The 72,089-nt window shown below is 38.5% G+C and overlaps 1 protein-coding gene and 1 long non-coding RNA gene across 4 annotated transcripts; one reads left to right on the plus strand and one right to left on the minus strand.

Annotated features, from left to right (window-relative positions):
* The first annotated feature begins 26,083 nt into the window (after positions 1-26,083).
* LOC124168331 lies at positions 26,084-34,014 on the plus strand. Of its 3 annotated transcripts, none has more exons than XR_006866908.1 (6): positions 26,084-26,234; positions 26,691-26,903; positions 27,033-27,169; positions 28,588-28,751; positions 28,827-29,069; positions 33,734-34,014. It is a non-coding gene; the product is annotated as an uncharacterized LOC124168331 (long non-coding RNA). The 3 variants fall into 3 exon arrangements; XR_006866909.1 differs by having other exon boundaries at positions 26,691-26,867; XR_006866910.1 differs by having other exon boundaries at positions 26,086-26,234; positions 28,827-28,923.
* A 3,771-nt stretch (positions 34,015-37,785) lies between these two features.
* Positions 37,786-38,370, minus strand: LOC124167669. The gene has a single exon (XM_046545653.1). It carries the CDS (start codon positions 38,368-38,370, stop codon positions 37,786-37,788), a length of 585 nt encoding a protein of 194 aa, XP_046401609.1.
* Positions 38,371-72,089: the final 33,719 nt, after the last annotated feature.

The raw sequence follows: 72,089 nt of genomic DNA on the forward strand, positions 1-72,089 counted from the left end.
CGCGCATTTATCGCCCGCACTCGGTCAGCGAATGCCTCAATGCCTTCGCCCGGTGACATGCGGAGGTTCGACAACACCTCCCGGAAAAACCGCGCGCTCTTTTTGGAGCGATACCGCGCCGTAACGAGAGCCTTAAAAACTTCGTACGAGTCTGCCTCGCGGCATTCGTCTTTACTACGAATGAAAATATTAGCGTCTCCGAGCATACGCAGCTTAGCGACTCGCAATCTATCGGCATCGGACCATCCACCGAGATCTGCGATTCCCTCCAACTTTGAAAAGAAGGCGTCGACATCCTCCTCGACTTTTCCCGAAAACTCGCCAACCGCCGTGAAATATGCGAGCTGTGGTCGAGTTTCTGTCGCGGTTGCCGCGCTGCTATTCTTCAGCCTCTTATTTTCCGTTTCGACCACGCGGAGTCGTTCGCACAGTTCGTTCATGGCCTGCTGGAGCTCCACCTCTCGTCCACCTAAACTGATTCGAGAAGACATGGTCTTATCTTCTGATATGTATCCTCCTCTGATTAAAATCCGACACTTCTGACACCAATGTAAGATTTAGGACCGTTACTGGTTCGTCAGAGGAAGTACAGGGAACAGAATTGAAAGATTTTGTGAGATAAAGACCATTCTTTTATTGATCCCCAAGTTGATGTTGCTCTCTCTACATCTCGCGCTTGACTCCCCGCTGCCAAGCTGCTTACTCTCTCAAGTCCACCTTAGGCGTCCCCACGTGATCGGCATTCACCTCTCCGATTCGTTGCCATCGCCGTGGCGTGTGAGGCTCGTAGGTCGCTGATGTTGCAGTACCTATTGGTGGGAAAGGAGCGACCGGAAACCAGAGGGATGTGCAGGTAAGGTGCAAGCAGAGGAAAAGAACGGAGAGAGCGTGGGATGCTTAGGTAGGTTCTTTCAATATGAAGAGCCAGCATCCGCTCTCCTACAGGTGTTAATTTGTTGTCGGCATATACTATTGATTTGTGAAGCTTCGAACTGTTTGATTTATCGTAGAAGAAATGTTTTAGTCCATGAATTTGGTTTTTGAGGAGCTGTTGTAAATCTATTAACCCTATCTATTATTATCTAATATCTATCTATCTATCTAATTTCTATCTATTATTATTATTATTATTATTATTATATTACGTTACTAAGATATTACCAAACCTAGTTACCATTAATTTTGATTAATTAAATTAAAAAATTAGCAAAAATTTTTTTATTTATTTATTTAATTTAAAATTTATTTTTAGCGCAGAACATTAGTAATAATTTTTCCAGGCCTAATTAAGGTTGAGGAGCACTATTCATCTATATATATAAAAGAAAGTCGAAAATCGTGTTAGTTAGAACACTTATAACTCGAGAACGGCTGCACCGATCTTACAATTAGTGATATTATGCTCTTTGGATTCGTCTTAACCCCGGATAACGTATAGGCTATTAAAAAATAGGAAAAGTTCGCAAAAAAATTCATCTTTATCTTAGAGATATGTTTTTAGGAGTTGATTGTTAAGACGGTCAAAGAAATAAGATTTATTTTGTTTTTACTAACGTATTGACTGATCTTTTTAACAATAGTAAAAAAAATTTAAATGCTCAAAAAAGTTAAAAATATTAAAGTAATGTTAAAATAATATTAAAATAATTTAATTTGAGGTAAGCTCAGCTCAAATTGAGTTGTCAACAAACACATAACTACCGTGTGTGTAAACAAATCTCCAAGCAATTGTTGATTATCAGTAATCTTGCAGTAGCAGCAGTAGATTTCATAATAGAAAACGTAATTCAATTGACTGACATCATCGATTACTGCACCGTGCTGTCAGTTCATTTCGGAACGGTTCGGCAGTACTGCCAGTTAATTTCGTAACGCGCCCTAGGTTACCATCAGTTTGTTTGCTTCGTATTATAATGCCTCGACGCAGAAGATCTCATCTTTCCCAGCAAACCCTTACTGCAATGAGGCTCCGAAACATTATGAATGAATCCACCACCGAAGAAAGAGAAAACGCACGCGAAAAAAGTCATGTTATTATGGAACGGCTTTGATCTTTTCAAACAGAAGAGGAGCGAGAGGAGACCCGTGAAACGGCCTGGATGGCAATGAGAAATTGTCGAGCTCAACGTAGAGATCAACAGCGGAATAATCTTCGGCAAGTTGCTTCAAGTGTTGATTTGAATCGAGCAGCGTTGCTATACGATTGCACAATTGATTATAGCTCGCATCCTTTCGTTCGCATTGGTCAAATGGACGTTGTTTACGAGCATTGTGGTGCATTAAAGTTCGCTGAAGAAACACCTGGATTGTGTTGCCTTAATGGTAAATTGAAACTCCCATTATTGACTTCGCCACCTGAGCCTTTACGTTCATTGCTTTCCGGTGAAACACCAGAATCACGGCATTTTCTTGCGAACACCCAAAAGTACAATGTCTGTTTTCAAATGACTTCATTTGGGGCTAACATTATCCAAGAACCAGGATTTAATCCGACATTCAAGGTTACTTAATTTATATTGAAGAGAGAAAATGTTCATTTTCTGTAAAAGATAAGTTTTTTTAATTGCTGGCAAATTGTTCAAATGTAGTTTCAGTAATTGGTGAAAATATTTAGATCAATATTTTTGTCTAAAATAAATAAGGCGTGATCAATAATAATAATCATTCATCGTTTAAATTGCCGTTAAACCTACAACATTCTGATGAAGTGACATGTTTTTTAACAAATTTTAGTAACATCTAAAATCATCATATGTGACGAATGCACGATGGCGCACAAAAGCGGATTGGAAGCACTTGATCGGACATTGAAAGATCTGCGCAATGACTCGGGGTGCTTTGGAGGTGCAATGATTTTATTGTCTGGCGATTTCCGCCAAACACTGCCTGTCATTCCAAGATCGACGGCTGCTGATGAAATAAACGCTTGCCTCAAATCATCAAATCTGTGGCGCTTTGTGAAGAAACTTCAACTGACAACAAACATGAGAGTAGCATTGCTATACGATCCATCTGCTGAAGATTTCTCTAACCAATTGTTGACTATCGGGAATGGCCGTGTTGTATTGGCAAATCGAGCGGATTAATATTATTTCCTCGGAATTTTTGCAATATTCTTTCATCAAAAGAGGAGCTCGTCAGAAAGGTGTTCTCGAAAATGAGTGATAACAACAAAAATTACAAATGGTTGAGTGAGAGAGCGATTTTAGCACCTGAGAGCAAAGATGTAGATTACTTGCACTTAGTGATTCAGAATCAAATCGTTGGTGCTCTGCACTCACTCAAATATATTGACTGCGTCACCAATTAACCTCCTGAATTTTTAAAACTCCTTGTATGTGCCTGGCTTACCGCCGCACAATTTACAGCTGAAGGTTGGCTCCGTGGTCATTATGTTGCGCAACCTCAACCAACCAAAATTGTGCAACGGATTGTGTTTGTTGATAAAAAAAACTGATGATAAATGTCATTCACGCAACTATAATCACGGGAAAGTTCATAAATGAGGAAGTTCTCATCCAGAGGATTTCTATGATCCCCACTGATATGCCTTTTGGATTTAAAAGAATTCAATTTCCAATTCGCATTGCATTCGCGAAGACGATCAATAAATCGCAAGGCTAATCGTTGAGTGTTTGTGGGCTGAATTTAGAAAACCCATGTTTTTCTCATGGCCAATTATACGTTGCATGTTCACGGGTTGGTAAAGCATCCGTTTTATTTATTCTTGCGCCTAATAACAAGACCCAAAACGTTGTTCACCAAAAGGTTCTTGAGTCAAGAGAATAAATAGATAGTACAAATAGATTGAATGAAGAAAGTCTTTCTGATAGGTCATTGTAATACTATTTTTGTAATTTTATTGATTTTTTTCCTTATTTTAGAGATTTTAGATTACTTTAGCAGGCCAAATATGATTGAAATTTGTTCAGCCGTTCTTAATTTATAAATAGTGCAACCAATATGTTCATCGATTGTAAGGCGGTACGAAGTCCGCCGGGTCAGCTAGTATAGTATATATTATGTAATTTATTTAATATATTATTATTTTCATATAATATATAGCACTAAGTACGTTGAATTGTTTCAACTTCCATTATCATTTTTTAGCAATTATAGCTCCTTTATTCCCTCATTAGTCTTTAAAAAATAGTTGAACATTTGCTTCCTTTTCAACTGCAATGAACATCCTCACCTGATTCGTCGAATCATCATTGCTCCTTACTTTGTGATTAGTTTTTTTATGCAAAGAGGCCACAAATAGGAGATGAATTGCCTCATTTTCTAATAATGAATGCGGAGATTTAAAAAAAAAATTGATGTCCTACATCTTAGTTACTTTCTTCATAAGTATATTATCTGCCGAGAGACGATGCATTGCGTAATAGGGTAGTTTCCTTCATCAGAGAAAAACGAAAGGCATTGATTGCGATTCGTTAACAACCATTAGTGTATTCATAATATACAAATTATTTGGTCTTAGAATTCCCAGTTTAGGCGAATGGCAATGGTCAATTTTAACCTCATTTGAAAAAGGCCAGATTGGCGCCCATGCGATTCCACTCCACGAGACGTCACAGGGACCTAGTTTCTATACGAGTAGATAGGAGTTTACATTTTCTGAGAAAACTAATGCGTGCATGAGGCACAGAGCTCAGAGAAACATCTCTTAGTAATCACACAATAAAAATAATAATTCATATTTAAGCCAAGCGCTACCTGCTAGCAGCCTGCGTCGCGTCGTATCAGCGCTCAAGCCTCGCCCCAAGGTCACCTCACACGCCGACGGCTGGAACCAGAAATACGTCACACGGACTTTTCCCATCATTCCTAATTAGCCGTCGTGTTTTCGCGCGCTTGAAATTTTTCACTTTTCGTTTAATCGCGGAAAATGGATATCATTCGAAAATCTATGAGCGTGAAATAAGCACTCCAGGAGTATTAATCTTTCGATTGAGGCAATAAAAAATAAAAGGAAACCATCCTATTAGTTGTACAATCGACAGTATAAAGTGATTAATTCTATCGCTAAAAGAAAATAAACAGTATCCTTGGCGAGTAATATGCGTTCACGTTCAGTAATCAATATGGCCGCCGGATGAGGTTGTCAGAAGCATAGAGGGACCTCTATGGTGAGAATCTTACACATAGATATAGCCTTGGATCAATTTGTCAGTCAGCGACGCAAGTGGCGACTTTTGCAAACCCATTTAAATTTAAAGGAGAGTTTATCCTAGACGACGTGACGTGGAAAATACAACACGTTTAGACAGACATGCCCGCAAAAGAGAGGGACATGATTTGTAATTCTTTCCTTGCACTATTATTCCTTACACCCTTGAGGTGGCTCGCAGGGTATCATGCAGATGTAGATTACGAATACCAAGACTCGACTATTGAATTCAATGGCGTCTCTAGTTAGGACGACTCGTTACAAGTTTACATTTTTTCCATTATTCTGAGCATGCATGGATTGACTGCATGAATTACTTAACGTTGGCAAGTTTTGCCTTGGATGAATGTGCACGTATTTTTTATAATATGTAATATTTTTCAACCGCGCGGTGTGCATGTAGATATTGTCATGCATGCTGCATGATGGTGAATCGTCACCGCCCGCCAAACATCGTACGGGTTGTTCGCAGGGCATTATGTAATGTAGATTTAGAATGTAGCTATTACTCAAATATGCTCGGTGCATACTACGATAGAAAGGTGAAAGAAAGAAGCCACTTTACTCCAGTGGAGCCTCTCTTGAAGAGGTCAGCTAGTGTGTAAGACCCTTATGATTTATTTAGGACTGATAGCCGAAACTGAGAAGATTACAGTGCAGGGCGACCAGAGTCGGGGTAAGATGTCATCGTAAAAAGTCCACGTTTTCATATGCTAGGCTGGTTTTCTTTACAGTGGCTTGGATCAAAATATAGGCTTGGTTTGCATTCCCAATTCATAAATAAGTATTCCTCAGATGAAGCAAAATATATCTTCCCTATGCCTTCGTACATGCTATGGGTATGTACGAAGAAGATCTAATGCTATGGGGGGAAGAGGGAATGGATCCCCCCAAAGCCCCTGAGAAATAAGGAAAATAATTAAAACTAGTGTCTAGTTTTTGCATACAATAACTGCATCTGCTTTAAGTGCCAAAATTATGTAAAATGTATTTCGAGGCATGTCATTTTTCAGAAATTTCCGTGGACACCTCATTGCCTGGGGTGGGGGTCACACCCAGACCCCTCCATCCCCCCCAAAGCATATTTCAATTTACGCCACTGCTATCTACATCTAGAACTACATAATACCCTGCGAGCCACCCTTAGTGTGTCTGGCAGGGGGTGCACAATCACCAACATGCAGCATGCAAGAGGACCGCCACATACACACCGCACGGTCATAGAAATATTACGCACACTAGAAAAATATACATGCTTATTCTAAAAAGGATTGTTAATGGTTAGTAATTCCTAGAGTAAATACATGCAAGGTTACTACTATGAAAGAAAACATGCAATGAGTGATCCTAGCGAGCGACGCCATTAATTCTATCAATTGAGACAATGTTGCTATCCTTAATAGTACCAGGGAAGAATGACATTTAAAATCTCTCTGTTTTGCAGTGTATCTCTTTTATTTTATTCTCATTATCACGTCTACTATAGTACGATGGTAAACGAAGTATGTGATTCACGTCGTCTGAGAAAGTATCTTCTTCGAATTACCTAAGTAAGTTAACCCTATACTTCGATCTACGCTCCTGTAAATATTCCCATCCTAACTCGTGTGCTAACACTGTTATGGTGGAAGGAATATAATAAAGGGAATAGACAGCAAAACAGAGAGATTGAGGAGGCCCTTTCCTCTTTCTACAAGGAATAGTAAAGGTTTATCGAAATGTAAAATAATGACGTCACTCACTAGGACTACTCATGTTACATTTACCTTATTTCTTAATCTTGCAAATGACATCAACCGTCGCGTCGGTCCCTTCCTCAAAATACCATACCATGAGAAAATTCATATGAATAACGATGAGAAAAAATTCCCCTGGACCGGGAATCGAACCAAGGACTTTTTCTCAAGGCAATCCATGTGAATTTCTCCGATGCTTACGCTACTTAATAGGATTGAAGTATTACACAACACCAGTAACGGATCCAGAATAGGGACAAGGGGGGGCTAAGTATGGGGTACATCCCCAGAAGTATTGCGGGTCCGAATAAAAATTACCATTCTGTCTAGTTTAAATTGGATGTCCAAGGGGGGGGGGGGGCCCAAAGGGGATAGACAGCAAAACGGAGAGGTTGAAGAGGTCCTCTCCTCTATCTACAAGGGTTAGTAAAAGTTTATCGAAATGTAAAATTGATGACGTCACTCACTAGGACTACTCAATTTTTTTTTATTGTGGCGGATCTATTGCCCCCCCTCCCCCCCCCCATAGATCCGCCACAGCACAATAGGGTAGTTTCCTTCATCAAAGAAAACGGAAGGCATTATTTGCGATTCGTTAACCACCATTAGTGTATTCATAATATACAAATTATTTGGTTTTAGAAATACCGGTTTAGACGAATGGCAATGGTCAATTTTATCCTCATTTGAAAAAGGCCAGATTAGCGCCCATGTGATTCCACTCCACGTAACGTCACAGGGACCCAGTTTCTATACGAGTAGATAGGAGTTTTACATCGTCTGAGATTACCAATGCATGCATGAGGCACAGAGCTCAGGAAAAAATGCCTTAATAATCACCTATTAAAACTGCCTATGATCGGAAAGTTTCTTTCGTTTGATAAGGTATTAATAATCCTTATTTAAGCCAAGCACTACCTGCTAGTAGCCTGCATCTCAGCGAAGTACATATCTTCGCCCCAAGGTCACCTCACACGGCGACAGCGGGAACCAGAGTGACGTCACATGGATTTTTCCCAGAAGTCATACTTAGCAGTCGCGTTTTCGCGCGCTTGAAAATTATCACTTTTCATTTAATCGCAAAAAATAGATATCGTCATTCAAAAATCTAAGAGCGTGAAATGCGTGCTCCAGGAGTAATACTCTTTCGATTTAGGCATTAAAAAAATAATAGGAAACCACCCTATACCAAAATGGCATTCAAACCAATTCATCGATAGAACACAAAAGCTCCGTCCCATCATACCAAATGTGAAGGATTTAAGCAGACGCCAACATTTATTTTCGCCATAAATTATCCACCTCGAATAGCTTTCCTGAGTAAACAAAAAAAGCATATTTTTCGAGCCGAGAAGCAACCTGTAGACTTGCAATGTATGCTTCTGCAAAAGAAGAGAATGTACGGAGGTCTGAATGATAGGTCGTGGATGTGGAAGAAACAGAAATCGGAGCGGAAGTAGCTTTCGAAGTTCGTCCCGACTGCCTCTGCAAAGCGGAAGGACTTCCACCCAGTGCCCGCGATGCGATGGTCCGGATGGGAACCGCAAACGAAGAGAACTCGGCCGCAGTCGAAGGCACACTCGATTTATCAAATTTCATTTCTCGGAATCCTTCTCCCCCGGACCAAAAGGATAGTTATAACTTTTATTCTATTTTTTTATTCTACGATCCCTCAGAGGTGCTTCATTTTTTTATTTCCGTCTGCCTCTCAGGAATTCAATTCCCAAAAACTCGTTCCTTTACTCCATTTCGCTTTTTTTTCTTTCTATTTTTGATCAACGCTGCATAATCGCTGTTCTACAGACGGTCTGTTAGCCACAATCATAGGCAAACCGCAGAGACGGGAAATGTAATCACAAACGATTTTTTCGAGATTTTTTTTCTCGTCCGTTACATTCGGTTTAAAATTGGAACATAGTTTGAGTTCAAAGTGCCCGGCGGTAACTTAAACTTACTCATTCCATGCGTCCTATAAAGCTCGCTCAAGACCCATGCTTTGAAGCACAAAAGCCGGGAAATTAAAGGGAATTCTCAAAGAGAGTTGCCTCATTTGTAACCATACCTCAGACGAAAACGGGGACGTAAACGATTAGTTGAAACATTCCACTTAAACCAACGAGATCATGCTTAGCTTTAACATAAGATAATTGCTGTTCATAAATTTATTTTATGGATGTTTACAAATGCAATTGAATGTCTTTAAAGCATAAATTATGTATTTAAATTGGATATCCCTCAAGAAAATAATTTTCATTTGCACATGTACCACATATTACACACACACTCATGTACTAGTTGCCTATCAACGGAATCTACGTAATTCTCACCATCGTCATAACAATACTGCGTATTCCCGCAAAAGGCGCTGAAAACAAGGAGAGAATGGACGTATCAGTAGTATGTGACAGTTTTTCTCCTTTCGATGACTCCAAAAGCGTGGGACTTGAAAAAAACAAGGTAACCACAAGCTTCTATCAAACATGGCCTCTATAAATTATGCAAATTTCTTCGTGAAATCCTTAGAAGTTTTCCTCGAATTGATTTAAGATTGTTATAGCGGCATCGACTGAAGTCAAGTGATGTACTCAAGCTACCGATTATTTATGCAAAAGAGGCACCAAAAATAATTTAAACTAAATAAAAAGTTATAAGGAATGAAATATGAGTACAATTTTGCACCTCTGCACAATGCAAATGTCAACAATGATTTTTTTAAGGTAATCACAGTAGTCAACTTGACTAGTTTCAATACAGCGTCGAACCTTTACATAGTGAACTGTTGACGACACATCTTGACTAAATATTCACAATTCATGTGGAAAATCCCAAATAAATATATTTATTTACGAACAAAAGATCTGTGAGACACGGAATTTACGAATGTAAAAGCCGGAAACTAAATATATTTCTGTAATTTAGGCGAATCGGGGTAGTCGTTATCGCTTTTCGATGTTGGTGCCAGAGATCCGGCGGCCATTTTGCGAGTTTCAGGAAGTTTTTAGCAAATATCTTTCTTATGTCATCGTGAGCTTAAACTTGCACACACATATTCAGATTCTTCGCAAAATTTTGCTTCTAATGGATGCCGTCTCAACGACATCTTGCCGCAAACGGCTTCTCTGTCTCGAAAAAACCGCATTTCTACATAAGAGATTGTAAAAATATAAGACACTGTTAACGTTGATTTCTTCTCTAAAACTGTGACATTGAAAATTCTATGTTCAAGAAAACCATCATAATCAACATACCTGTTATTCAGTGAGATTTTATTTTTCGATTTTAACGATACTAATTAAACGTTACTATTTGTTAAAAGAATATTAGGAAAGTGCGACGACAAAGTAAGAGAAATTAGCTACTTTTCCCTCGTTAGGCCACATCTGGAATACGCTGCCAGTGCTTGGGACCCTCATGAAAAAGGCTTAATAACAGAGTTAGAACGTGTGCTTAGAAGAGCTGCCAGGTATGTGAAAGGTCGTTACGATAGTCTTGTTTGTGTAACTGACCTCTTAAATAAACTCGGATGGGAATCTCTGTCGGACCGTATATTGAAAAATAGACTAAACCTTTTAGATAAATTCAAGAGCAGTGTCTTTTCTGACGAAGTTAACCATATCTTGCGGACGCCAACGTACTACGGAAGATCAGATCATATAAATAAAATAAGAGAGATAGATTGCAGAACAGAGATTATAACGGCAGCAATAGAACTCGTAAATAGATTGCATGACTTTTAGTGTAGCCTACTAACCTATGTAAAACTTAATGCATGTTTCTGAATTTCTATTCTATATTCTATTTCTAACTGCATATAGTAGTATAGTTTGTTATTAAACGGGACGTTTTTTGGACGGTGTGGTGTGCATGTGGGAGTCCAAATGCATGCTGCATGCTGGTGATTGATCACCCCCTGCCAAACACCCTAGAGGTGGCTCGCAGGGTATTATGTAGATGTAGACGTAGATGAATTATTTGAGGAGGCAAATATATGTACCAACTTTCACCATAATCTGAAAGGTCCCAGTCTATGTTGGCGTAGAATGACCTTTCTATGACAGAAGAGGTGTAAACGAGGTCTTACATCAGTAAATAAGTTCCTCAACCTTTTTAAAGCCTCATGATTTCTAAGGCACGATTTTCGTGTATAGAATTTCTTATGATAGATGATTTCAAATGCACTTTTACAACAATAAATAAATACGGAGGTGCCAACTCTGAACATAATAGTTTCTTCGTTAATAACTTACTCCCTATTTCAACCTAGTACAATAAAAATAAAAACAAATAGTAACTATTTTTGTCTCCAAGTTAAATGCCGGCATGAGTTCCATTTTATTTTCAAAAACATACCCTTTAGAGATACGAGCAATTGGAATCGAAACTTTAGATGATAATTACAGGCAATCATGCATTAACCTGATTGGTTCGATCATAGAGTGTATACAACGTATATATTTCTCATCCCAAAAATGCAGAGGAAAAGACTGGATCATAACACCAGCGTTACCCATGCTAGGATTCGTGAAACATAAGATTAGACGAACGAAGGGAAAATTAAACATCAATTATCATTCACAACGCAAGTTTATGACAAACTGAATTGATTTTTTTTCTTCAGTGGCGCGGCGACCTGATTAAACAAAATCATTGCCTGGTATCCTTCCTCCCAACCTTTAGCTGGCTTCATTCAAATGCATCTATGAAAAATTCAATAAAGGAAACATTCTACCGATATACTAAAATAAATGTTCAAAAAAAAACACAATATCAAAGCCAAACAAATTCGGAACATAAATATGCGGTTTTTTATAGGCTCTAGTACAATATCGAATTGTTTTCGATAGAAATATTTAGAGAAAGGAATTATTTTACGCCGTTATTCTTAAAGCTAACGACTAAAATGGAAAAACAACAATCGATGCGCGGAATTTTCAAATAAAGGGAAATATTTTCATAAAAGATTGAATTAAAATATTTTAATAGATTAGAGACTCGATAAATAAAAAAGTAGGAAAAAATCGGTTCTCGAACTGATTTGTATAATCAACAGCACACTAAAAGTGCGATGAAAGCTGGTATTTGCAATTAAAAGTAGCGACCCAATTTTATGAGAAAACATTGAAAAGCGAACTAAGATTTTAAAATAAAATAGCCACATAATCCTTAATCTCTCCAATTTGAAAGGATTGAAAAATGTCATAAAAACGATTCGAAATTAATTCTTTTGATAGAATATGGACAAATACATCTGATAAAATGTGTTAAAGCATTCAACTTGGGAAAATGGAGGTGGTGTTTTTTTGCATTTGAATGAAGAAAAATTGATTTCAATAAGCTTTACCCCGTAGGACCAAGACGTATTCGATGTAGAGCATTGCTTTTATTGCCAAATTCTTTGAATAATTCAGAAATTGTCAATTATTTTGAGCTTAAATTGCATTTAAACGTCGACCAATTTTAATGAATGCATCCATCAACTCAGTTAAGATGATGCAACACTTAGTAAAAAAAAAAAACAATGCACTCTTAATCGATACGCATAAATAATGCCCAACTGCTGATTTTTTGTTTATTTATGACGATTTATTCCTTTAACACTAGCATGCCCGACCAATCCTTACACCCTGTTATGCCCGAGTCGATCATTTTGACCCAATGTGACCATGTTTGCATATTTCACTCAAAATATTCAATTCCTTCCCAGTTTATCTATTAATATTTTTTTAAATCATTTTGGGAAGGCAGTAGAAAATGAAATCAGACTAAAAATATTAAAATTGTAGTTGTTAAACAATTTCTACTGTGTTATGGCAACAAGCTTCCACATATTTGTGAATACCTATCACTTTTCATCCGATGGGTTGTGGGAGGTACAATAAATTTCAATGGTATCATGTTAAAAAAAATACTGTGACATTTTGACAATAAATCAGTATTAATCACACCGTTACATTGAGTACAATGGAAAATTAGAATAGCTTTGATAGTCTGGGTCAAAATGAGGGCATGGCAGGTATAAGTGATTAGAAAAAATAGAAAAAATAATAACATCAAGCCTAAATTTTGCACAGTGGTAAACCAAACTAAATAATTAAAAGTCATGAAATATGAGTCCAAAACTTTTCTTCCTTTCAAAATAATCAACATAATTATTCTCTTTTGGGTCAAATTGACCCAGCCGGGCATACTAGTGTTAAAACTCACGCTACTAGGGTCGTCCAGTAAGTCCTTAGAATCTCCAGGAAATTGCTCTCTTACAATTAGAATCAAAAATTAATGTTGACTAGAAAGTAGCATACGTGAATAGTGAGCTGTTGAAGTTTCAGATGTATCCATCCCATAGTTTCATTTTTGTTGCCGATTGAAGTGAACAATTTTCATTTGTTTATAAAAATTGATAGAATAGAGTTTTGTGCGGTGATCAAACAATTGTTTTTGAAAGGATCAAAGACTAAAGATATCAAAGATAACTTTAATGAAGCTTATGGAAGATCTGTTTCTGTGTTTGAAACTATTTGAAATTGAATGAATTAATTAAAACATTGCCGTAATTCCAAATAAATGAACATTCCTCCGTACGTTCTGAGGAAGAGTCTACTCCCAATATGATTGACAAAATAATTGATATGGTTTAAGAATCAAAGTGCGCGATATATAAGTAAGGTCACAGGTATATCGCAATGCATAATTTCTTTAATTTTGCACGAATATTTGGGTGAGAATAAAATATCGGCAAGATTGCTGCCGCGTTTTCTCATATTTAAGAATAAACGCAATCACGTGGACGGCTCGAAGGCTTTTTTGGCGCTTTTTCTTCGCAATCTTAAGGATTTTTCGCATCAATTCATGACTTTTGATAAAATATGGATTCATCACTGCACTGCGGATACAAAATAACAGGTAAAGCAATGGAATTTTGAAAATGAAGACGAAGATGTTGAAATGAACGGTCAAGCCATGGCAACGACATTTTGGAATTTATTCGGAATTATCTACATCGATTAATTGGAAAAGGGAAAAACGATAACAGGAGAGTATTATGCATCGTTATTGGACCGCTTCATGGTAAAAATCAAGAAAAGTGCCCTCATTTGAAGCAGAAAATTTTCTTCCTTCAACAAGACATTGCACGGATGCATACCTGTTCAGAATCAACAGTCAAAATTGCAGAATTAACGTTTCAATTATTACAAAATTCACCGTATTCACCAGATTTGGCCTCCAGTGTTTTTTTATAATTTCATAAATTAAAGAAATGGCTTTGCGTACAAATGTTTACGTGTAAGGAAGAGGTCATTGCCAAAAACCAATGCCTATCTTGAGGAGGTCCCGCAATTCTACTTTTTGGACGGCTTAAATTGCTTTGAAAAATGCTTTAAAAAATTTTATGTGGCTAAAAGAAGACTCTAATGAAAAATATTAAAAAAGTCACCTAATATAATTTGTTTTTATATATTTTTCTAAACACTTATTCAACGACCCTCGTATCATCTGAAATCTTCAGGAAACGCTGAGAAGTGTCTTTTCAACGGTTAACTGTGCCTCGACTATGAATCTTTTATTGTGATTGCAAAGCAAAGACCCGTTAATCACACATATTTAATGCAAATAATGGCCACGGTTAAGATAACTACGGAAAAACATCAGACGCCATCATCGGGCGCAAAACACAACTGTAATAATAACACAAGCACACGCTAACGAAATATTACGCGGCAATCGTTATGGTAGCATGATCTAAAATCAGAAATCAAGGGTGGAAACTTTCGAAATGTTGTGCTACTGAAGAATGATGAGGATCAAATGGATCGACCGAGTTAGTAATGAGGAAGTCGAAGAAGAATGAAAGAGAAGATAAGCCTTATGAAAACTTTGGCAAGAAGATGGAACAACCTATGGTCCATATCTTGAGACATGATGGCCTGATGAAGACGAGTGGTGGCAAGAGCGGAAAAGGAAGACTTCGAGTAAAATGTATATGGAACGGTTAAATAAATATGTGAAAGATAATGAATACGTAGTTGTGAAAACATTAGCTGAGAGAAGACTTGCGATGGGATAGCTGAGTCAAACCAATCTTAGGATTGTTGACCAGTGATGATAATGAACTTAATCTCTTCATCAAATGTAATGGGTCGAATAACCAGACAAAAAGTTATGTGTTCTCCTGAAACGGTTTTATACACAAAATTTATACAACTTAATGATTTTTTCGAGGAAAATTCTTAAAAAGTAAATTATTTTCTCCAAAGACGACCAAAATTAATTTATAATCAAAATTGAACTGGGTTGCTAGGTACCCTTAAAATTGAAAATGAAATTTAAAACCTCAGAGCATAGATTTTTAAAAATTTTATCGAAAACTTACTAAATTTATTACATAATTAAATTCACTAGTTGCGACTTTTAGGTCCACATGGCAAGAGATTGAGGACCGTGGGCCGCACCGAATGCATTGACGCCTTCAACACGATTCAGCGAATTCTCCTCCGGAGACACCCTCTGGCGGCAGAATGCATAAATTAGCGCATTCGTGGGGGTGGGGGAAGCGAGGGAAAGAGGGTGGGGAATATGGAGTTGGACCCACGCTCGTGGAATTATGACCCCCTCTGAAGTGTAGAACACGGCCAAATGCTGGAGTGATAGAGCTTCCTGAGGGCATAGGAATGATGTTGAGAAAACTGCCACACATATTCGCCGAGCTACAAAAACAGGCGTTTGGCGGGTGCTACAGGACGACAGCCGTTAATGAGTAAAAGGTATTAATAAATGAGGGGATGCTATACAAGCAAAATACTAAGGAAGCAATTCATCATATGCTACATACAGATCATGATATATGGTATATGAATAGGTATGATTCATGAATAGTGTAGTTTCCTTCATCAAAGAAAACGAAAGGCATTGATTGCTATTCGTTACCCACCATTAGTGTATTCATAATATACAAATTATTTGGTTTTAGAAATCCCAGTTTAGGCGAATGGCAATGGTCAATTTTAACCGCATTTGAAAAAGGCCAGATTGGCACCCATGCTATGCCACTCGACGTGACGTCACAGGGACCTAGTTTCTATACGATTAGATAGGAGTTTTACATCGACTTAGATTACCAATGCATGCATGAGGCACAGAGCTCAGGGAAACATTTCTTAATAATCACCCATTAAAATTGTCTGAGTTCGGAAAGTTTCCTTCTTTTTGATAGGGTATTAATAATCCTTATTTAAGCCAAGCGCTACCTGCTAGCAGGGTACTCTGCTACCTACTAGCAGCTTGCGTCGTATCAGCACTCAAAGTCTCGCTCCAAGGTCACCTCACACGACGACAGCTGGAACCAGAAATACGTCACACGGGCTTTTCCCAGCATTCATACTTAGCCGTCGCGTTTTCATGCGCTTGAAATTTTTCACTTTTCATTTAATCGCGAAAAATAGATATCGTCATTTAAAAATCTAAAAGCGTGAAATGCGCACTCCAGGAGTAATAATCTTTCGATTTAAGCAATAAAAAAATAATAGGAAACCACCCAATTACTAAACGTTGGTTTTTCATGGTAGAACAAAAAACACAGTACAGTTCCACAAACTTTATGGCACTGTACTTAACATATAAAAACATAAGCTTCGTTCTACCATGAACATCTCCTCGTTCCACCAAGTCTCGTCAAAATCAGTTGATTCCATCAGCTGAAAAACCTTATAGGCCGTTTTACACGGGACACATGCTTGCACATTCTGACGTGTGTACGAAGGCGAAGTCAAAATTGCGTCATGTAAAGCGGTGAATTGCTAGAACATATGCGAGAATGCTTGGACATGAGATGGCAAAATAGCCCCTGTTCTAATTTCGTTCATACATTCGCGCAATTCCACGCCATTTTAGAAATTAATGCAGTTCTAACCTGCGCAATTCCGTGCCCCGTGTAAAACGTCCTTATGGAACTGTACTGTTGTGGAAGGATACACGGGATTTCCACCGGGTCAGGTTCTCCAACTCCATCTCAGCCGACGTTTCGATGGGCGAGTTGTTCATCGTCTTCATGCCCTGAAGACGATGAACAACTCGCCCATCGAAACGTCGGCTGAGATGGAGTTGGAGAACCTGACCCGGTGGAAATCCCGTGTAAACTTCCACAATTCTATACGCCGGGAAAGTCTACGATCATTCTTCGAACTGTACTGTGTTTTTTTGTTTTGCCATGAATACCATCTCGTTCCAACAAGTCACGCCAAAATCAGTTGATTTCAACCGTTGGTTAGTGATGAATGTATTTGGCTCTGCAAGATCGAGCACGTATTCTTTGTTATTCGTATATGAATGAGGATGCTTCAATGAGGAGAGAAGAGAACTCTGCAGGAGAAATGGTATTATCGGCGAAATTAGCGGCAGAAGAGTAAGATGGTTTGGCCATGCGTTGAGAAAAGAAGGCGGAAGTAAAATGAAGGAAGATCTAAAATCAAACCCAGATGGACTGAAACCGTGATGAAGACAAAGTAAGAGATGGTGGGGACAACTTAAATCTGATTCGGAGAAGGTTGAAGCTTCAGGAGAGGAAGTAACGGACGGAAAGAGATGAAGGGAAAAACATTGGTACGGCTAAATTTATTTATTTATTTATCAAATTGTCCACATACAGCATAGTTTGCCATTTTATAGTGGCACAGTATAACAAACTTAGAAAGTACAAACACAATCAAACATAATAAATAACAATACATTGAAAGTAAACTAATTAACCTTGTGTGTTTCTATTAGGGTAGGAAAGAGTGCGGTTTTTAAAGGAGTGGTTTGGAAAGGAGAACGGGTCAATGTGATCTGGAAGGGAACTTATGAGGGGAGAGAGGCGGGAGAGGATGAAACGTTTGGTTAGTGTAAATGTCAACTATTGGGAATTAGTGGCCCTGCGAAGGAGTTACTAGTTTTATGGACGTGTTTTGTGGTGCTGAGGTTCCTACTGCATGTTAGTGATTGGTTACCCCCTGCCAAACATCAGACAGGTTGCTCGCAGGGTAATATGCGAGTTTAGGTGCATGCTCATTTCTTGGAGTGAGACTTGGAGCGGAATAAATTTGAATTTTTATACCCATCTGGTCGCCCAAGTGTTTCTCCAATTTAATCGTTTCTGCCTTACTAAGAATTTTAGTGAATGATAATGCCCTCAGTGTCACAATGAAATATTTGCGCCCATTACTGGGCAATGAGGCCAAGCGCTTACCTTCTAGGCCCTTCTTGGAATGATTACAGAAGCTTATAGCAATATATTGATATACCAAACTCTTAGAGAAGTATTTATGAGATGATGTGGAAAATATACTTCTTTTACCATCGTGCATACTAAAGTACCTACAACCAAACACTCTAGAGGTGGCTCGTAGTGTATTATGTAGATGTAGATTAGACTAATATTAACATCATTCACAATATGCTTACACATGGGATAGGTTGACGCCTTATGCAAGGGATGTGCTGATGGCATACCACTACGTAGAGTCTTCGTGCACAATTGCAATCACATGGCAACTTAAATGTTTTCGTGAGGTAATCCGCGGCTACGACATAAAATGATGCAACTCGTGGTGTGTTGTGTTTCCAATAAAACTAAGCGTTACTGCTGCATACTTAGATCTAATGAATTCCTGCCAATATGCTAGTCTTAAATCATAGATAATCAAATAAAAAATAATTACTATTGATTCATGGGTAAATAAAATACATTTATTGTATCAGTAGGTTAATCCTAAACAAATTACACCAAAAGAAGCCTTGTTTATGTTCCAGCTCACTAACGCATGTAATTTCCATGTGAATACAGCTGTCCAAAATAAATGCATTATTTCAAAGAGCAACGGATACATTCGTTTAAAAAGCCAAATGGACATGATGTATCTCTTTGCTCTCGTGGTCCAAATATGAAGATAAATTCAATGGACGGAGTAAAAAATAATGAAGAGATACTCATTTATCTCATATCTTAATCTTTATTTGCCGTTCCCTTCCTTCATGGATTAATAAAATGCCGTTGGGAGCACTACGAATCCAGCTGATTTTTAAGGGTACACCGGTGAGATCTGAAGGATGGTGCGGACTGGGGATTTTTGTGTTATACTCAGGCCTCGAAGGTTAAAGGAAGGCGATGGAAAGGGTGAGCTAGAGGATTATTTAAAAACCACCCGTAATATCTTTTTTCCTAGGGATGAGAGTTCGCGAGAATTTTTGAAGTAGAATGAGAGTAGGGAATTAGTAATAATAATAATAATAATTTGTCTTTATTATACAAGCGAATTTAGGACAGAGTTGTCCTCTCTTACAATTAACTTGTTAGACATTCACAAATATCCATGCCCTGGATGGTAGTCAAGCCACCCAGGCGGGATTCGAACCCGCGACCTCTAGGTTGGCAGTCGGGGACTACCCCGGCGCCACCGAGGCCGGCCGGATTAGTGTGAGGATCCAAACAAGATTGATTAAATCGGCGCTACTTTTCCAAAATTTTTCATCAGGGCTTAAAGGTCGGAACGAGATCGACAACTTTGACGGTTCCATAGAACCCCTTTTGGGAGTCGGTGAGCTTTTGGACGGAGGTACCCCCAAATAGGGTTTTTGGTCCAGATAATAAGTATCTTATGATTCACATTACCTCGGCGAAAAGCGTCAATGCAGTATATCACAATTTCCCATTTCGAAATTTGAATTTTGTACGTGGTGCACGTGAGTTTCTGCACTACATGCAAGGATAAAGATTTTTTCATTCACTTGGAAAATTTTTAACGTTGACGGCATAGAAAAATGAAACATGGCGCAAAACGTTCAGCATAATGAATTCTATATCGCTCTCAATATATAATTCAATATTATGAATTCAGTGCAGAAGAGTTTTTACAGAAGAACTGAGGACCAATCGCTGCCATAACATTTCGATCCATACTCTTCCGTCCCAAGCCCCATTCTCTATTTTCTCATTAGCCGTCCTACCATTGCAGCATTTCCGCCTTTTCCCATCCACTTTCTCTTCGTCTTTTCATTCTAAGAGTTTTTCTTTGGTGCATGATTAAAAAAAGACGTCACCTGTTCAATTTTACGTTGTATGAAGGCCTACGAAAGAGTTTGGGTGCTTAATATGTACCAATGTATTCCATGATATATTTTTATCAACGTCACTGGAATATAAGATAACGTCCATTTCACAACCCAAATCCGCATTTTTAAATTGTTTAAATGTGAATCGCCTTAGGTGTAAACCTTCGATAACCAAGGGGTTAGATGTGATATTTGACTTGGGGTTACTAAAAATGTATTAAATTAAATACAGCTGAACCGTTAAAATATTAAACATTCAAGCTATGCAATGAAAAAACATTTTCTTTAAAGATATTGGATCAAAAGTACATGTCTTGAAAACATTTAACTGTGTAAATAATCTCCCCTACGCACGGCATTTTTCTTACTTTGTCAGTACAGCAAAGAATACATTTTTAAGTTGAAAGATTCTTTCATCACAACTGATAATATATTAGTAGATGTTTCTCTTGGTGTAGGCCTACTAGCTAACTCTCCATTACGCCAGCGTGGTAAAATATAGAGTTCTTGATTGAAATGTCGTTAAATTATTCTTTTTTTTTTGTTGTTCTGTTTCATGCACTGTCTTGGCGTATTGTATTCTTTAGTTTTATACTTAAATATAAAGAGAAATATCAATAAATTTATGGTAAATGTGAGGTTAAAAAAGACTTTAAAAGAATTGATAATTCTTCTTCACCACGAGTTGTGCAGATTTTAAATGGTAATTCAATTATTATCTCTTTCAAAATATAGAAAATAAGTTTGAATATAATTAAAGGAAGCCCTTGGGCTTGCAGGTTTAAAATTAAACAAACATCCATCGCCAGGAAGCTCAAAGAATAATAATTCCTCCACTTAATTGGTAGCTAATTGAGGCTTTGCAATTATTAGGTGAAAGGTTCCCCGGGATACGTCGCTTTTAATAGCGTCCTCTTCCGTTGAGGGATACCGCGACCAATGCGAACAAAGCTCGAAATTCAATTATGCAGAAAAGGAATCTGGATTCTCACGTCGGTGGATGTACTGCATTGCAGGACTTAAGCTCCGTTGAAACAAAGGATTTGCGCTACCGCCGATGGATTTCGTTTTATTAAAACAAAAAAGGAAACTGTTTTATTTATTTTTTCAGTTTTTTTTTACCCCTGCGGCCACACTCAATTAACCGGCTGGGCGTTGGGGAATATTTCACCGCGGCCATGAGGGGAGGATCCCTAGTCCACGCCAGTGCTTGGAGAGCCTCTGCAAACCAGATGCTATAGGATTAACAGGAAACAAAGAGGATCGGAAATTAACTGTAGATTGTTTCTTTAAATTTGAATTGTGGCCACTCGGCCAACATGATAAATTCAGGTGCTCACGCTCAAAATCCAGGGCATTACCGTAGTGACAGATGCAAAATTTAGACAGAATAAGGTTTTCTGGGGTTTTCCGCCGGGTGAGAGGGCTCATCATCAGATATACGCACATAACGCTTCACACATCACTTGTGAGCAGGCAAAGAATAAAAATTTCCAATATAAGTATAGATGTAAGTAAGGAGGTAACCTTGGTTACCCGAGCGGTAGCATCCTTACTTCTGACATCCTTACAACTCACACCAATAAATCGGATATGCTTTATGCTTAGGCTTGGCATTACTTTTATGTGCACCATTTTGTTAGCACCCTTCATAATGACGCTCTACGTCTAAACCTATGTTGGTTTAATAAATTTATGTGGAGATACAAAGCCCTGGCTTTTCAGTTTCAGTGTGACTATTTAATTCCACCTTGTCATGCCTGAAACAACCTCGTTCAAGCATGAGATGAACTCAATGAGACGAAAAGTGACGCCGTAGTTTTTAACAAGCGCGGAAATTAGCCGCAAAGACATCGCGCGCTCTAGGATTTTCAGAACCAGCTGCATATGCCCGATTGCGCGCTATACAGAATATTTTACGCGCAATTCCATCCCTCAGAAGGACAATTCGTTACGCATCCCCGATTTTTTTTCCCGCAGGCAGGCGACTCGCTGAGATGGGATCTCCAGCCACGAATTATTTCTCGTGCAGCGTGACTGTTTTTATACATATTATTTTTTTTACTATTATTGTCGCCGCGATGCGTGAGGGTACACAGATCTCGTTAGTTGCGGAATCCACCGCGGCCGCACGTGATGGACCGCGTCGTCACCGTCGCAATTAAAGTGGATTGTTCACTTTTGCGAGAGCGTATTTGTGCGCGAGCGCTAGACTGTCTTTTTTCGGCGTTTTCTCTTTCTCATCGCGGAGAGAATTCAAGTTTTGCACACCAGGGAATGGAAGGCTGGATAATGGAGACTGGAGATATGTTGGGACTCCGGTTATGGGTTCCAAATTGGAATGTGGATAATTGGGTGGGCGGAAGCCTAGGGAGGAAAAGGATTCTGTTTCTTTCTTGTTTTTTTTCGACTATCTTTTTTTTATTTATTCTCCAAATAATCATTCACTCCATTTTACCGGCGTTCCAATGTAGGCTCGCTCACTGGGTGCATCAGACGGTAGCACCGCCGCCTAGCGGCGAGAATTTCCGGTCAAATGCGGCCGATTGTGCGGAAGATTAGGGGTAAACATTTGACTTTCGTTCTGGCTGCCGCGGAGGCGTTTTCATTTTGTCTACGTAGGAACAAAGGGATGACGTGCGCCCACAGATTGGGAGTTAGTGAGGCAGGCTACATGAAATTTCAACCAAATGATTACGCAGATGACCAAGAGAGAAATTGCTGTCTCCCGAAAGCGAATGGTAAGCACAATTGCACTTGTCGGTCGCCGCAATTGTGCGCGAATCTATGTTGATCCAAACCAGTTGATCAGAGATTTCAATTTAAGCTTGAGGTTTGTTTAACAAAATAAGCGTGGAGAACTTCCTCGCTGGCTAAGCTTATATGGGCGCAAATAATCTCCGCCATATTGGTGAGAAATTAACTTTAATTAAATAGATTTATTCGTTCTTGGAGTAAGAATGGAAATATTTAGAAATTTATTGATGCATTTGATTACGTCGAGTTGCACGTGATAGACAATAATACCGTGCACCTAATAGTGCTGTGATTGGTCCGTTACAGGCCGGAACGGCGTACTCCCTATAATCCAACCTTTTGTAAGCGTGCCGGTTAAACTACCTTTTTAAATCTGTAAATAAATAGCCCTACTGTAAATTTTCCAATGGATTTCAGAAAGAAAAATCAGAAATGATTATTTACTTGTTCAGAGTTATCTCCTGGCACAACTTGGCACTAATGTAAGAGTTGGAGTTTGACATTTCTATCGAGGCCGTATATATAATACATGTTCAGCTGCAGAAAATTTTCTCGGGTTTTCCACCGGTTGATGTTGTCCATATCTCCCGACGTTTCGATCAGCAAGTCGCTGCTCGGCACGTCGGGAGACATGGACAACATCAACCGGTGGAAAACCGAGAAACTTTTCCGCACCTACACACCGGGAAAACCTAAGATCATACACATGTTCAGCTGTTGGCAATTTTTGGTGAGTACCGCCTAATTTTTTTTCCAACTATAGCACTGCGTGCACCTGATGAAAGTACGTACTACTATTATATAAATGAATGTTATTGAAAGACACAAACAAGTTTTAGATTTTCAAAGGCACATTCGGTTCAAGGATGGAAATCAATTGCCACAGTTGAATGCAAAGGAATTATTGCATTTCTCGATGAAGAAGTTGGTTTAAATTCTCTCGGACTTTCGATCAATTTAGCGATGGCTCCATTCTGACGTTTCGACATATATATCTGCAACCTCACCACAGAATTTGTGGCGTCATGGTGCCGTTCCGGCACTGGATGATTTTTTATGAATTATGTTGTCACAAAATTTCTAATGTAAACATTCGTAACCAACAGAAGAAATTCTCTAATAAAATGTAAAAAAAACTTGTAATAAAAAACTCACAGAGCAATATTCTTCTCCTTCACCTCTAAGAAAAGTTATGAAAAGTGCGTTCCGGCACTGTTAATTTTGCCATGATGTCACTGCACAGAATGATTTCGGAATTAATTCAACCAAGGAGTCAGCTGTCAAAACGTTTCCATGGAACAAATTCTAGCCCTGTTAAATTTTTGAGAAGGTGAAATACTGAATAAAATATTATTGATTCGCAAACTTATTTGAGGCAATCTAAATAATGTTTTGCCATACTTTTATTAATCTTGCATCTAGCAGGATTTTTAAATACCTCATGCGTTTGGCATATTTTGCCATTTTTTCCGATATTCGAAATATTTACCTATAAAAGTCGAGTGTTAGCTGTATAAATCGATTTAACTGAAATAATGTATGTACTTAACACATTGTCAGAATCAGGATCGCTGTTCAAAAGGCATATTTGGTAGATTGAAGGGTAAAATAAATTTTGATGAAAACAAATATATGAGCGGCAGTTTTTCGTGAGTTTAAAATGCAATTAATACGCGAAAATTTCAATGAGAAATATTATCCTGAACCGGAAAACGAACCATATATCTCACGCTTTTCGGACCACTGGGTAGACCACTACGCTATCCAAGTTCCCGATTTACCCTGGCAACTGTACTGAGGCTCATTTTGCGATATACTAGTCCCTTAGGCTCTCGAGAAAAGCCAAAGTGCCGTGGTGTCCCGGCCTAAGTTCTTTTTTCTCATGGCATTCATACGAATTTCACCGTTATGTACGCAGAAGGGTTGATATATTTCACGAAATTTACCTCCAACTTTTCATCAATAAGTGACGTGACATTAATTTTGGTTCATTTTCTCCTACAGGAATAAGGAGAAACAGTGTGTACTGCCGAAACCTAGGTCGGGATTAAAAACTCTTGTGGAACATACAAAAGTGTATTTCATTATGTTTCCTGCGAACAAGTTCCACCAAATATCGCCATCCAACCTTAAGCAGAATAGAATAGAATATTTTTATTATGCTCTAGGTAAAACCTATGAGAGCAAAAAATAGAAAATACGGGAAATGTTCTACTCTTAATAAAAGGCATTTGGACAAAATTAAGACGTTATGGAGATTATTGCTAGGTTAACAAGTTGTAGATATTTATAAAAAAATGTAAAATATTCAATACTAATAACACAAAAATATAACTTTTAATTTAGACAGTATGAACACGCACATACATATACAAATTTATGCAGAGAGTTTTGATGGCATCACAACTTTAAGATGATAACTCTGATGAGTTGAGGGGACTGAATTAAGCCCCAGACTTCAAATAGGAGTACAGCCTTCTTTTAAGCGACTGAAGTGATTGTGACGTCTTCATATTTGGCGGAAGAGAGTTCCAGAATATAGACGCAGTTGGATGAAAAGATTTGAAATATATATATTGGTGCGGGCTTGAGGAATTTGAAGGTCAGAAACACGGCGGGTGCAAATTCCAGTAACTTTTTGCGGGGGATGAATAATTCGTACAGGTATGCAGGAGTCTGTTTTTGGAATAAGGAGAACAGAAAACATCCCAGGATATAATTCCTTCGGCTGTGAAGAAGTAACCAATATGGTGGTTTCCTTCATCAAAGAAAACGAAATGCATTGATTGCGATTCGTTACCCACCATTAATGTATTCATAATATACAAATTATTTGGTTTTAGAAATACCGGTATAGACGAATGGCAACGGTCAATTTTATTCTTATTTGAAAAATGCCAGATTAGCGCCCATGCGATGCCACTCCACGTGACGTCACAGGGACCTAATTTCTATACGAGTAGATAGGATGTTCGGGTCGGAACAGCCTTATGTCTTCTTTTCTTTCATTTGAATTTCCCTCCTTTCTTCTTTTTTCCCGCCTGCCTTGGTTTTTTTGTTTTGTGCCGTACTTTTTTGCCTAAAGAGGGCTTGAGTAGCCCCGGAAGAATCGTGCAGGCCTGGCACCAAGGGGACTCCATTACAGGAGTCTCCAGTTGGGCCAATGGTAAGCCTTTCATCTGTTGCCGTTTGGCGCGCATTTTATTCGATCGCCAACATTGGCCGCATAGCGGCGCCACTAGGCAATAGGATCTGTGTCAGTGTCATTTTCGCCATTAAACTTAATGGAAGTGGGGCGACGCGCTCCGTCTTTAATCGGATTTTTGCAGTAATTTTTGTTGTGAGAGTCGTAGATTCAGTTTTATTCGGCTTTAGCAATGGGGCCTGACCGGCGTTGCTGTGTCCCTGGGTGGAAAGGAGGCTACTATTGCCAAAAGAGACGTTGTAAGGAGCTGGACATACGCAACGAAAGCCTCTTCCAAGCAAGGGTAAGTAAGTCACCTTTTTTGGTAGATTTTGATGAAATTATTTAAAATTTGAAACTTTCATTTATTACCGGACTCAAGGTTAATTCCATGAGTCCAACAAGTGGTACCGTGAAGCTTTGGGTAGAAATGCAATGTAGCGGCGTGTCTTGGTCGCTGTATGTGGATGCCGGCATGATTGCAACGTTCCTTTAAGAATATGCATTCAAAGACTAGGAGAATGGAAAGAAATTGGTTTTATCTGTTAAAAAGCTGTGATTATAGTGTTATACTGCTCATTATTATGAATTATCATGTTGAAACTCACGGGGTCTAGATTAATCTCAGAATTCGTATCATGCTAATGGCGTCGTTGGTCGTCTTGCGTTGTGGCAGGATTACTATTAATTTGCGCGTGAGCTTTGGAGTTATGTACTTGTATTATTTAATCGGAGCTGCTATTGGATGAATTTTTTTCAGAATGTTGCCCAAATGCAGAAATGGTGGCGGGTGATACCACGTGAACAGGGAGTTATCGGAACGAGATGTTGGCTTTTAGGACCGCTTTCCAGAGGGATCAATTAAGCGGTGTACCGACATTAAACTTTAAGACGGTTCCATCGTCAAGTGGCCGGGATCCAGTGCGAAAAAACAGTGGTAATAAATGAGAGCAGCGCTCTCCTAAAAGTGAAGGTGAAGTCCTCGTTTGTCGCTGATTTGTGGTTTTCCGCCTATGAAGTGTGCTTAATCCAATATATATATAGTGTCTGTGCAATCGCAAGCTGTGCTTTGAGTCAATATATTTTTATGGGATTTTTTCAGGTGTTATTCTATGGAAGAGAGATGTCTAATCCTGGACTCAAAATTCTTAACCTCGCTGATGTTTCTCGTCTCATTGATGATGTGAATGAGTAACAGATATGTGCTGGTCTGTCTGTTCAAGCCGTCAATGGTGAAAGGTAATCATATTACTGTATTTGTTTACTATAGTGTAGTAATTAAGTGGGCAGTTTCAAAAATACTCTTTCACTTTTGATGAATTTAATACTGTTGGAGTGTCCTAATTCTGGTCTACATTTGTAATGCTACAGTCACTGATTCTTCTGGTGTACCATGCAGTCGACGTTGGATTTACTAATGTGGCGTCATTTGTCCTATTCCTTTCTTGCCTCTTATATCCTTTTAAATCATCTTAGTAAATGTTCATGAAGTAATGGAGCTGGTGAAGAAATAAATTTCGTATTGTAATAGAAGAAATATAATCTATTGTAGATTGTTTCTTCCCTTCTAATGTCAAATTTATTTTTATGTGGGAGGATGAAGGCAATACTCAGTAGCCTGTTGATGGGTGGGGCGAAATTACTTGATTTTGTTTGCCTTAGGTGTGTGAAATGCGATGCACATGATATGGTAATTGGCCTTATCATATTTCACGAATTTTTTCCAACATTTCCAACAAATTTCAGCAATCAATGTCATGACTTAGGCCTGGTCTACAATGGGATATAAGCTGTTAGTCATTTCTTGTCTCCATTCACAGATTTAACCATAAGAGGGAAACAGTTAAAATGTGAGTGCCTGTATTATGTCTGACACTGAATGCTTGTTTTTTCATAGTGCCTTTTTTTCATGATACAGAAGTTTGCAGAGTTACTTTTTGTGAATGTAAATATTCCACTCTATTAATGCTCTCATTATATTCTCTTCATAGCTACATACCAACTATTAGTTTCAATGCTTTTCACTTTAAGTGGCATGATACAAGTATTTTCAGTGTTATCTGCTCAGGATGATGATATTTTTTCCTTCTTATGTGTTAATTTCATTAAAATTCATTAAGTTATGAAATATTGCCCTCCGAGAAGGCTGAACATATATTCCCAAGGACACTTGTTTTTTATGCATTTCATATACTCTATGCCTTCACCATTTTCTCAGTGTTTATTATGTAGACATAAGGCTACAGTTAACTGAAATTCTTACCACCTGCGTTCAGTTAGGTGTGGTACTGTGCTGATCACATTGTTTTCCAGCATGTGCTCTTATTGGCTAACTGTATGCCATAAAGATGAACATTGTCCATCTTTTTTATGGCTGAAGTCCATCGTGGAATTCTATTTTGGCTCCTTATGGCTTATGCCCTTTGACTTAAATGTCTCACTGAACCAGCTCATTCACAGTGAATGCAAGTGTTGTCTGTGAAGGCCATGGTAATGTGTGTAGAAATTAGAATTTTTATGTCATCATATAATATATGATACTACATTTAAGCTATGACATGTTAGGGTTGGTGGTATGTGAGGATTCTTTGTTTTGGTGTTCCTAATATCTCGTCATTCATTCAGTTCTGTCTAGTATCAATTTCTTTTTATTTCAGGTTTATCTCTTTCATTTGGCACGAAGTGGAGTCATGCGGTACATCTACTATTTATTTGAACGCATCAGCTATTGCTCCTCATAGTTGTTTCAATTGATAATGGATTATAATAGTCTGCTGTTCCTTCTATTTGGCATTTAAGCTATTGGATGTCAGGGTTGATGGTATGTGTGCGTTCTTTGTTTTGGTGCTCTAAATATCTTGTCATTCCATCTTATATCTATTTCTCTTTATTTCAGGTGTATTTCTTTCATTTGGTATGAAGCATATTCATGAAACACTACTCCGAAACATTTCAAAGGACAAAGATTCACCATCTATGCTGGTGTTGTTCAGGTACATGGAGATGTGAGGTCAAGGCAGGTTATGGTAGCAACTAAGAAATATGATCAATGTAAAAATGAGCAGTGAAATTTTTAATAAAACCACTCTTCAGGCAAATATTGCTCTGCTAAAGCTGCCTCATCAATTGCACTTTGATTGTAAGTTGAAATTTTGTTGAGACTTCTACTTTTGATTTTTAAAATTGATTATGTTCAAACCAAGTCTATAGCGCTACAGTAAAACCTCTATGTAGTGAACCTCTTTACATCATAAACCTCCATACTTCATACCAAGGATACACCCCCGATACGGCCTAACTATCTCCGCAAATCGTACGGAGACAACTAGAGACCATTAATGCAGCTACAATTATGTATATGGATTGACATTTTCAGGGATACATTTTTCACCCTTTTTTTTCTTGTAAACCTTTATTATGTCATAGTTTTCACGTTAACCATTAGTTATAGCCATTTTGTTCCATATGAGAGCATACCTAACAGTAAATATAAGAAAAAAGATATCCAACTATCCTAATCATTTTAAGTGACTGTTGAATTGAGAGAGATCACATCGTTTTCTTTCTAATCATGGTAAAAATAACGTGATGGCGCTCACTTTGTGTTATCATTAAACCAATAAATATATGTTTACTAATGCATGCATGTTTAATTAAATGCATAAATTTAATGGTTTAAAAGACAGTAGTGCCTTTCATTTCCAAAGGATATGAAAAAATGGTGCATATCACCAAAACCTCTCTTTAGTGAATCTCCCATTTTTGTATCAAATTGCATAAATTTTAGCCCCCTCCACTATGATGTAAAGAGGTTTTAATGTGTCAGGAAAACTAATACAGTCATAATGGTCTAGTTTTCTATTATTCTATATTAACTATCCAATTATTTGAGCATTTGAATTTTGGGTGTAACTGCAGTTTTTCAATGAATGCAGTCTCAGTCATACTTTTCATCCAAATCTCAAACCGGTGTCCCGTGGTCAAATTTGCATCAAAATTTTTGGACCAAAAATTTTAAATGAATTTGGAACATGGTCTCATAAAACATCAAATTTTGACCTGAGGCAGTATGTGAATCAAGCCAAATTTTTTTTTTCATGGTAAAATGACTGAACTACGTCCACTGTAGTTTGTTCTTTGTTCTATTTTAAAAATTATATGTATTTTTCATATCAGGAGAAAAACAACCTGCACATGAAAAATGTTTTAATTTTTGCACTTGCTATGTACTAGAGTCATGTCATGAATATTTACTTGGACATAGAACACAAACATTTCATCACACTTGAAGGAAGACCCAACCCTGACCTCCACAGTAGGGCGGATCGGAAAAATCGATTTTTTTCAAATCCATCTGGCCCAATGAAAAAAAGTTGTGGGACCGATCAAAAATAAGGCCTAAAAAATTTGAGACCTCTAGGTGAACCCCTGACCCTCGCTCAAATGCAATTTAGGGGGGGAAGGTCGAAATTCGAAAAATATAGTATTTTATGGTTATTTCCTATAGATTTTGCCGAGTTACTGCCCTTCTAGGGCAAATATTTCGTGCATTTTGACGTATCTGCCTCCGTTTAGCCACAAAATGCCTAATTTGAGTCCGCGCCCGCGAAGAAAATATTCCAACGCCCACGCAGCGCCGCGGATACAAGAGCCGCAGGCCGATCCCCTACCCTCCCCGCTCGCTTCTACCCCTCCCACGCCTCCAATACAGCAAAATTCATCCCGCGTATGCTGCTAGGAGGTTATTTATCTTTGATAATATAAATCGGAAGATGGTAGAAGGTAATAAAGGAAGCTTAGTGAGACGACTTGTCCCTTATTAGGCGCCTCGTCGGGGTTAAACAAATCGATGTTACCAACTTTTAGAGAAGTGATGAATTATTTTTAGATCCGAGAATGCAGGAAAGGAGCCTACGGTCCATGAAAAGGCCTCTTGAGTGGCTAAAGGGTGTGCGAACTATGGTGACGCTTCCCTTCCATTATGTGTGTGACTAAATGGATTTATCGGTACAAACGGGAAGTACTAAAACTTACGGAAAATGCGAATAGGCCAAAAGTAGGGTTTTTGCTTAAGTACAAACCTGAAACACTTTTGAAAGAACATTTGAAATTATGCGATATTTTTGCGTGTAAGTGCAAGAAGGAGCATAATGTTCCCCCCAATGAAGAAGTCTGTTGAGAGACCAGCGGACGAAACTAAAGATGATGCCTGCTGGATTGAGTCCTAAAGGAACTCGACAACTGAGGAAAAAAAAGAGAATCGTCGGAGAGTGTTGAGTCGACATCGTCAATTCTTGTGCGGGAAAACAGTATCAAAAATTTTCTTCATCAACTCATCCGAAGAAAATTTAACTGAAGAGAAATTATCCGATTTTTATCTCTCTACGTTCCTCATCAAATAAAAATTCAGGGCTAAACTCAAACTGGAACTTCTGCGTGGAAAATGCGTCTACCAAATGTGATAGAGGTATATGCAAGAACCAAGAAACAGCAATGATCGTCCCCGCAACTTTAGTTGACGCAAAAATAAGTTACTTCGTAAGAAACATCCAAGGTAGTTTGCAAGAATTACTTACGTAGACTGAAAAAGATGCTAATTATTGTGAATACGAAAAGAGAGGTATCACAGGGTGTCATCAAAGGGCTACATTTTTATGGAGTGAAAGACTATACTTTTGTCTGATGAAAAAAGAAAAGAGCACTTATCAATCCAAGTTTAGAGGGGAATGTGTGATGTTAGTTGAAGAAACAGGGTCCCACTTTTGGGTTTGCCTCCCCCTGTCGGAGGATTAGCAAAAGCTATAAAATCTGCGATTCTTGATTCCTTTCCGAGTGAAAATTAGATACACAAAAATAAAAAGGATTTGAATGCGATGGTGAATACCGCCCAAAAAGGAGGCATCATCCCTATGCTATAAGCATAATTCCAACATCCCTGGCTATGTGAGTAAACTCTTCTCGGGATTCCCACCGGGTTGATTTTTCCATAGTGCCAAACGTTTCAAGCTCCGACTCGGGGCTCATCATCAGGAATAAATTTCGTTGAATCCCGAGAAGAGTTTACCCACATCATTCGCCGGGAAAGCATCAAATCATATTTCATCCCTTACAGAGGTCTATTTGCTAATTGCACTAAGTTGACTTAGATTTGCGGCATAAACATTGGGAGGGCAATCCAAGGACCGAATTTGCGTTGTTGCAAGTATGCGTTTGGCGGCCGATCCGAGATTTTTTAAAGTGCTGGATTTTAATATCAACTTTAAGGACTACTCGCTGATGACATATTGGAGAGAGACCACAGTATCTCCGGCTACATCTGACCTTAGTGCTGTGAATTTTCAAAAATCTATTGATGAACTTTCAAATTTGAAGTTAAATATTTCTTTTTATTATAGATACGGACGAGAGATTCGTGAAGAAATTCACCAAAACTTTGTTGACAAGAGCGAAAGACGAGGAATGACACTGACATAAGAAATACAGATTGGAAAGCAGGTAATTGAAAAATTCTTTCGTGATTGTTCCTCCACAGACGATACTGAAACATTAAATATTTAGACTAACGAAGTAAGACGCACTTGGTGTGAATTTTGGTGCATTTGGCGCGTGGGAGAGGCTTGCGGGGAGGGGACGCGAGCGGCTTTCGCCCAAAATCTATTTAATCACATCTGTCGGACAAAGCCGAAATTGGAGCGCATATCCGAAGTTAGAACACCTTTATAGCCACTCAAGAGGCCTTTTCATGGACCGTAAGCTCCTTTCCAGCGTTCTCGGATCTAAAAAATATTTCATCACTTCTCTAAAGGTTGGTAACATCGATTTGTTTAACCCCGACGAGGCGCCTAATAAGGGACAAGTCGTCTCACTAAGCTTCCTTTATTACCTTCTACCATCTTCCGATTTATATTATCAAAGATAAATAACCTCCTAGCAGCATACGCGGGATGAATTTTGCTGTATTGGAGGCGTGGGAGGGGTAGAAGCGAGCGGGGAGGGGAGGGGATCGGCCTGCGGCTCTTGTATCCGCGGCGCTGCGTGGACGTTGGAATATTTTCTTCGCGGGCGCGGACTCAAATTAGGCATTTTGTGGCTAAACGGAGGCAGATACGTCAAAATGCACGAAATATTTGCCCTAGAAGGGCAGTAACTCGGCAAAATCTATAGGAAATAACCATAAAATACTATATTTTTCGAATTTCGACCTTCCCCCCCTAAATTGCATTTGAGCGAGGGTCAGGGGTTCACCTAGAGGTCTCAAATTTTTTAGGCCTTATTTTTGATCGGTCCCACAACTTTTTTTCATTGGGCCAGATGGATTTGAAAAAAATCGATTTTTCCGATCCGCCCTACTCCACAGTCGTGAAAAGGAATTTTTTTAGCAACAAAGAGAAAAGAATCTCTAATATGTATTTTATTTTTAAGGTGGTGGGTCATACCATAAGGAATACTAGAAAAAATAATTTGGCTTGATTCACATATTGCCTCAGGTCAAAACTTGATGTTTTATAGGACCATGTTTTGGGGTCTGGGGGGCATGTGCCCCCTCCCCCCCCTGGATCCGCCTATGATATCAGATTGTTACTTGATAGATACCTGTGATAATTATGTGAAGTATGCATCTTTGGTAGTTATGTTTTCCGTGCTTTAACTCCTTGGTGGTTTTAATCATTGCTATTCAACTTTGCAACCTACCTCGTATTACCTTGAGTGAACTAACTCCTGCTTTGCATTGCTTCAAATTGCTGTTCATTATACGCATGCCCATGGTGTACACATTTCTTATTTGCATTTTCAATATTACAGATCAATGTTACTAGCACCCGTTGGCATTGTGAGACTCCTGCACCTTTTTTGAACATATGGCTGTGGTGAACTGAATCACATCCCACCCATTTCTGGTTTTGCAAGAGGCTACACAAGCAGCAGCTGCTCTAAGATATGCTTTGATTGGCCAAACATCATCTATAAGAAAGAACATTGACTACTTTTCTTACAACTTATGCCCATTGTGGAATAGTATTTTGGCTCCCTTCTGGAATATATATCATTGTAGTTCTACCGTGAAAGTGTACATTAATTACGGCTGACTTCAAAAATATGGAAATGGAAGGGCTATTGCATGAGAAAATGCTGTGGTGAGAATAACCTTGATTGTGTCCGTGGAGTCAAAGTTTTTGTGCTACATTTCTGTGAACTGTCTTTTGAACCACCTTTTATTATGCCAAATAAATACTGAGCATGATTTTCAATTTGACTATCTTTTTCTGCTCTTCTGTATGAGTTAACTTTTTTCAGCAACTTAGTGTTGCAGAAGCATTTCACTTGAAGTGAAAGAACTATGATTCATTCATTTAAAAATTGTTCTGATAGGTTGCACTAATCTTTATTACAGTAATTATTTCGCATTGCCATCAACTTCCTGCTGCTCACTTATACTTAATTCCTCCTTTTATGAATCAAGTTCTAAGGGTACTTTTTTTATATTAAATTGGTATCAATTTTCTGTGAAATCATAATACATATCTTTCCTAATAAGTGAATTACATCAAGTAATGTGATAGCTGTCTTTATTACATACCGTCTTGGTTGTTGTGCAGTCTTGATGTGCTAGTATTGGAATGATTGGGAGGCATCACCTCTTTGTTGAGGAGAGTTGTTCATCTACGGCCATGGATCCATTGATCACAGTAAAGGATATCAAAATATGTTATATAATATATATGTTTCCAGCTTAGGAATATTATTGATGCTTACATGGGCATATCCAGGGCTACCTGGAGGGGGGGGGGAGAGAAGGAAACCCTCCTCTGGGGGAAATTATAATATTTTATGCTATTTTGGGCCTTTAAATTATGAAATTTGTGGGTTGTCATGAAGCTGTTTTGTGAACAATGGTTAAGTAGAGTAATTTTTTTACGTCAGTATGTTTTCCTTCAAAAAATAATTTGTTTGGGGGAGGACGTGACACCGTGGCTTCTCCTTAGGATGGTGAAATGCCCATGGTACGACGTGAAAGTTCTGGGCGTGATCAAGACGTCAGACGGTAGGAAGATAGCCAGTGTGTAAAATGTGGATGCGTCCAAAAATTGCTAATAACAGATTCCCCCTTGCTTGTCAGCTCTGATTTTTCATTTTGGTCGATGGTAGAAGTGGTCGGATTGTTTCATTTCAGTTGGCAATCGCCTCACATGCTTTACTTGTGTGGTTAATGTGATTTACTGGCTCAGTTACGTATTGCTGCCTTGTATGTGAATGCGTCAAAAAATTGCTAATAACAGATTCCCCCTTGATTGTCAGCTCTGATTTTTCGTTTTGGTCGATGGTAGAAGTGATCGGATTGTTTCATTTCAGTGGACCATTGCCTCACATGCTTTACTTGTGTGGTTAGTGTGATTTACTGGCTCGGTTCCGTATTGCTTCCGTGTATTTCGTCGTGAAAGATAGACACTTTTGCCTGGTGGCGCCGCCAGTGGCGATATTTGAAAACTGAATATAATGCGCGCGGAGCGACAACAATTCTAGCGGCGTACTTGAGAATCCTCTATTGTAATATTCGTGCCTGGCACCGAGTAGTCGTTCATCTGTGTCCAGGCGAAAGGGACGCATCTTCATTCGCCTGATGTCAAGGCGAAGGGGACGGCTTTTATCTCGCCGAAGCTCGGGCGAGGAGCGAGTGATCAACGGACGCCAAGGTAAGGCGGGATTCTTATTTTCTTTTCCACCCCCGTCATTTCTTCCGTTCACTTTATTTAATTCTTTGGTTTCCAGTCCCTCATTTCTCTTTCTAATTATTTTCGTCGTAAACGTAAAGGCCAAGTTCCGGCCCTGCATGACTTGCATTTCGGGCGGGACGCAACGACCCCGTGACGCGACATAGGAGTTTTACATCGTCTGAGATTACCAATGCATGCATGATGCACAGAGCTCAGGGAAACATGTCTTAGTAATCACCTATTAAAACTGGCTAAGTTCGGAAAGTTTTCTTCGTTTGATAAGGTATTAATAATCCCTATTTAAGCCAAGCGCTACCTGCTAGGGTACTCGGCTACCAGCTAGCACTCTGCGTCGTATCAGCGCACATATCTTCGCCCCAAGGTCACCTCACTTGCGGCAGCGGGAACCAGAACGACGTCAAACGGAGATTTCCCGGCATTCATACTTACCCGTCGCGTTTTCGCGCGCTTGAAATTTTTCACTTTTCGTTTAGTCACGAAAAATAAATATCGTCATTTAAAAATCTAAAAGCGTGAAATACGTACTCCAGGAGTAATAATCTTTCGATTTAGGCAATAAAAAATAATATGAAACCACCCTATTCAGATCATTGTAGATTTTGGAGAAATGTTCATCTCTACGTAAATCAAATATAAATAGGGTAGGTATAAAGACAATGGGTACTAAGGCATGCATAAAGTTTTCATTAAAAACGACAGTAAATGGGAATCGCAGGAAGCCCTTTGAAATTGAATAGGTACACAAAATTGAAATGCACGCTATGGAGAAGGTTGGTGGGCGATCGGGAGCTGCATATGAATACGCTCGTAAAAGAAAAAGCTCTGTTTTTACGGTGCAGGAATGCACGGACGTCCCGCGGAATAAAATGGGCCCACAAACAGCAATCGTGACCTTGCATTGCGGAGGAGAAGGGACACACATTTATTCTCTCCTCTCCCGCCATATATATCCGCCTTGTTTGCTTGGGACCGCGGGAAATATGTATGCCAACGAGAATGCTCCTCGTGCCCTCTAGTGATAACGTGCAGAAGTAGAAGCGTTTTTATAACTATTTAGCAAGCAACTTGTTTTTTATTTCAAAATTTGTCCACTACATGTTGATTGCGTTAAAAATCTACTGTTTCTTTATTTCCACAGAAATAAGCTGCGATGATGAATGCATCCTGTATTCCACTAGTAGAAGGAAATTTTATAATTATTTAAGTATTTTACCGATGAAGGTAGGTTTCCATCAGGGATGGCATTCGAAGCTAAACGAAAATCAAAACTGGTAAAATATCGATAGCTTCGTTCTTGGGAGCGAAATGTGGAAACGAAGCGAAATGGATTTATAATGATTTCGTTCGGCAACAAAACTATGGTCCGGCCGCTGAGAGTTGTCCGATAAAATTTATGCCTCATTCACATTACGATTGTTCCAGCGATTGTCGAACAATCGTGCATTTACACGACGATTGTTTAAACCTGTGCTGCCCTCTAGTGCTGATATCTAAATTGAACGGGAAATTGACGGTTAGCAAAGCTGTTGAGGTATGCGGGGACAAGATATTACTGTGTTCAATGCGTATTTACAGAATAATTTTTCTTCCGACCATATTCTTCCTTCCTAGGACAAATCCATGAAAAAATAGAGCTTCACGAGTTTTTCTGCTTTCTCTTGTCGCTTCCGTTTCCGGTCTCCCAGCGCCTAACCATCGTCAAGTGGCAACGTTCGGAACTACGTCAACTATTGTCAGGACATGCATTCACGCGGCTAGTACGGCCAACTATCGTTAGGACGATCGCTCGGACAATCGTAATGTGAACGAGGCATTAGAAGGGTCTAAATCGGGGTAGGGGGGAAGGGTTGCCAGGTAAGAAAGGGAAACGCCCACATCACATGTAAACAAAAGGCTTCGATGAAGAGAGGAGCTGTAAGGGACGACGAGCGTGAAGGACACAAAGGGAGAAGGCATTCAAGGAATTTGTAAATACATAAAAATACAATAATATAATACAATCAATAAAAATGCAATATAATTACAACCTGAAGGAATTCTTCTCGGCTTTTCCACCGGTTGAGGCTTTCCATGGCCGACGTTTCGAGGCTGTTTGATTCCCTTATATACCCAGCTTGGAGGTCAGGTGTCACGTGATTGGTTGAGGACTGGTCTCTTGGCAGCCAATCCGTTGATCCTTTGGCTTTTTAGAGCTGACAGAACGGGTTTCCAGGTGTTGCTGATGGTATAGCCTGCGTCACGGTTGAAGTTTTTATGGTCCAATCGAATTTCTATGGCCTCCTTTACGACTCTATCCCAATATTTGGTGGAACGCATCAGGATCTCGGCATCATCAAACTGGATGACGTGGTCGTGTTGTATGCTGCGTTCAGCTATGGCCGATTTCTCCGGTTGTCCCAACCTTAGGTGCCGCTTATGCTCCTTCAGCCTAGTTTCGATGGTGCGTCCGGTTTCCCCAATATGGGCTTCGCCGCACTCACATGGGACTCGATAGACGCCCGGAGTTTTTAATCCCACTGGGTCTTTGGCTCTCACTAGGTAGTCCCTCAGCTTGGGTGGTGGGAGATGGATGGAGGCGATGTTGAATCTCCTGAGAATTCTGGAAATTTTCCCGGAAACAGATGATACGTATGGGAGACATGCTCTTGCTACCGGTTCTTCGATGGTCTTGGGCACTTTAGGGTTGAAGGTCCTTTGTAGGGCCATGGAAATCTTCCACATTAATTAAAACATCTTTGGAAAAATGCCCTGCTTTGGTGATTCGAAGATAGGGCTTGTTTTGGTGGCTCAGGCTTGTTTCAGTGCTTCATGCGCATGTGACAACGTTGTATGACTAGGCGAGGGTGTGAGGTGCATTTGGGGGACAGCGATTGGCTGCAAACAGTGCTGGCGCAGTGTACTCAGCCCCTCATCTTGACCTTCCATCACACAACTCTCGACAGAGGCCTACACCTACTGTCGGCGTCAAAATGATGTGCCATTGTACTTTGCAAATTTATATCTAGACTTCAGTGCATGCCATAATAATCTATAATACGTCATTTTAAAGGAAATTTTATTCTCAATTGTCATTTATTTGTTGCTTAGTGAAAATTCAAAAATGTAGACACGCGAGAGCAATAAATGACTCCGCGCACTGTAAAATTAGCCGTTTTGTCGACTTCATGAAATTTGTAACTCAACCGATGGAACACTACTACGTCTACCACATTCATTTTCCACAGTAAGTTTAAAACATTAATTCAGATTAATAACATGGCTGTTGCGTATTCTTAAAACGCATATTTTGTTGTAAATTAACGAAAGTGTTTAAACATTATCTAGTCCTACAGTTTACCCCGAAAGAAAAAATGAAATTAATAGAAACACTTCTTAATTTATTTGCAACTTTTCTATTATCCGAAAATACACGATTTTTATGTAGTGTAGATTATATATGGGCATTAAAAAAAACGCCGGAGCGAACGAATGCTGCGTTGCCACGTCTTGCGCGCGAAACTTTGCTTCCTGGTAAGCGGCACTCAAGGTGCGTATAATAGGCACCTTGAGCGGCACTGGCCTGGCGCGGCCCCATTTGGCAACATGACATTAATAGAAGATATCAAAATTCACAAATATAAATATTTTTATAGATTATGGATCGCTACAGTAGGTCTCGCATTTTCGTTTCCCTCCGGATCATAACGAAGCATTTTCGTTTTGTTTCGCTTGCCATCCCTGGTATCCATGGAGTGCTTAAAAAGTACTCTGGCACTCCCCCCACCCTTCGTGAACTTCACTCTTAAATTCACAATAAGGGTCACTTCATATTAAAGGCTAAAAGGACCAAGTTGTCTGGCGAAGAGGGATCATAATTATAAGATTAAGGCCCCAAGGCAGCCGTCAAACAGACTAAAATTTTCCTTCCTTCATATTCATAGAGGATTGGAATGGTATACCGGAGGAAATTTTTTTTGAGCCCTTCCCAACTAACGCCACTATAATTATCAATAGGATAAATAAAATTGAATTTTGAGGGCTTTTCTAAACGTATACTTTTTGAATTTGGTGTTTATTGCTTTTTTTGCTTTGGTCTTCGTATATTGTATAAAAATGGATTTTGAGGGCAATGTAAATGTACACATGTTTTTTTTGCTGATTTGGTGCTATGTACATGGGGACATGTATTGTGTAAAAATGGCATTTTGAGGATTTTTAATTTTTTTGTACTCAGTATTTTGTTTTGTATTTTGGTTTATATATATTCTTGTATGTGATGTAACCTATCAACCAAGCTGGTACTTTGCATTATATATTTTTGTCTAAATGTACTTCCTGACTTTATGTTACCACCCGAATTCATGGTCGACTTGTAACAATTTATGTAATAAAAATAATTACAACAATAACAATGATACTAATAATAATGATACTAATAATATTAATATCATTTTATCCAAAAATCCAAACTCTCTTCCTGCCCCTCCCTCCTTTATCCAACATACTACCCTCCAACACTGTTTTCAACACTCCCTCCACACTGAGCACTCCATCTATCCAAGCCTCCTGTCTCCTCCGTATCTCATCTAAAAACTGCCTCTCCCTACCCACTATGTCCACCACTTCGTTTGCAAATCAAGATTGTAGCCTTAAACCGTAACATTCCCTTAGCCACCCTTAAACGGTTCTATACATAAATATTTTTTTTTTTAATTTTAGGGATAAACCACATCCCTGCCTTTAAAATTATTTCGCTTTATTTTCTTCCCTTCATTTCCCACCAATTGTTATTCTCGTGTTATTGGTTACATAAAGGGCAGTCGCCGCCTTAATTAAGGTAGAATAAATTTCGAAGACCTACATCTCCTCCCATAATTTCTGAATGGGTACACTATCATAGGCTTTTTCCCGGTCTATCGGCGCTGAATGAGTTTCCAGATGTCTTCGATTCCTTTTCTCTGTCGCTGTTTTAATAGGCATCTTCATTAATAAGTGAAATACCCATAGATGAACCCAAAAAATATGATATGATTCAATCACTGCTTGTTCCAGCAGAGTCTCTCACTGTGAGCAAGAACTGCTCACATAAAGGTAAGCAACGAAGAACACGTGAGGTACATGCACAAGATATGGGAGTAGCAATGACCCTCAAGCTAAAATTTTGTGACGTCATCAGCTTCTGTGTGATAGGGTTTAATCCATAATAAAAAATAAAAATACTTTGTTCTATTCCACACTTTATTTTAAATAGTACGACCCGGGTTTCTGCATATCTTGCTAACATCACCTGATTATAGCATGATATGCAGAGACCCGGGTCGTACTATTTAAATGAAGGGTGGAATAGAACAAAGTATTTTTATTTTTTTTATTTTATGATGAAGCAGTTCCACAAAGTAACGACGGAGACCGTGTCTTATATTTTAATCCATAATTTTTTCTGCGAATAATTCCTGAAGAAGCTCTATCACAATCAATTTTTTTTATTCTTAACGAGTTCATTCTTCGCTTGGTGTGTCATTTAATTTTTCCCTGATTTTTTTTTCAATAAACCTTCCCGTACACTTCGCCGTCCACGAAACTAATACGCTCCCTTTGTTAACAGCTCAAATTAACCGACGAATAATAAATTGGCACGCGGGAAAAACACCTTTGGGAGTCGCCCACGTTCGCAAATTCGGTCGAATGGGGAGATTAAAATGGCTCAAGGAATGCCTCCCTAACCGAATTCGGGAATACTCCCTGCCCCTCGCATTTCGCGGACGCGGGCCATTGAACAGAACGGCTGTTTGGAAAAGCCACTTCAATGGAATCGAACTTCCGCCCCGCGATCTATGCCCACGGCACTTTATCAGGAAAAAGTAATCGGTGCATTCACAAAGAGCGAATCGTATTCAACCGACCGCTTGCATTCCCCGCCTTAATGAAATCTCCGATTCGAATGGAACTCATATCTCTCGCGTCCTTTTTTTAACGTGTTGAGAAAAAAAATAGACGGCGAAACACATTTTTAAGTCCTGTTTTTTCTTTCCATTACCCAACAAATCAACCGTCGATATTGTCCTGCGCATACTTTACGAAAGATGCCTAACGCAGGCGCTATTAAGTTTGCTTAACGTGATGTTGGACCATAACCCTTCAAAGTGATCTCCAAAAATAATGTTTCCTTGACGGGAGAGCGTGATAGGTAAACAAATAAAAATGCTGGCTCCTATTATAAGCCTACTTACGTCGGTAAAAAAATTTCAATAAGGTTGAGGACCAGTGTCGTTAAAACGAGAAAACTAATTTTAATGCAGCAGAGATCGGATGAGGGAGAGGTTATTTCTGCGTCATGTGATCTACATAAAACATCCTCAGTCGATCAATATTTCTGTCAGTCAATGCTTTCTATTTTAAAAAAGGTGCCCCTTTTCTTAAGTCCAAATTTAAGCCCTGCTTATTCCTGTTCATATGTTCGTTCCAATGACTGTTGAGCTAAACTGAAGCTAGATCTATTCCTAACACGAAGTAGAGATTAATCGTTTATCCGACAAAAAAATAAGATGTTGTTGCGAACAACGTATTGAATGGACGCCATAAAAAGTATGGTCATTAATATAGTCAGTCAGTATACGGGAGAGGTCTAGCAGGTGAAACCACATGCTGATATTTGATCTTGTTATCTTAGAAATTACATTTGCACTGTTTTCTTCCAAATGTCTACTGACGCGACTGATTATGAGGCCGCTTAAAAATATCAGTTTTGAAATTGAAAAAAATGGAGCACTTCAAAGGTAATCAGCTGAAAATACTCGCCGATGAGCGAAGTCACAGAAGAGGATAGGTCTCACCGAACATACCCACTCCGCAAATCGATGGCAAAAATAGCAGAATGCAAATATATATAACTTGCTGAAGGTATTTTTTATCGGGGAGAACAAGTTCTTCGTACATTTTGAAGACGATTTTGGTGCAATAACTTATTGAAGCTATTAATGACCATTTATAATTTTAAAAATAAAACTTCTTTTTGAGAAATTTTCCTCTAAATGTTTTATCGCTCGCACTGACGTTTCCCTCTCGCGTGGGAGGCTTCATCAGAGTGTAACGTATATTCCAATTGTTGCGGTTGCGTTGGAGGTTATGGGATAAGAGGAGGAGTAAGGTCGTTGTTTTGCGATAAGTGAGGATGGGTAATTACTTTCCACGGCTCTTTGGCTGGGTGTAATACGTCTTAGCGATAGTGAGGCTGAATTTTGGTATGCTTACACGAGTGACTTTTCGATATTAATCAAACATTTTTCAACATTACTTTAAAAACCTGAATCACACGATCAATTTAGGATATTCGGAGAAGATATTTTCTCAGACGACGTGAATCACATCCTTCGTTTACCATCGTGCTATAGTAGACGTGATCATGAGAATAAAATAAAAGAAATAGACTGCAAAACAGAGAGATTTTAAATGTCATTCTTCCCTCGTACTATTAAGGATAGCAACGTTGTCTCAATCGATAGGATTAATGGCGTCGCTCGCTAGGATCACTCATTGCATGTTTTTTCATAGTTCTAACCTAGCATGTATTTGCTCTAGGAATTACTAACCATTAGCAAGTTTTTTTATGAATAAGCATGTATATTTCGCTAGTGTGCGTAATATTTCTATGACCGTGCGGTGTGCATGTGGCTGTCCTCTTGCATGCTGCATATTGGTGATTTGTCACCCCCTGCCAAACACCCTAGAGGTGGCTCGCATGGTATTATGTAGATGTAGAATACCTTACGAACCGCCTCTGGGGTATTTGGCAGGGGGTGGCCAATCACCTGCATGCAAGAAGATACCCACATGCACACCGCATGTTCATAAAAATATTGCAATTAAAAGGTAATAATATGTGCATATTCGTGCGAGGTGAAAACCTACCAATAGTTAGTAATTAGTATAGTAAACCCATGCAAGGTTGGATCAATGGATAAATCAAATAATGAAATGAGTAGTCCTAGCGAGAGACGCCATTAATTTTATTGATCGACACACCGTTGTTGCTATCCAACTGTTTTGCAACCAATTTCCTTTAATTTCGTGCTCCCGTCTACTGCACTATGACAGAAAAAGAAGAATATTTTTACGACATAAGAGGAAAACACTTCTCCGAATTTAACCACTAAATAAATTCAGCTTATATTTTGCTCAATGGAATCCCAGTGATCCGAAATCGTAGATTATTAAGTGGACTTGAATTCCTGGATCCCTTAAAACGATGGGCACGTCGGACGTTATAGCGTTGGAAAGAGAGACTGAAAACCTAACGCGTGTGAAAGCCGAGAAATCTTCACCCACATATATTATGGTCTGAGAGACATGAAAATCGCACTTTCATTTTTATTTTATCGCACTTTCAATAACAGTTTTCGCATTTTGTAGCGTCTATTTTTTATTTTCATTATGAGGTAGAGGGCGATGAAATGTAGTGAAACACAGATATATGACAAAATACAGAATATTTTAAATGATTATGTTGTAGAACAATAATAAATTAAGGAACAATACATATAGTGGCGGAGGTGTAGCTTGCCCGCGCCCACGCGGTTGCAGTTCGCGGCCACGTAGAGTCCCAGCCAAATAGCAGCAGGCCAGTCGCTCACATGCTTTAAGCGGTGAGTGTCGGCGGAGCATTTAAACTGCGCTCGGCACAAAATGTACGCATTTTGTCGTCGAAAAAGCAAATTTGCGTAAAAATATAATTAAATTCCAGTCATTGCATCCATGTCGCATTTTTTTGCGCACATCGCATCTATATCGCTTCTATATCGCATTTGCGATTTGCACGCATCTCTAGTTATGGTATTTGGAGGAAGTGACCGTCAGCTCAGTTCATTTGCGAAATGAATGAAGGGTATATAAGGGAGGAAGTAGAGAAACCTGACGTCGGCATAATCTAAGCCTAGTGCGCAGCCTCCGAGTCTCCAGCGGCTCCCAGCCTAATTCGCTTAACATCTGGCTAACACTGTCTGTACGCCCGTAGCGGTTTTTGACGAACCGCGCAGCCTTCCTTTGTATTTTATTCAGTTCGCGGATTAAGTCTTTCTGCACAGGATCCCATACGCTCGCTACATTTTCAAAGTGCAGTCGGACGAGTGCGAAATAGCTCTTTCTTTCAATTTCTCATCCGAAAATCTTCCCACAATACGCTTGACGAATCCTAATTTCTTCTGGGCTATGCCGCAAATATTCTTTATACATACGTGTTCCCTACGTGAGGTTCGAGGTTATCGTAACTCCCAGGTACTTCACTTCGTCTTTTGCCTTTATGTTAATACCATCCACTGCATAAACATGGTTAGATTTGGACGAATTCCACAAGAAATGTACCGTACTGCATTGACGTCCCATACGACGGACGGAGTGTTGCGGTTGAAGTGTCCTCCACACAACATTCAAACAGGGCTCGAGCAGTCTCTGAAAGTTCTCGGGCACCGCCGGAATTCGAACTAGATCCCATGGGGCTGGATGTCAACACTCTAGCCACGACAACAACCCGATCCCCTCCACCTATGTAGTTCGTCGGGAAATGAGACATGAATACGGCTGTTAGTCGAAATTCATATCCGCGATGGCGTTACCGATCAAATTCATAAATTTTCAATGCAATGTGATGGTAAATCTTACACGGTACACATTTTTAATCCCTATCCCTTTTTCCATTTTCGTGGATTTACTGAATATCTCCTCTATGTATATATTAAATAGGGTGGGTGAAAGGCAGCAACCCTGCCTCACCCCCGCCCAGGTCCATCCATTCTGTTAATTTCCCATTAAATTTCAAAGCCACCGCAAAGGAAAGTACGGAAAATATTTCAAAAGAACATCAGCCAATCAGGCGACAACTGAGCTTAATTGTGGTACCCGTCAAACGACCTATTCAGTTCTGTGTGAAATTCTAAATTGAGACAGTAACGCGCCTTGGTAACAGAAAGCAAATCATATCGATTTTTGTCCAGTTCATTTTGTGGGAATTCATTTTAATAAGACACAAACGTGGAAAACAAACACACTATAACGTGGCTGTAGTAATTATCCACTCTATTTTATTCACTCAACCGGTTTCAAAGTGTGCACTCCATTATTAAGAGTCAATGTCAGTCTGAAAAATGTTCAAGCCATTATCAAGATATAAGGTCTTGATAATGACGGGCAAACCCTTTTACCGGTTCAGCGAATAAAATGGAAAACAAGTCGTTTTCCAAAACGACGGGGAATATGCCTGCTATAACCTGGTGCAGATTGTAACCTGGTGTAAGAATACCTGACTGTACCTAATTGTTTACGGGCGGGAAATTGGCAACACTGACCAAGCTTCTACGGCACTTCAACCTTTTTTAATGCAAGGGCCAAAAATCGAATTCACATCGTCCGAAGGATCACAATTCACCACGTCACTTTACCACCACACCAATAAAATTAAAGAAATATATAATTTCAAAGTGCAATAATCTTTGTAGGCTAAAAATTTCAATCAAGCAATGCGATTCTTTCACATTGTTTATTTTCGACGGGTGTGTCGATATTTGGTTCGCGATATAACTTTTTCTTTAGTCAGTGACTGCGTAGGTTTCCGCGGTGTAGAGGTTCCTAAATCTCCATTCTTCCGTTGCCACCGCGTCTGGTTGTTTGTTGATGACAACAGTTGCACTAGCACTGCTGCTAGCGTTTCGATTTTTGTCCTCCTTACATAGGGGCTAATTCCCGCCAGTTGTGGCTGCTGCTCTATCATTGGTCCTTTTGAGTAGTCTCCTCCAATTGGCATCCAAGTGGTAGCCATCGTCCCTGTTAGAAGTGTCCGTCCGCAAAATAAAAAAGAAAATAATACTAAAAAGCAATAAAAAATGTATATATAAAGATAAGCAAGTATTAAAAAAATAACATTAATAAAAAATCACTTTGAATTTTTTTTTATAAGTTCATGTCAAATAAAATTGTATTAGATGTAAGTTTCCGTTCACACAAATCCAACACTACACACACAACACATTCATTGGCGCAAATCTATTGTGAACTGGCTGGCTAAGGTGAATATGGTTCATCGGTACACCTGAATCGCGCCGGCGCGTCAAGTACTGAGGTGATCTTTTTCAATTGCTTCTCGGATAAGTCTGGGATAATATCTGCCTTCTTTTACTATTATCCTGGCTTCGTGAAATAATATACTGTTTTCCAGGGGCGCAGCTAGGAATTAAGGTTGGGGGGGGGGGTCTCGGTGCAACTAATACCGGGGTGTATGGGGGTATGGAATACCCACCAGGATAAGCGGTAGGTGCGAGATTAATAAATTGCGGAATTTTAAGATAAATGGTTCAAAATCGTGAGTTATACGACTTTCTGAGGGACATTTTATTAATCTTTACACTATTATATTAGTAATATCAATCCAATTAAGTAAAATGGATTACACATAAAATTTCTCCGAGCTCTGGTGGGTTTTTATCCCCCAAACCCCCTCCCCCCCTCGCTGCGCCACTGCTGTTGTCATCTGTTATATCATCATCATGTATACTGTTGTATTATTAAACTGTTGCCATCAACAAACAAACAGTCGCGGAAGCACCGGAGGAATGGAAATTTTGGATTTTCTTTAGTCTTCAGGGGCCGCAAGAATTTAGCCAGCGGGTCGCGGGTTAAAGACCTTTGTTCTGCGGTACGGAATGGGTCTTCTCCGTGTGAATACGTCACCAAACGTAGGAGGTCGACCGGTCGAGAGGATGGCGGACAAAAGCGTCGGCTGCACTCACTTCTCAACCCCCCGAGTGGAGAGAGGTCACTTAAACATTATTCTTGGTGCGCCCTCCTCTGTCAAATCTCATATCCTTCTCGCCTTCCTGCCCCGGGGATAATGGAATTTTTCGCCCGAGTCGACGGGCGCAAAGACCCGCTGGGTCCCCGGAGGAGCCATTTCATTTTTCAGCGACCTCCATGGGAATTATTTCAAGTCTCCGCGGCGACGGTTGATAAAATGCGACCTCCCGCGGTAAAGTGGGTTAACCACATGTCGGGGGGGAAAAAGGATTCCGGAAGTATAACTGGATGCAATATTGCACCCCCGACCCACTCCAGACATTAACCTGACACACGTAGTCACAGAGTGACGCCGTTTCTGAAAATGGCGATATTTTTATTAGTTTTTTTGATAGTTCACTTTCACTTATAATAATAATTGTTTATTCTTACGAGTGTTAACCCAATGTACAGAAAAAGTGTTACATTAGATAGCATATAGACAGAGTGTTACGTAATTAAGTATATATAAGAAGCGTATAAACATTAATAAGCATTATTTAACATATTAATAAAGTAAAGGGTAGCAAAAGGTAACATGAGATCAATATAAAAAGTTATAAAATAACATGCAAATAATAACCCTTAAGGACCCTATGTACTTCCTTAATACAACCTACCCTTGAATTTAACTCTATTATCTGGTCTCCATACATAAAGAACCAAATTAATCATGTAGTCAGAGTTCAAAAGAAGTTCCTAAGGGTAGTAAATTTTATACTGGACTTCCTACTACTTATACAATTACTTCTAATTCATTTGATCATACTCGCGTCACCAACATCAATTTAGGCTCGATTAGCAAGTGAATAAGTAAGTTATCAAGTATAATTAACTAAGGGTGAAAATCTCCTTGGACAAAGAGGGCTTGGAGGTATAACTAGTAACAATCCTTACGGTCAATCCAGGTTCGAATCTTGGCTAAGCCAAATGATTTTTCGTGACGAATTTCATACTTGGTGCAATTTCTATACATTTGTAATCGAGTTTTTGTTAATTTAGACGACGTTTCTTTTCCCTGCTCTTCAGCACTGAAAAAATATCTTAAATGTGTGAGTTGAATTAATTGTTTAATAGAAATAAATAAACATCTTTGATAGATGAACGGCAGATATAATTTGAAGCCCTTAGTATATTTAAGAGATTTATTTATTCGCATATTTATATATTTAAAGGAATCCTTCAGGGAGTACTTTTCCTGAACTTACGCATCAATTTACATCGTCATGGCGGAGCAGAGAGAGAAGGGGAAGTGGTTGTTTTTAATATTCTGGAGAGCTCTTTAATTTGAGCCAGGAAATAATCACTGCTTGTCCTACTAATCAGTCTTTGTCGTAATTCTAAGGGTGTTTTCTTAATTCCAGGGCTTCCCTATAATATTGAAATAAAATTAAATTCTTGAAAGACAAAATAGTTAAATTCTTAAAAGAAAATACTTCTTCTTGGCCAAGATTACTGGGTTTTCAACGTATATTTCGTGCCTTTGTGTGTCACACTCGTTTACTGCTGATTTTTTGCATGCTCATTTGATGTGGGGTGCAGAACTAGCTATTAGTTGCTTGACCAGCTTATAAGAGGCCAGAGCTATTAGTGGCTTGTGTTTCTCTACATTCGTTACCTTAGCTAATAGAATGGTCACGTTACTTAGCCCTTCGGTGTAGTTATCGAAAAACTCCGTGCGACTGTCAAGTGTGATATCTTTGCCCATTCACTCGAAATAAGATTACGAAAAAGTATTGAATGACGTGTAATCTCTCTGCGTAAATAATTAACCACAGAAGAGTTCCTGATGCTATTTGTTACGCTAACAGTTTAATAACTTGAGCAGTTATGAACATGGTACACCTCTCAGGGAAACACGAAGATCTTAGGTCCTAAATATTTTCCCAGGTCCGAAATGAATGCTAAAATTTTAGAGAGAGATATTTTTCCGGCGTAGGAATTCTTTTTCCTCACGAGGAGTAAAGGACTGCAAGAAATTCTAGGTGGAAATAAGTGTTCAAATCACTTCCACGTGATTTATTTTCACGTAAACCTCTCGCAGGGACGGATTAAGGTCATTGTTTTGGGCACGAGATCCACCTCTTTTCGTGGCGCCTTGGTACATCTACATCTACATAATACCATGCGAGCCACCTCTAGGGTGTTTGGCAGGGGGTGATCAATCACCAGCATGATGCAATTCGATTTTCACATGCACACCACACGGTCCAAAATACTTCACGCATACTAACAAATTATATAACATATGCTGTTAGAAATAATAACAAAATTAAGAAACATGCATTAAGTTTTACATTTTTTAGTAGGTATAATCTCTTATTGATCGTGGAAAAAATGACATTCGGAATCTATCTGTTCTACAATCTATCTCTCTTATTTTATTCATATGATCTGATCTTCCGTATAGTCGAGGAAAGATACGCAAAAATAAAGAAATGTTTGCGTCCTGGACGGATCGGAATGCGGTTTTTTGCATTCGCTTGCAAAAATTATTTGTAAAAAAGTTACCATATATTCATTTGGGAGAAACAATTCCGAGGAATAAACGATTTCGATTTTACATTGTCGTGATGGGCGAATTTTCAAATTCGGATTTCGGCCTTGAGACATGTGCTATATGAAAATGTGGAATCTCCTAGAAAAACCGTTTAGGGTTCTTCGAACCCTAACGTTTCAGCCTGCTTTCCCCGTAGCCTTCTTGGTTAATTCATAATTAAATTCCGAAAAATATCCTGCACGCGAAAAATCATTGTCGCCATTTTTTTGTGGGGCATACAATCTTGAATATCTTAGCAACCGTTCAAGCTAGATTAATGAAATTTTCAGGGTAATACTTTAATCAAAAAGGTCCACTTTTGAAATTATGTCCATTCCGCTCGATCAATTCATGTGCGAGCTATATCGATACTAATCTCCTTAGTTACGCTTTAATCGCTAATAACTTTTTCGTTAATCAAGTTTTGAATATGAAAGTCACATATATAAAAGCTGATAATGTGTTTTATCCGAAAAAAGTTAAATCAAGCGGATCGAATGATTAGGGCCGAAGTTATTATCGATACAAATGTGCATTCGATAGATCCCTTTTTTATACTTATTTACATAGTTACGGGCATATAAATTTTAATATTGTGTTAAGATAGAAAAGCTCTATGCACATATGCAAATAATGTTGATGGGTAACGATTCCTAATGAAAATATATCGATATGAAATTATATCGATAGGACTCATTTTCTCCTTTGCTATTGACCGTACCTCTCCGATATTTTCAGGTTAGTACCTGATCGGTAATATAGATGTTTCGTTATAATAAGGGCTCCATGGCAACCATAGTTTTCATTTTATATCGACATTTAATTTCAATGTAAAGTAAATGGCGATACACTCATATCGTTTTTACGTACGATTTGATTCAGGATTTCGAAGTGGTTGCTAAGGCTGGAAGTGATTGTTGATGTCTGGTAAACTAACTCTACTACACGTAAGCGTAACCAATTCATTATTTTTGTTTATTTTTTGTAATGGTTGGTTTATTATTTGGTTTGGTGTAAAATTACATACTACATTATGCATCATTGAAATACGAAAAATTCAATATTCAAGGCGCATCCTTACCCATTGAATCATAGTAACCGGTAATACTGACCATTATATACCAGGGTTGCTTTTTCCCGTGGTAATTTAACCACACGAAATTACTGATAGTTTGCTACTAAAGAAAGTTCTTGGGGATGACGTCCAGGTCCAGGTTCTGGTGCACCAGGTGTCCGGGGGAGGTTCGCCGATGCCATATTTGAATTCAGCGACCCAAAAAAAAACCGGATACCGGTTGTTTTTCCTTTCCCGCATGAACTCTGGGACAGTTCCACGGAGATGACGTTCGACGGTGTTCCTGAGCCCCAGGTGGTCCGGGTGTCAATTTGAACATCATAATCGTGATCAGCGACCTCAAAAACCCCCGAGTACCCGTTCCGGGCCAGTTCTGACTCTTTTCTACAAAGTTATTACGTTTTCCAAAGGGCGTCTCAGAAATTGCATTTTCCGAGTGCATTTTGGCCTGCAGCAATGCAACTAAAGGTTTCTCCCAAATGAAAATATGGTAACTTTTTTACAAATAATGTTTGCAAGCGAATGCAAAAAACCGCATTCCGATCCGTCCAGGACGCAAAAATTTCTTTATTATGGCCTTTTTTCGCGTATCTTTCCTCGACTAGTAGTATGTTGGCGTCCGTAAGATATGGTTAACTTCGTCAGAAAAGACACTGCTCTTGAATTTATCTAAAAGGTTTAGTCTATTTTTCAATCTACGGTCCGACAGAGATTCCCATCCGAGTTTATCTAAGACGTCAGTTACACTAACAAGACTATCGTAACGACCTTTCACAAACCTGGCAGCTCTTCTTTGAACGCGTTCTAACTCTGTTATTAGCCTTTTTCATGAGGGTCCCAAACACTGGCAGCGTATTCTAAATGGGGTCAAAGGTGGGAAAAGTAACTAATTTCTCTCACTTTGTCGTCGCACTTTCCTAATATTCTTTTTACAAAACCCATTTTACGATTAGCTTGATCGGTTATTTCCCGAATATGTTTATTCCACAATAGATCATTATTGAGACCAACTCCTCCATATTTCATGTATTCAACTATCTTTAATTGGGTACCCCGAATGATATAGTTTCGCTGTAGGGAGTTATTCTTCTTCCAGAAATTCATGACGACGCATTTTTTCAAATTTAACTCTAACTGCCATGCATCGCACCAAGCTTGGATAGCTGCAAGGTCATTCGTTAGTACATCTATATCTTTGCTGGAACGGATTTCTCTGTAAACTACAGCGTCGTCTGCAAATAATCGTAACTTACTCTGCACTACTTCGCCAATGTCGTTTATATGAAGAAGGAATATGAGTGGGCCTATGACACTACCCTGAGGGACGCCAGAAGTGACTCTAACCTCGTTGGAGACTGCACCGTCTAATACCACCCTTTGGACGCGGTCGCCCAAAAGTTCTCTTATACAGGAAATGACAGCTTCATCTAGACCATAAGATTTCAGTTTTATTATTAACTTTTCGTTGGGTACTTTATCAAATGCTCTTTTGAAATCAAGAAAAATCGCGTCTACTGGAGTGTTGTCTTCTCCGGAGACTAAAGTATCGTGGGCGAAAAGTTTTAACTGGGTTTCGAATGATCTGCTTTTCCTTAATCCTTGTTGAGTTCTCACTAACAAGTTTTGCGCGTCTCGGTGTTTCATTACCGAGCTGACTACGATGTGTTCAAGGACTTTGCATGAGATGTACGTTAAAGAAATAAAGGTTCTATGCACTACCTCCCATCGATACTGCGTTCGAGGTCTCGTATGAGTTAACATTTTTTTAACAGATACTCCTCATTCACTACTTTTGGATTTTATAAATAAATACGTTCATTAAGATAAGTAAAAATCTTTTAAACGCGTAAATGTCACCGTAAAGGTCAAGACAAATGATTGTGGATTTTTCGCACAATTTGTGTATTCAGGGTGACTCCGTAAAGTTATTACTGTGGCTAGTCCCGGTATGCAAAAACCATAAACCTTTTCGATTTTTTTCCAGAATTTACGGGGGTCTTGGTTTGCCTCCCTAGGACTGGGAATAGTATATCGGACGCATCGCCATGCTGTTATTTAAATCTCACCACGTGGCGGCATTACAACAACAGTGTTCCTCCATATTCTCAATCCATCTTCACCGCAAATACAAGTGAAGGGATGGGATAAGCAACAACTGTAGTAAGCATTGCGGTTTCTAACACAAAGAAAATACTATCAATAAGCAACGCGTCATAAGAGAAGGAAGAACATGAGGATGATAAGAATTACATATCAATAGGAATAGCATTCGATAAGGTTCCGCATTTAAAGCTGATTCGAAAGCTGGAAGCATACGGCATAGATACACACGTAATTGGTTGGATCAAAGATTTCCTAAATGATCGCGAACAGAGAGTTTTTTTTTTATGGAGTTAGCTCGGATACAATTCAAGTTACCTCAGGAGTACCCCAAGGAATGCTATCGGCCCTCTTTTGTTCCTTCTTCACATTAATGATATAACCACCGTGGTCACGAGCAAAAATCTGCCTCTTCGCAGATGATGTAGTTGTATACAGAGAAGTTTACGACCATAGCGATGGATTAGCATTAGAAAAGGATCTCGTTGCCGTAAATGACTCGTGCAGTACTTGGGAGTTAGAATTAAATCCTGAAAAGTGTATGGTGATGAAATTTGGGAAAAGGATATATCTTCAAGAAGAAGCTACACCGCTAACGTTTCAAGTATGTTACACGAGTTAGCATGGGAATCTTTACAGGAGCATAGATCGAAGTACAGGCTTAACTGACTTAGGAAATTCGAAGAAGATATTGTCTCAGACGACGTGAATCGTATCCTTTGTTTACCATCGTACTATAGTAGACGTGATCATGAGAATAAAATAAATGTCATTCTTCCCTGGTACTATTAAGGATAGCAACATTGTCTCAATTGATAGAATTAATGGCGTCGCTCGCTAGGATCACTCATTGCATGTTTTCTTTCATAGTAGTAACCTTGCATGTATTTGCTCACGGAATTACTAACCATTAGCAATTTTTTTATGAATAAGCATGTACCTATATTTTTATAGTGTGCGTAATATTTCTATGACCGTGCGGTGTGCATGTGGCGGTCCTCTTATATGCTGCATGTTGGTGATTGGTCACCCCCTGCCAAACACCCTAGAGGTGGTTTGTAGGGTATTTTGCAGATTTAGATAGGAAAAGGAGACTTTCAGCCAGGAATTCAAAGTCTCTGGTATATTAATTCAAAGTCTGAAGACATGAGAATCACTAGTGTGGTAATTAAAAGTTTTACAACGTGAGAATATTATAAAGAGACCAAACAGGGAAGAACGCCCAATTGCTTTACGGATCCCTTACATTCCGGACGAGGAGATGTGGAAGAAGAAGGGGCAGTTAACCTTTGATGTCAGTGACTGATACGCAATTATAATTTCTGATTTATTTGTGTGGTTGTTATTAGTGAGTGAATATTAAATTTCGGGCAACGGTGCGGAGTTATGAAAGAAACTTTCATTAATCAATGAATGAAAACCTTTTGTGTATCCATTCTTACGAAAATAATATCAATTGCTGGGTCGGAAAGTGAATGCAAAATATTTGTGAGCGATCAGCATACTGTGCGCAACAATATACATTTAATGTTAATTTAAATACTTACCTGTTAATCTTGGTCTAGTGTAAGATGCATTGAACTTGTTTCAAAGAATTACCGCATCGATTCATTGATGCTGTAATTCTCAGTGGTTAAAATTAGAAGCAACGGTAAGTCTCAGGTTCTAATCAGCTGGCGCCCGTAAGCAACCACATGGAAAAGTAACGAATGTTAGTACTTTTATATATTAAACTGACATTTGAGACGACGCCTAACAATTAAACATTACAAGTAAATACTCCCGTCGCTAAGGGAGTATTTATTAGTTACAATATGCGTGTAGTGGGACTTCCAACAATCTTTTTTTTTTCGTTGAGCGCGCTTTCTTGTTTACGGAGTCGGTCATTGAACTCCTTGGCGTGGCCTCTTGAGACCGGGTCAGTCGGAACAACTTGAAATTTACGGAGAGACTGGAAATCCAATAGGCAAAGCGCTAAACGGCGAGCGAGTGAACTTGGGCTATTTGCCCAAGAACTTGCAACGGGGTCTTTTCCTTCCAGCGCCGCGAGATAACCAAACAAAGTCGCCTGTTAATCACGAGCGAGGACGCGTCGCCGTGGTTACGCAGCATCGCGCCCAGACCTCTGCAACTAAGTTAAATTTCCTGTCGTTGGACTCGAGAAGAGTAAACAAACATACCCTAGTAGGCTAAACTGCGCACGTAATTACAGGTCTTGGTACAAAAAGAAAATCGAGGATCATGAGGCACAACCTATATTTTTTCATATATTAACCTATACATATAATTTAAGGGATATACATTTCAAAATGTTCACAAGAAGCTCATAATATTTTACTTTAAAATATGTTTTGACGCTAATGATAACTTTTTATGTGAATTTTACGATTTCGCCAAAAATAGTCAAAAGATTTTTAAGATAAACAATGAACCCAATTCTTTTTTCCCCATATTGATTATGTACCAAAAATGGTTGATGGAGTGAAAAAAGTAATTACTGCGAAACACACCGTCCGTAAATAAACACGACAAATGATTCTGAAAAACGGACATGAAATCTAATGTATTGCCCAACCCCAAATTATGGGAGCCCCAAATTTTCTATAAACATTATTTATCTTCACCGTAACCCAATGGAAATCACATTCCCACAGATCCTAATGGTTTCAATGAAAATATTATGATTACCATAAATTTATAGGTGGTTTAAAAAATTTAGATTGAGTCAGAGAGGAGAATTGAGTCCTCTCCCAGGGCTACCACCTTATCGTAGTGGAGAGGTTTGAGTGCCCCAATGACCCTTGGAGAGCTATGCTGGCGGGAGCGTATGCTCCTGGTAGGGCCACCCAAGCCAGACAGGTCGAAGGGTAGGGGACTGACTAAGTGTAGCCCACTGGTCCTCCAGGTTGGGGGTTGTGCGACAGGCCGGTAACCTGCCCATGTAAAACCTTCTTTAACTCATAAGCTTCACAGAGAGCCTCGGAATAGGTTAGGATTCAACAGACGACGACTAGGCAAAAGTAAGGACATGAATACGGGTATAACGGATATATTAAACATAGCCACATGGAATGTACAAGGCTTAGGCAATCACGAGTTAGAGCTTAACAACACCCTTAGAGAATACAAAGTGAATATGGCGGTCATAACTGAAACAAAGAAGAAACTCAAAGGGACAAAAGACTTGGAAGATTACGTAATGATATACAGTGGAGTTGATCAGAATAAAAGAGCACGTTGTGGAGTGAGTGTTTTAATAGACAAGAAATGGAAAAATAATATCAGGGAATACACTTTCATAAACGAAAGAATAATAACGGTGCGACTCAAATTTGATAGGGGTTATTTAACAATACTTGGAACATATGCACCTGAAGATGGGAAAAAGGAAGAAACGGAGATTTTCTATGAGCAACTGCAAAAAGAAATAGGGAAGTTAAATAACAGGGACTACTTAATAATAGCTGGTGATCTTAACGCTAGAATTGGGAAAGAGCCAATTCCACAATTGATTGGAGTACATGGAGAAGACCATCTGAACCAAAATGGAAGTAAATTAAGAGAATTTATAACTTTCAACGAATTAAAAGTAACAAACACATTTTTCAAGAAAAAAGGTATCAATAAATTCACCTGGTCAGCCAGAGGTCACCGATCCCTAATTGATTACATAATTGTTAACCGAAAATTAGCCTCGAGGATAACTGATACACATGTATATAGAGGAGCAAATATATGCACCGATCATTTCCTTGTTCAGGCAAAAATACAACTATGGGCAAGGTGGAAAAAGCATAATACGGAAAAGAAACAATGTCAAGTAAAGAAAATCTTCAAAACATACCTTTTGAAAGAGAGTAGTATTCGAAAACTGTACCAACACAGGATTACACAACTGCTCGAACAGATAAAACCAGAACATGACATCAATAAGGAATGGGAAAATCTTAAGAAAGCTATTTTACAAATAGCTAATGAAGTTTTGGGCACCAGAAATAAAAAGAAACGGAAAAGAGGTTTAAAAATTTGGAGCGAAGAGATAGCACAGGCCATCGAAAATAAAAACAAAGCATACAGAGAATACCTACAGAGAAAAACAGAGGAAACGAAAGAAAAATATCACAGGGTCAGAAACCGCACGAAAGCAATAATAAGGAATTTCTAACTTTTTAACTACACGGAAAAAAAAGTTTAGTTAGAACTATCGAATTCTGATTAAATTTATCAAACTTTTGGGTTCATATGGCACATTGAAAAATTCAGTAATTATTACCAAACCAGTTTGATAAATGCTATCAAACTGATTTGGTAATTGTTACCAAAATGGCTACAGCAGTTCGATAAAAACTATCAAAATCGAAAGGGTAATAAAATCGACGTAGCGTGCACATGTGAAAGATTTTCAACCCAGAAAACACTATTATGATTGAAAGTAATAAAATTAGGAGTTTGGCGTAAGTTTCTGCAAAAAAAGACAAAAAAGAAGTGGAAAAATAACAAGCCTGCATGAAGCATTGAACGTGGGCCCTCCGCGTGGTAGCAACGGACTCTAACAACTAGTCTAAATCGGTTGTCATAATAATTGCTAATTTAAACGGTATTATATATTATTATTGTAAGTATTTAGCCTTTGTTTTGAAATGTGAATAAGGTGTGACTACAGTTTCCCTTTGTATGCTTAAGAGGAATACTTGATGCACACAATTGCATTACGTAGTTACTCCATATGAATATCTAGTGCAGATGCGCAAGAAAACTTTATTTGCAGGCTTATTACATCGACATAGAGATGGCTTTAACGTGCTGGGTGATATCCTTAGCATGGATTGGGTCTAGTATCACGGCTTTTATCACATGTTATTAAACATGATCGCGAATGATTATACCTCAGGAATACCTCTAATTAAAGTTTTAATGTGTCGAAATACACAAACATCTCCTTACAGCTTTAATATCTATGATAATATGCGATTCAATCAATGTCTTTGATGCACCAGCTAACGGGTAGTATTGCAATTTAAAGCAGGAAAAAAACAGAAAAATGAACGTGAACAAAATTAAAACGTTATCGCCATCACAAATATTGAAAACAAAATCATTTCTACCAACTTATCTTTTATGTAAGGCCTGTTTAAGAATCTTTCAACTGCAAATGTGTATTGGTATAAACATAAGAGGAGCGATAGACCGTTCGATAGATTACGAAACACTTGGTAAATTCTATCAAACTAAATTTGCATAGCAATGTAGAGTTTGATAATTTTTACCGAACAAGCAATCACCTTCGTAAAATTAATCATAACTTCGATAAAAGTTATCAAACTCAGAATCGTATTGAATTAATTCGGTTATTTTTACGAAACTCTTCCGTACAATTGACCAAATTAAGCAATATCAAAATGTTTGATGAAATATATCAAGAGCTCACGCTAGCGTTTGGTAAAATAAATCAAGTGCTTAATAATTTGCATCAAAGTTTAAGTATATTTAACAAAAATAATCCCTATCACACCAGTTCGATAGTTTTAATCAAATCTTTTTTTTCCGTGTAATAACTAATTTTTTTTCTAACATAGCCCTGAAGATGTTTTTAAAATAAAACGAAACGTTGGCTGCTAACTTTTAATTTATTGACCTAAACTCCAGGAAACATCATTTTATATATTAAAATAAGGTCAAGAAAAAGGAGAAAAAATAATAAGGAATGCACATATGATATCATGGGATAGATTTATAAGCGGAGTAGAGGATGATATTCATGGTAGGCAAGAAATAGCATATAAACTGATGAAACAACTCAACAAATCAGAGAAAGATACTGCCCAACTAAATTTTATACCGAAGGAAGAATAGATAGAACAATATAGGAGATTATGGTATGATCCAACATTAGATGATACGATCAACACTCCAGAGGAAACAATAGGAGTAGACCCTATTGATTTGAAAGAACTAGAATGTGCTCTGAATAAGACAAAAAATAGGAAAGCTGCTGGCATAGATGGAATTGAATCAGAGCTTATAAAATATGGAGGTACATCCCTACAAATAAGAATCCTCCATCTATACAACATGTGTTGGAAAAAGCTTGAAATCCCAAAGGATTGGAATGTGGCGAAGGTTGTTTCATTGTTTAAAAAAGGAAAAAGAAATAATCCAGAGAATTACAGAGGTATAAGCCTACTAAATACTGCATACAAAATTTACAGTAGAATAATAAATACTAGACTACAAGCTATCTCTGATACCATTTTATTAGAAGAACAGGCTGGATTTAGGAAGGGAAGATCTTGCATCGACGATGTTTTTACTTTAAAACAAATAATTCAAAAACGAAGAGAGTTCAATCTGGAAACGCATCTGGCATTCATAGATTTTGAAAAAGCATTCGATCGTGTAAATAGAGAAATGTAATGGTCAGTTATGCAGAAAAGAGGGTTTCCTAGACATCTGATAAAAGCTTCCCAGAGTCTATACAGAGACACCAGAATTGTAATTGACACAGGGAAACAGATCACCCAAGAAATTATCATTAACCGTGGAGTTAGACAGGGTTGCAGCCTATCCCCAACCTTGTTTAATCTATACATAGATGACGTTCTAAGAATGTGAAAAGAGAATAATGTATCACCAGGCATAGAAATAGGACCATCTCAATACTTAAATACGATGCTGTTTGCTGACGATCAGGTTATAATACAAGATAAAGAGGACAAACTCCAGATGGCAGTACACAGACTACACGAGTTGAGCAAGCTATACAACCTGAGAATTTCAAAAAACAAAACAAAGACTATGGCATTTTTAGGAAGCAACCCGATAAGAACAAAAATTGTTATTGAGGATCAAGTCCTGGAGCAAGTGTCGCACTTCCAGTACTTAGGATGCGACATAACATATGACGAGGAAAAATATATTATAAATAAGGTTAACACTTTCCAGAGAATATGTGGCACTATCAGAAGAACTCTAAAGAACAAAACAAGAAAAGAAACACAAATAAAATTTTACAAAGTGATGGCAGTCCCTACTGTACTCTACGGATCAGAATGTTGGGTAACAAAAAAGAAGGAATTAAGGCAGATAGAATCGTCTGAAATGAAATTTTTAAGATCAGTTAAAGGTTGCACAATATTGGATAAAATAAGAAACACTCAAATAAGAGATGAACTGGGTGTCCAAGCAGTCACTGACAAATTAAAAGAATACAAACATAGATGGAAAGAACATTTACTTCGAATGCCAAATGAAAGAATTCCAAAGCAAGCAATGGAATATCAACCATTTGGCAAGAGAAGTATAGGAAGACCAAGGAAAAGATGGTGATGTGGAGCCGGAACAGGCTTAGTAGCCTAATCCTGGAAGGAAGAAGAAGAAGGAGAATTGAGTAAAATGCACAGCAATACGGAAAAATACATTAGAACTTGATTAAATAGTCCTCTGCGCAAGCATTTGTGTGGTGGTTATAAAAAAAATCATTCGCCTTGACTGGGATTCGAACCCGGGGCCCATATCCACTAAGGCATTCTCTCGAATAGTTCGCGGTTGGTTCTCGGAAAGACGTCATAATTTTGGAATGATGTATCCACTAATGTCCATCCGAACTTTACGCCGCGAAAACTCGTCCGAGAGCAGCCGAAATGACGGAGCATATGGGAAAATGCCTTTCCGTTTCCCGGAATCGGAAAGTGATGTGCCAGCTGATAAGTTATGGAATATTTTTAACGCGAAAGAGGTGTTGCAGAAGGTGGTAAGGAGTCACAAGCAATTTTCAATACTGGCACGGTATGTGTACTAAAGATTGTGGGAAATGGATGATTATGTACGGAGTCAGGAATTAAATAAAGCCACATGTGAAGCCAGTTTAAAGCAATTATACCTATGAGGGCATTAGCGCTTTTCAACAATGCAATAAATTTAGCATTGTTAATAGCATAAAAGCGCTTCGGAGTAATGGAAACGGAATCGGAGACAGAAGCTGAATGTTCGATTCCGAAATCTCGGAAACCAGGAGATGTAGTTACTGGATAGGATTCCTGGATTCGAATGTCCGGGTTCGAATCCCGGTCAAGGCGAATGATTTTTTTCTCTGTGGATTTTTCGAACAATTTGTGCATTGCAGGTGACTCCGTAAAGACATCACCGTGGCGAGTCCCGGTACACCATTTTTAGACCACATTTAGAATACGCTGCCAGTGTTTGGTACCATCATGAAAAAGGCTTAATAACAGAGTTAGAACGCGTGCAAAGAAGAGCTGCCAGGTATGTGAAAGGTCGTTACGATAGTCTTGTTAGTGTAACTAACCTCTTAGATAAACTCGGATGGTAATCTCTGTAATACCGTAGATTGAAAAATAGACTAAAACTTTTAGATAAATTCAAGAGCAATGTCTTTTCTAACGAAGTTAACCAAATCTTACGCACGCCAACATACTACGGAAGATCAGATCATATAAATAAAATAAGAGAGATAGATTGTAGAACAGACAGATTCAGAATATCATTTTTTCCACGATAAATAAGAGATTATAACGGCAGCGATAGAACTCATAAATAGATTGCATGACTTGTGGTGTAGCCAACTAACCTATGTAAAACTTAATGCATGTTTCTTAATTTTATTATTGTTTCTAAAAGCATATAGTAGCATAATTTGTTAGTATACGTGACGTTTTTTGTACTGTGTGGTGTGCATGTGGGAATCCAATTGCATGCTGCATGCTGGTGATTGATCACCCCCTGCCAAAAACCCTAGAGGTGGCTCGCAGGGTATTATGTAGATGTAGATGTCATCATCATCATCAGTGATTACTGTCCTTAGACAGGTTTCCACTGGACTTCTCTCCATCTTTCTCTATCCTGAGCATCCTCCTTTAGGTCTTTGTATTTTCTTCCTCTTATTAATGAGGAAGTTCCAAGAAGAATAGGCGAGGAAAGAAAATTAATACATATGATTCATAAGAGGAAGGCAAGTTGGTTAGGGCATATATTAAGAAGGAATTGTTTGGAACGGAGAATAATAGAAGGGAAGATAGAAGGAAAGAGAGGAAGAGGAAGAAGGAGGATGGGAATGTTGGATGATATAAGAAGAGGATGTAGATGTACACTTTCAAAAAAGTCCCCATTGGCGTCTCTGACAGGCAAAGCGATCCGGAGTCCTCTAGAATGCCTCATAAAAATTACGAAATGGAGTCCTCGCAGCTCATCGTTGTTTCAGTAATGGCGGATTGAGTTGAAGAATCTTTCGCCGAGACGTGAGGTTTTGAGGAATTTGTTTATTCTCAATTTCCAAAAATCAACATTATGAGGCCGAGAAGTAACGGAGAAGCGGTGAGCCGTGAAGGCATGTGAAGGTCTGTGACGTCATGGACCTTTCAGTGAAAGGGGTAGGCCTGTCGATTTTCAGTGCGAAAAGCCTGATAGTAGAAGTCGGATCGAAAAAATGAAAAAATGCGGGAATCTGTCTTTTTAAACTCTATAGCAATCGACAATAGTAAAAATTGTCCAGGAAGGGCAAAAATACAAAAAAATACAGTGTAATAAAACGTGGTAAATTGGCGATTTTTATTATCCTAGATGCGCACCACGTTTTTCGTTTATTATATCTAAACTGCTCTTAGAAAATTTGTTGCAACTTCCTCTTCAAGCATATTTTATATTTTTCGACAATTTATGGGACTATAAGTCGTTATATTCTCATTTTCAATAAAATGTTTTCTTTTTAATAAAAATCAGGTTTTCAAACTGTAAAATTATTTTAACTTGTTATGTTTCTATTGCCATTGTGAATTACCCCGCCCTTTCACTGCGACTGGCCAGATGTATATCACATCCTCAGTGATACGTCGCGTGACAAGACCAGTCGAACGGCATTGGGGGTTGAGGTTAACCCAATATTTGATAGAGAGCTTTATTGGGGGATGTGGGGGGGGGGAGGGGGGCTGAAAGGATATAACTTGATGAAGGTGCATTGGAGTCTCGTTATATTGAAATTGCGAGTGAGGCGTGGGAAGGAGAGAAGAAATACGTAGGTATAACGAGACTTTCCAAAGGGCAAAGGCCAATCAAGGTTTTGAGTGAGGTTTCGGAAACTCTCTTCAAGGGGTGAAATGCCTCGGGGAGCGTGGCAGGGGGTGCAAAAGTGCCCCTGGCGGCTTTTTGAGGGCTTCGGTAAATGACGGCGGAGGCCGGACGGGTTTGAAGGGGGCGTTATCCGATGAAACTGATAGAAAGTCGCGGATATAAATCCGTTTCGGGGAGTGGAGTCGTTGAAAAGTTTTCCCGAAGAATCGGAAAGGGATTAAAAGGAGTGTCTATAAGGGGTGAGGGGCAGACAGAGTTGATGGGTATTTTTTATATTTTATTTTGATGGCGGAAGATGGCGGGGTGGGTTTGAAATGCGGTTCCTTTTTGCGTAATTTGCGTGTAACTAACGTTATTTGACGTCAGTTTCTGCATTTATGAGCGAATTGCTTCACTAGCTCAGTCAATGAATTCAGTTTGGAAATGTAAGGGTATATCTCACTCCAGAATCGAGGCCTAAATATAGAAAAAATAGCCATTAAATAGCCAAATAGTCCTGTTGTCTTGAGAGGGTTAGGGGGAGAAAGAGGGGTTGATGGTTTTTTTATAGCAGAATATGGAGGGGTTAGTTTGAAATGCGGTTCCTGTATGTCATTTTCGAGTAACCAATGTTATTTGACTTCAGTCTCTGCATTTGGAGCGAATTACTTCATTAGCTCAGTTACTGAATTAAGTTTGGAAAGACTAGGATAGATCTCAACCCAGAATTAAGGCCTTAATATAGAACAAAATAGCATATAGTTGTCCTTGGATAATTATCCTATTGCCTAGAGAGGGTGAGAGGGAGAAATGAGGGGTTGCTGAGTTGTTTTTTTTTATCCCCGAAGATGGAGGGGTGGATTTGATATGCGGCTCCCTTTAACCGTTTTCGCCTAACGAGCGTCATTTGACTTGAGTCTTAATCTTTATATTGTATAGGAGTAATAATCTTTCGATTTAGGCAATAAAAAAATAATAGGAAACCACCCTATTGCTAGTCTAGGATTGAAAATGCTGCTGTGTATCGAAAATAGACGAAAATTTAAGGTTAAGTTGTAGAAAAAAATGTTATCTTGTTTGTTGTAGATGAAAAAGTTTGGTAAGCTGCAATGAATTCCCGCCATGATTAAACGCAAATTAATTCAACCGCAGGAAGTCCCCAGGACCAGTGGCGAAAACGTTGCTTCTCGTGACAATCTTACTCGATTGGGCACCCAGAAAATTGTCTCTCATAACCGACTATTCGGGTATCGGGTATCTAGAGCAAAGGTTGGTTATGATTTCTCTCTAACGCTTACTTAGTGAAGATCCACTGGAGTACCACAAATTTCGCGAAAGGTTAATTATCGTTCCGCGTGTGAAAAAGGCTCCCTTATATTCAACTATATCTGAATTAAATTCAATAGCTCGTGTTTAACTATGTGATATTCCATTTTAAGGTTTCTCGGAGAAATGTCTATTATTTATGCCACTTCTTTTTTAAATAAATCGACCTGGTTTTCGATGGGTAATCATCACCATGATCAGGCATAAATTCTTGGTTATTTACCTTATTATTGTAACATTAGTTACGTAACAAAAGACGAGACGACTTTTGCAACGGACGCAATACTGCATTGCAACAAGTATCACTCTCATAAACGGATAAATTTACCTACCAATTTCCCATATTCTGGCGCCCGTTTCTTCCGTTACGTAACAAAGGTTACAATAATAGGATAAATACCTAATAATTTGCGCCTGATAATGATGATGATTATCCATCGAAACCCGGGTCGATTTATTTGCACAAGAAGTGCTATAAGTAATAGATATTCGTCCAAGAACTCTTATATCTAAAATAGCCTTACTGGCTAAGATATCTTGCGTATGGTCTCCCCGACGCTCTTGGAGAAAATACGCACCGCCGTCGAATCAGTCGTAAAATACTCTCGCAATTAGTTGGAACCGGCTTAATCAAACTGGAAGAGTTTTCCGGGCAGAAAAAAAGCTTCAGCGTTGAAAGAAGAGGGTGGTAGGGAGAGGTGTAAAGGGGAGAACTAAAGGTCTGCAATCAAGTCTAATGGTTTGCTACTTTTTCTCGAGGAACTCGGTGAATAGTCGTTTCGTATCTAGTCTCTACTAGACTTCCTTCGAAGTTGTAAAACGCCTCTTCCTGTACCCTTCCTCTTGGCTTCGTTTTTTCCCAACTGTTTCACCATCTCTTCGCATATTTCGCTCCAGATCCTTTCAATAAATATTTTACAAGAGGGTACAGCTAAGTACAGGCCAAATTTAATGAATTTCACTTGGAAGATTAAGGGTGATCAATTGGTAAATACGTCTATAATTCGTATATACGTCTATAATTGGTAAATATAGGTCTATAGCATATATTTCTTGAGAATGACACCAGATGGTGACACCGCACCGCCTTCATGAAAGTGAATGGAATTGCACTGCCACATTGTTGCGCATCCTTCCAGACTACCGTTGAAGCATTTCTTTAAAAAAATATTTAGTAACGCATTTCCCTTTACTGTCGACGTCAAAATGATGTGCCGCTGTACTTTACAAATTTATATCTGGACTTTAGTGCGTTCCACAACAATGAATTATACGTCATTTTGAATAAAATTTTATTCTCAATTCGGATTAATTTTTCGGTCAATGAAAAACTCAAAAATGTAGGCACCCAAGTGCAATAAATGACTCCGCGCACCATAAAATTAGCCGTTTTGTCAACTTCATGAACTTTGTAACCCAACCTAGGGAAAACTACTACGTCTAACACATTCATCTCACACAATAAGTTGCAAACATAATTGATTGTAGATTGATAAAATGGCTCTATAGCAGTTTTAAAATGCATATTTTGTTGTAAAATAACGAAAATGTTTAAACACTATCTAGTCCTACACTTTACCCCGAAAGAAAAAAATAAAATTAATATAATCTTTTCATTAATTTATTTGCAATTTTCCTATGATTCGAAAATATATAATTTTATGTAGCTGATACTCTATCTAGAAAATAACTGCGCAAAGTTTCAAAATCCGTACTCAAAAAATCGTTTTTGAGCTTTTGTCCAACTTTTTTTCGATTTTAGCACACTCTGCGCCGGGAAAAACTAAATATCTACTTACATAGTGTCTCTATTAATAATATTAATGGCGACATTCGCTAGGGAGACTAATTGCATGTTTTTATTCCTCCATTTTCCTAACCTAGCATGGATTTACTGTAGGAATAACTCATAAAACCGTTGGCGAGTTTTGCCAGTGCATGGCTGTGTACCTATTTTTTGTTATTAAGCGTAGAGTTTTATGACCATCTGGTGTGCATGTGGCGGTCTTCTTGCATGCTGTACGTTGGTGATTGGTCACCCCCTGCCAAATACCCTAGAGGTGGCTCGCAGGGTATTGTGTAGATATATGTGAAAACACCAGTAACGGTTGAGTTTTTCTCTTTAAAACCACCTTTAAATCGTAAACGTAATTGAAAACGAAAGACGATAAACAAAACTAAAATGCAAGACTCACTTTAACAACATGTCCATTTTAGTTGATGGGGTCGCTTATTTTTTGCGATGCCTCATGTTTCTATATTAACGCCATTCATATTTCAAGCTCTAATTTTTTAATTGCCTGTTATCTATGCAATACCTGCAGGACATATATGAAAGTGATTTTTGTAGTTAGAGTTTACTGTTTAAAATACAGTTTTTTTATTTAAGTTTAGAATGAATTTAGTTTAAAATATCGTAGTGCTACCATCTAAATTCAGAGCACAGACAGGTAACTGTACCATAATAAATTAGTAAATTAGATACTTCGTGGAAATCACGATCATTAAAAATGGAAAGTGAAAAAACTTTGTACTTTCCACAGAGAGTTAAAAAAACTCCGATCCATTTCGATGGCTAAGTGTCGTTATCAAGAGGGAGTCATGAAAGAGCATCATAGTTCCCCACGTGAAAATGGCACTAATTGTAAGTCGTGGAAATCGATCGTGGTATACATGAAGATGAGTTGAAAGTAAAAAGTTTGTTTAATTTGTCATGTTTAATAACACTTAAGACTGTAGTTTAGAAGACGTCAGGCGATCGCTATCCTGATTCCCTATCTCACATGATCCCCTCGGCAAACGCGCGTGGTCTGACTAGTTACAGGCTGTAATGGGCTCCCTGGCGGAAATTGGAGCGGGTTCTCCGAAGCACGAGGCAGCAAATAGTTACGGTCAACTCCATCTCTAAAATCAATTGCTTCGCAGGTAAACACACACAGTTTACGTTGATATAGTCGCAGAACTGGCTATATTATCGAGTTCCCTCCTCTAGGCTTAGTCCGAATTTCGACGAGTTAAGGGAACGATTTTTGCTTCTGCTTAACCAATGGTATTTTGTATAATATTCACCTCTTCCAATTCATTCCGAATATTTGGGTATCAGCAGGAAGGAACGCGCGCCTGTCCCATTTATTCGAATCACTAAGAAAATATGCATGCATAGACGATGAAGTGAAGAAAAAGAACAAGGCATCTACATCTACCTGTACGTAATACCCTGCGAGCCACCTCTAGGATGTTTGGCAGGGGGTGATCATCATGCGCATGGATGCAAGCAAGGCATGATTGCAAGCATCAGATAATAGGGTGGTTTCCTATTATTTTTTTATTGCCTAAATCGAAAGATGATTACTCCTGGAGTACGAATTCCACACTTTTAGATTTTTAAATGACAATATCAATTTGTTGCGATTAAATGAAAAATGAAAATTTTCAAGTGCGCGAAAACGCGATCGCGACGCGGAAGTGTGAATGCTGGGAAAACGCCGTGTGACGTCATTCTGGTTCCCGATGTCGCCGCGTGAGGTGACCTTGAGGCGAGAATATGTACTTCGCTGCGATGCAGGCTGCTAGCAGGTAGTAGAGTACACTGCTAGCAGGTAGCGCTTGGCTTAAATAAGGATTATTAATACCCTATCAAACGAGGGAAACTTTCCGACCATAGGCAGTTTAAATAGGTGATTATTAATAGATCTTTTCCGTAAGCTTTTTGCCTTATGCATGCATTTGTAATCTCAGACGATGAAAAACTCCTATCTACTCGTATAGAAACTAGGTCTCTGTGACGTCACGTGGAGTGGCATCGCATGGGCGCCAATCTGGCCTTTTTCAAATAAGGTTAACATTGACCATTAACATTCGTTTAAACTTGGATTTCTAAAACCAAATAATTTGTATGTTATGAATACACTACTGGTGGGTAACGAATCGCAATCAATGCCTTTCGTTTTCTTTGATGAAGGGAACTACCCTATTACCGTGAGCGAAATTTCGATATAATTGGGAAACAAAATATAATGCGCATAGTGGTGCTAGCACGCAGAGAGGGGAACCTAAGTTTTCAACTATGTCTGCTTAACCTATTTGGAATTTATTGTTGAAAATAAAAATTATTGTTGGTAAAGGGGAGAAGGGGCCTCATGCGTACATTGTATATTGCATCAATTGGTCACTAACTCAGGTCTTCGATTGAGGATTAAAATATATAAGAGATATATCATCAATGTGTTACAATGTTATAATTATGAAATAATATTTATATTTTAAACTGTTTTTTTCAGAAATTTTGTCAATATATTACAAATTGAGAATATGCAGAAAACTTTTAATATTAATAAAGTATATATTCAAATATGTTTCACCAATATGTATAGCAGAAAATGTATAGAATTCTTTAAGGCTGCTATTCGCCATCATGAGTTCATCGCATAGATAATTGGCCTCAGTTCTCGAATCTGCAGCAAAATACGTTTAATTTTTTAACACGCTATCTTTTTTCGCGAACTCCGTAAAAAACACCAGCTTCGAAATCCAACTATTGGACCTAAAATAATGTCCATGCGTGTAGCCAAGACTGTGTATTTCATTAAAAATTGCATATGCATAACAGTAAAATTCTTGCCTAGGACCTGCAATTACCAAGTCGGCGTTGTGAATTGAGTTTATGAAGCGTCATCAGTTGATGTAAAAGTGTCGAAAGCAAGATTCTTTCAAACCTAAAAGGATCCATCTCCAATACGCGGCATGGATATGGGATCCGGTGCAGACAGTTTTTATCTGTTAACTTAATGAAATACAAAGTACCTGCAGCGGCTCGCTTCGTGACAGACAGCTTTCACGTGATTTAAGCTGTGATTTGCAAGAAACTTGGTGGCTACGAGCTTCTGCTGGATTGCTTGCCCTGTGAAGAATTATTATCGCACAAAGCGAAGCGGAAAACATGAACTTAAAACCTCAATGTTTCTATTTCTGACAGAAACGATAAAATATGAGAGATATTTTGCCAAACGCATAGGAACAAGAAGTCTATTGCCCCCGAACAATACAGAACTTGTGTGAAACTCAGAGCGCGCGTTTCCTCTTTCTTTTGTTCACGCCTGTCGTTCTAAAACCCCCGCTACAAGGCTATTGAAATGGATTGAGGCGTAGTATGTAGATGTACATGAGAAATGAATAAGAGAGGGAGAATGCTCTTTAAACAGATGAAAGACCACCTAGTCTTTTGTTGAACGGTATGAATGAATGAAGTTTATTTATGCCCAAAGTTTCCGTAGCAAACCGAATAGAAATATATGCAACAATATCTGCTCAAACAATAAAAATATACCTGGCAATAAAAAGCAAAAATATTGCGCCGAAGTAAAATTACACTGGCGTTAATGAGAACATAGATACAGTGAAAAGTGTCAGGAGGAAGAGAAAAATAAGACAAAAATTACCCAGATAATTTGTAATAACATTGCATAAAAATTTATTTAATTTTTGGTGCAAAGGCTCACTGGCTCTCTAATTAAATACTTTTTCTTTGAAAATGGACAGAAAATAGACATTTTAGAAAGATAACGATAGGCTATTCCATAGATCACAACCAGCATAATTATGTCGTTGATTTCTCGCTCGTTATAACGGAACAATATGACCAATATTATTAATAGGTCGACGGGTAGTTAGCTTCAGTTTTTGATGTAGGCAGATAGATCGTTGAAAAACGGATAATTATATAAATTCTTTCTCCCCCGAGCAATAATGGACTTAAATAAATGTTATTTTCAACCGACCCTAGAAAGAAGTATGTGATACATTGTTAAGGCCGAAGTGAACGTCGATGAAAAATGATGCATTTTTTCTATAAAAAAAAAAATAAGCCCACCAAAAGCTAAATATAGAGATAGTAAAAAATATAACTGCGGTTAAATCGTGCTGAAGCCTGTAATCTGCAAATCCACCAATCCATGATGATTTAAATAACTCAATTTTTAGTGGTCACGGATTTTTTTCACGCTTGAATACGGATCCGACCACAAAAAATTAAACTTATCGTTATTTTGATTTCGCTAGAGAACACATTGAATGGTCATAAAATCGAAAAGCCGAATGATTTAGCGGATTGAACAAATTAAAATTACCGCGAGAATTCTCGAACGTGCGTCGCAGAAGATTACTCTTGAATAAATGAATATCCTTAAAACTAAACAGAATGTAAATGTCGATCATATCCATTTGATTCGTCACAATGCGAAAAAATAAACCTCCAGGAACCACTCGTGTTCGTTTTAGATTTTCCTGCCAATTCAAATTGAAAATGAGATTTCCTTTATCTCTTATGCTTAGAAGAGAAAGCATACAAAATTTAAAGCACCACTGCCGAATGGTTCCAATATGATGGATAAACAACTTGAGTGCTAATGATGCAAAACGTACTCGCGAAACTTCGTAGAAATACAGGCAACGTAATATTGCGTTTGTTTGAATTTGATCGTCTTTTATATTTCCGCCATAACATTACGGTCGGATGTAACCCAGAAATGTTTTTTGGACGAGTTAGTGGATAGAAAATACACAAGAGGGTAGTGTCTTAGACATGGCAGATTTTATTTCAACTTTCTATATTTCTTCTAAGATAACAACTTTGCCTAATGATATTACCAGAGTTAATTCCAAATATATTCCATTATAGGACCACAACCTTTCAAAAATCATTTACTTTTGCCGCTTCACAAATATGGAATAGCCTCCGAAAAACACTCAAAGAATTTTCATCCCTGCAAATATTCCGAAATAAACTATGCTTATTATTAACCAGCTCATCTTAATTGACTACTTATACACTACATAAACACGTTTGTATGTCCTGCATTGTTGTTTTGTATATTTTTCTTCCGTTGTATTTGATTAACTTGAAAATTTTGTAAATGTTCATTTCTGTTGTTTCAAATTATTTTCTTCTATTGTCTTAGATTAACCTGAAATATTAGTATATGTTAATTTTTGTAAATTGGTTCAAATTATTTTCTTCTGTTGTATTTGATTATCTTGAAAATTTGGTATATGCTCTTCTTTTATTAATTGATTCAAATGATTATTACATTTGTTAAACTGATTGCTGGGCTATAAACTGTTTATATAAAAATCGGATGTAAAAATCTGAGGACAATAAATTATATTATATTACTGCTGTAAAATTACAAAAAAATTCTAATGCTCGGGAAAAATGCCCATAACTGGAGTAAGGAATGGTACTAATGATGTTGAATTGGAGACATGTTTGACACCACCTGGGAATAATGGCACTGAGAAAACGGCACAGGCCCCGACATCTTGCGGGCGATGTACGAAGTTCGTGGCGGGCCAGCTGAAAGTCATGCCGGGCGAAAATCCCCCCTTTGGAGGCAAAAATCGTATAACTATTTAAGCAAAATCAGGACTGGATTGAAACGAGAGTTTTCAACAAATTTTCTTTAAACCCACGAAAAATGATATCAGTGTAAGACATGTAACTAAAATAATTTCTTTCAAGCAAACGCTTTT

Source organism: Ischnura elegans, chromosome 11 (genome assembly GCF_921293095.1).
Source record: "Ischnura elegans chromosome 11, ioIscEleg1.1, whole genome shotgun sequence".
Lineage (NCBI taxonomy): Eukaryota > Metazoa > Arthropoda > Insecta > Odonata > Coenagrionidae > Ischnura > Ischnura elegans.

Coding starts and splice junctions, on each gene's coding strand:
- LOC124167669 (XM_046545653.1), bottom strand. CDS start 38,370: ATGGCCCTACAAAGGACCTTCAACCCTAAAGTGCCCAAGACCATCGAA.